The sequence below is a fragment of the Rhinichthys klamathensis genome, unplaced genomic scaffold, assembly GCF_029890125.1.
Source record: "Rhinichthys klamathensis goyatoka isolate OS25496 unplaced genomic scaffold, OSU_Roscu_1.1 h1tg000552l_1, whole genome shotgun sequence".
In the NCBI taxonomy this organism is placed as follows: domain Eukaryota; kingdom Metazoa; phylum Chordata; class Actinopteri; order Cypriniformes; family Leuciscidae; genus Rhinichthys; species Rhinichthys klamathensis.
This window is the reverse complement of record NW_026607022.1, coordinates 909,070-981,158: the sequence shown is the minus strand read 5'-3', so window position 1 is coordinate 981,158 and position 72,089 is coordinate 909,070. Positions and strand designations below refer to the sequence as shown.

The following is a 72,089-nucleotide window of genomic DNA, read 5'->3' as shown; positions in this document are numbered from 1 at the left end:
AATATATTTGTTTTCCTTCATTTTAATCAACACTAACTTTATTCTCATCTGAATTATAAAGAATTTATTTCTGTATAAAATAAAAAATCCCGAATAATCCAGACCAACCAGAGCACACTATTTCTACAACATCATCAGTGCTGAAGCGAAACTACCAGAGCCGTTCGGCAGATAGCAAGCAGATATTTTGTGTCACGTCGTGCACAATAACCCTAAAGGCACCAGGGTGGCGGTGCCACCGGCTTTATATATATATATATATATATATATATATATATATATATATATATATATATAAATATATATATATATATATATAAATATATATATATATATATATATAAATATATATATATATATATATATATATATAAATATATAAATATAGCTGCGAGCAGCGATGAAGGGCCCAAGCCGGCGGCACCGCCACCCTGGTGCCTTTAGGTAACTAAAGGCACCGGGGTTGCGGTGCCACCGGCTTGGGCCCGTAATCGCTGCTCGCAGCTATATTAATCATTGTTTTTGTAAATGCAGACACAAATCCATTGCAATCTATGCAACTGCGTCTTTTCTGGATAAAAACAAACTGTTTTTACATTTATCAACCGATTTCAGTGGTTTGTATGTGGTGTACAAAAAGTTCCATCTCTAGTTATTTAAAATCTCGATAGTTAGATGTGATAGAGTGAATTTTATGTTTATATGTTTCTTCAAATGCATTATAGAATTGTTCAATGTTATTTTCTTGATATTGATAATAGTGCATAAATGCTTATTTGTGCTATGTTAACAAAACAAGAAAATAGAGTTATGTGTATTTATTAATTTAATTATTTTTGTTTGGCATACCGGCGTGATGACGTCATCGCACACTTCGGTATGTGGCGCGCGCCCGTGATACGCTCCTCAGAATCAATACACTGTTAAAGAAGCAATCACTGCAGCGCTCTCTTCTCTTTTATTTGATTCTTAATCATCTTATACTTCTTCTTCAGGTAACTAAAACACTTCGGTTTTGAGTTAAACATTGTTAATGAAATACTGATGAGTTTTACGGACTGAGAGTAGTTCGTTTTAGTTTAGTGATAGTTCTTTTTAGTTTAGTGATAGTGTGTCATGAGTTAGCCTGTCCGAGCACATGGTTAGCATGGATCTCCGCGGTTAGCGCGTTAGCCCGCTATACACGAGGGACGGTCATGTACACTTATGTCAACATTATTTGAATATATAAGTTTTATGAGTTCTCTTAAATTTGCATAGTTGGGTAATTAACTCTGTCTGTGAATTGAGTTATGCATTTCGTTAGTTTTCATCAGTTTTGTATGTGACTTTATATTAGGAAATGCATATGTGACAGCTTAAGTATTTTTAATTACTTTTCTTGCCTTATCAGAAGTAGTTTTCCAGTTTTAATGGTTCTGTGTATTTTAATTGAGAAGACCCGCCCACTGGTGTTGAACCACGGCTTGATATTGAGCACACCTGTGGCTCAATCATGGAGGTGCGTCATGTTTTTAGTGGTGTGATAAAAAGCCTGTAAGTGTAGGATAGTCAGTCTTCTCCGTTCTGTGTTGTAACGGGTTACCCGTTCCTATTTCCAGTGGCTTTCCCTGGTGAGTCCGTCGATTTTATATCTTTTTTTATCCTAGCTGTAGTAGATCACGAGGTAAATATGTGTTTGTCATCAGGAACGTGTGCGTGAAATGGCGAGCGCCGGTAGCATAAAGCTCACTGTAGTCTAAATTGCACCTATGAGGTAAGAAACTTTATTGTGGGTTTTCTCATTCTTTGAGGGGGGAAATATTTTGTAATTGATGCACTTTGTGCTTTTATTGTATTCCTATTGCAGGTGCGGCCCAGAGCGCTAGCTGCTGTTTTGTTTTGTGTGTTTTTTATTATTATATTTATTTTGTCACTGTTTCATGGTCTTAGTGCATCTGACGGCTGCGGATATTGCGGTTTTGAACCGCTAACGATCGAGCTCTTCAACGAGCTGCTCGTAAGAAATGTGTTGAAAGACGGACGGAGCCTAATTTATGTTCGATGGGCTATTAAGTTATAGTACACTGATAGGCTGGTAGCCTGGTCCATGTAAAGCAGCGCAAACAATATTAACATTAGTCTTAATTGTGAAGTGAAATATGATGTTACTGTGACTGAGTGTTGTAATTATTTTGTCTTCATTAAATCTATTTGCCAGTTCTATTCGCTGGTGGCTAGAAGCTTAACATGGCTGTGATTGAGGCTTAACAGAAGGGGGAGTGTATTTGTTTTCTTTTGGTATTCTCTTTATTTGGTGTGACACGTGTTTTACGTTGTGTTTACTCACTGATTTGCTGTGTTTTTCCCTTCTGTTAAAGTGGTCAAATTGTGGTCTCTTGTTCCTGTCGGTATTAATTGGTAAGCTGTATTTGAGATCTATCTTGATGTTTTTAAGTGAATTATTTTATTTCCTGTGATAAATAAATTTGGTATATTTTTGGAAAGTCACGTCTCTGTCTTCAGTGCAAACCGAACCAGCAGGGTCCTTCCTTTTGTTGTAATTCTTTTTGGTTTAACTTTCTTTTTGGGTTATTTTTATTACTTTATACTTTCCTGGGTAGAGACGGAACCTAGGTGGCGTAGTCGGGTATTTTTATACTTAACCAAGGGTTACACATAGGACACGATGTCATTGTGAACATTGGGTAACGTTAGATATGAGTATGTGATTAGTATCTCAGCTCCAGTGTTGTCATCAATTTCATACTGTCATTTAGTGGGTCAAGGTAAATATTAATTCTGAAAATGTGTTTTCTTTTTGTAAAGGATTTGAGTGTCACTGTGTCAATTGTAAATGCCACACGTCTCTTGTGTGATGAGACATGTTTGAAGTCACTTGCGTTTACAGCCAGTCATTACTGTGAAAGATAAGTGATACATATAGGCTACTGATAATATAATGTACTGAGCATTTGTTATACATGTATGCTTTTATTATTTGCCATTCAGAATCAATACACTGTTAAAGAAGCAATCACTGCAGCGCTCTCTTCTCTTTTATTTGATTCTTAATCATCTTATACTTCTTCTTCAGAGGTACTACATAGACTTGTAAAATATTTTTATTTTTTAATAAAGAATGGTCAAAGCTCAGGCTTGTCATGTATTTGGCTTTTTATTGGATAAGAATGGTGAAGACCCCCATACTGAGATATAATTGAGGTTTTCTTATTGTGGAAAAAACATTTTCTGTGATTGACCAGATTTTAACAAAGATAACTGTCACGTTTTCTATCTGTTTAGTTATGTTCTGTGATCTTGTTTTCCCCCTGTCTTTGATTTTGGTTCAGTCCTGTTAGTTTTTCCCTCTCCTCGTTTGTGTTCAGTTTCTTCACCTGTGTTCAGTTAATTTATCCCATTATTCCCTGTTCATTTAAGCCCTGTGTTTTCCCTCAGTGTTTGTTGGTCGTCGTCAATGTATGGTTGTGTTTACCCTGAAGTCCTGGAGTTTATTTTGTTCTTGTATGTAGTGATGGCCAAATGAAGCGTTTCGAAGCATTATTGCTTTCTGATACAATCGTGTCGAAAATGGTTCATTACTCGAAGCTTCATTCAGATAGAAATTGCAGCACCATCTCCTGGTGAAGTAAATGTAATGCAACAAAGCTGACAACCATAAAATGCAAGTAGGCTTATATGTTAACGCCCTGTTTATTACGTGTTTACCGAGGCGATCAAAGCTGAAACAGTGTTAGTGCTGTGAAACTCATTTATTTAGGTGAATTTTACAGATACTGATGAATTTCATGTGTTCACCTTGATAATAAAACATTAAGCATGATGTGTGTGTGTAATTATTTCTTTAGACAAGGACAGAAGATCAGATCAGCTTAAAAAAAGTTGGAAACATCACAGAAATTCTAATGGTTTCTAATAAAATACCAATAGGAACCATTGGCTTTTACCATTTAAACCACTACAGAATTATTTTTTGGCACAAATTCCATTAGGATTTAATGCCCCCACCAATAGAACCCAACACATATCAGAGACCCACAGATACCACTATAATTCCCATTACAACCAATAAAATTCCCATGAAAACCATTAAATCCAATACAATTTCTGTGATGGTTTCTATAGTTTTTTTTTTTTTTTAGCAGGGCAGTATCATGTGTGAAAGCTTTATCTTGTTTAGCTGTGGGAAGCAGAGCTCTATAACTTGTTAACTGGTGGGACTGATGTTGAAAAGGATGTGCTTGTGTAACTGGTTGTAGCCTACTAATAGCCTAATGTAGCAGAGGGTTTTTGAAGTTTCTGTGTCTTTGATGCATGTTTTTATGTCACAATGTTCATATGTTCTCCAATTAATAAAAATACACGTGGCAGAGGATGTGCTTTGGGTACATCATGCAGAAGGCTTATGCTGCGTTCACACCGGACGCGAATAGCGCGTCAGGCGCGAGTGATTTCAATGTTAAGTCAATGCAAAGACGCGTTACGCGCGTAAAAAATTCCTGCGGCGCGAATGAGGCGTAGAGCGCGGCGCGGTAGACGCGAATACGCCTCATTCGCGCGTCAAGTTCGCGCGAATGGCGCGAATTGAGCGTCTGGCGCGTTAAGCGCGTTACGCGCGAATGATTTAGTTAGTGCTATTTGTGCATTCACGCGTTTGACGCGAATTCGCGTCTGCCGCCCGAGTTGAAAAATCTGAACTTCTGCGTCAATTCGCGCCGCGTTAACCAATCAGGAGCCTAGCTGCTTGCTGCTGTCACGTGGTGAAGTATCTGGATGCTTCAATAAATTATTTTGTAATATATGACTGTGGTTCTAATGCACAACAAAGCAAATATTTTATCACATAAAACTTGATTTCAATATATGAGACATATTCATTTTGTATTGAATGCTATTTATTCCATATCTAGATTATATGAAATATTATTATAATGTAAAGACAACCAACATATAAGTTCGTGTCTGGACAGTGATGTGTGAGAGAGAGAAAAAAATCACAGGACAGATTAATCACTTTTGGAGGCTGGCTTCGTTTATTATCAAAACAAAAATAAATGACAGATTAGGTGGATGCGGGCGAGGGTGAACCTCGCGCCGGGCTGTAGAGCGCGGGCTCGACAGGCATAGACCACTCGAGGCCGAGGGCTTATACGGCCTACGCTGTCCTCGTCAGCGTCCTCACCATTAGGTCCACCAAACCTAGCTCCTGGAGCAAATTGTGAAACTCCTGAAACCCTCCGGAGGTTCTGGTGGACCCGAGTACAGCGACGATGTTCCCTACGCAGCTGTTTCTGCTCTCCAGAGCATATACGAGCGGTGACTCTCTCGAATAATGCTAATGCTCGATAAACATCTAAAAAGATGGCCGCCAACGGGTTTCGAAACTTTCGCCTCCGGATTTCGCCTCTGACGTGCGTAAATTTCGCTTCAAACTATTGTTGTTACGCGCGTCAATCTCGCCATTGACACGCGAATTAACACAAAGTGGTCAAGCGTCAAACTAGACGCGGTAGACGCGAATTTGACGCGCTATTCGCGTCCGGTGTGAACGCACAGTAAGACAAAGTGTTCATTAAATGGTATGGTTTTTATTCAGAAATATTATTTTCTCCACAGTGTTTGGTGAAAGGCGATTTCATTTCTTTTTTTAAACAATTTCACCAGCTTTAGAGAATATCCTCTCGCATGGAACAGATGATGCAGAAGTACACAAAAACAGTTTAGAAAGCTGGTATAAATGAGGATATTGCTTTCTGGCTTCACAGCCGCCAGGTTTCAAACCTGTCAACACTGGATTGGGCTGTCAAAGCAGTCAGGTGGTTCACTACAGGAGTGAACCAGTGTGTTTGCTTCAGACGTCATTTTCACGTGACTAGTGACGTAATGATACAAGCTCCGAAGCAGTGGTTCATTGCAAGGACCGTTCGAGTTTAAAGCAAGCTTCGGAGCGTCGGTGTCAGATGTAACATCACTACTTGTATGTTCCTGAAGTTAATTTTGTAAATAAATCAACTACTTTGAAGTTCCTGCATCCTCGTCTTCAGCTACCTGCACTCAACCTGACAGAACGACCAACCATTAAAAGAAAAAAAAAGGAAGATGGAGATCTGGAAGCAAGCCTTTGTGGGAACCCGCCAAGCTGTGTTCCATGGGACCCGTGGAGGCCGCAGTAGAGGCGGTGGTCGAGAGGAGTCCCGACACCACTCTCCACTCTGGCCTCTCTTCGATTCTGGGTTGGTGGTGTCCAGTCCAGCCAAGCCTTTGCCGCTGGTTCCGTCCAGCACCAAGCCCTCTTCGCCGCTGGTTCCGTCCAGCCCAGCCAAGCCCTCTTCGCCGCTGGTTCCGTCCAGCCAAGCCGATCCAGAGCCCGCTGATCCTGCGCCAGAGCCCGCTGATCCTGCGCCAGAGCTCGCTGATCCTGCGCCAGAGCCCGCTGATCCTGCGCCAGAGCCCGCTGATCCTGCGCCAGAGCCCGCTGATCCTCCGCCAGAGCCTGCTGATCCTGCGCCAGAGCCCGTCCAGCCAGAGCTTCACGCCAGCCACGTCCAGCCAGAGCTTCACGTCAGCCACGTCCAGCCAGCTCTGGAAGATACAGTGCTGATTACGGCGATCTTGTGTGTGTGGGCTACACACACAGCGATCGTGGCCCTTTCGTCCAGTCCAGGGCCCTCTTTGCCGCTGGTCCCGTCCAGGCAGGAGCCTTCGCGGCTGGTCCCGTCCAGCATAGAGCCCAGCTCCAAGCCCTCATTGCCGCTGGTCCTGCCCAGCTCAAGGCCTTCGTCGCTGATCCCACCCAGCCTCCCTCTCCCACCTCCGCTGTTGGTGTCTTCATGGTCTACTGTTTTGCCTCTACTGAGCCCTGTTGACCCTGCTGACCATCCACAGCTACCCGCCAGTGTTGCTGTGGAGCCGCCTCCGGGACTCCAGGCCTCAGCATCGCCCTGGTCAGTTTATCCTCTGTCCTCGCCTCAATCCCCTGAACCTCTGACTCCACCTTGGTCCTCCGACCCTGCAGCTTCTCTTCGGCTCATTGTGCCCTCACCTCCGCCGGGTCTTGTCAGCCCTATAGCTCCACCAGGCTCACTCCTCCTTCCTTCCTCGCATTGGTCAGCTGTCACCCTGGTTCCACCTCGGGACTTCGTGCTGCCGGCTGCGCCTCTGCCCTGCATCCCTTCTGCTCCACCGGGCTCCATCTTCCCTCTTGCTCCTCAGTCGTCCTCCCTCGCACTGGTTACGCCAAGGGCTTCCATAGCCCCTTCTCCGCCTCGGTCCCATGAGCCTGCAGATCCGCCTTGGCCCTCCAGACCTGTGGTGTCGCCTCGGCTTGGGGTCTCTCCGGCTCAGTTGGGGATCCCTGGAACTCCTGCTAGGCATTCGCCACCGTGGCCACCTGAAGGGTCCTCACCACCGTGGCCGCCCGAAGGGTCCTCACCGCCATGGCCGCCCGAAGGGTCAGCTCCACCATGGACGCCCGAGGGTCCGACAGCTCCGCCCTGGCCACGCCCACAGCCTGCACCACGCCCACAGCCCGCTCCGCCCTGGCCACGCCCAGAGCCTGCTCCGCCATTGCCACGTCCTCCGCCCTGGAGGCTTCCCGTCCCTGCATCACCATGCCCTCGTCAGCCTCGAGGGCGCCCACCCTCCCACCCCTTTGGATGTTATACGGCGCGAGGACGCGCCTTCGGGGAGGGGGAGGTTCTGTCACGTTTTCTATCTGTTTAGTTATGTTCTGTGATCTTGTTTCCCCCCTGTCTTTGATTTTGGTTCAGTCCTGTTAGTTTTTCCCGCTCCTCGTTTGTGTTCAGTTTCTTCACCTGTGTTCAGTTAATTATCCCATTAGTCCCTGTTCATTTAAGCCCTGTGTTTTCCCTCAGTGTTTGTTGGTTGTCGTCAATTTATGGTTGTGTTTACCCTGAAGTCCTGGAGTTTATTTTGTTCTTGTATGTTCCTGAAGTTAATTTTGTAAATAAATCAACTACTTTGAAGTTCCTGCATCCTCGTCTTCAGCTACCTGCACTCAACCTGACAATAACTGATGGATCCTTTATGATAATACATATGTTATGGTACAACTACAGTGCAATGCAAATAGTAAATATAACATTAAGTGAGAAGTAATAGTAAATAGTTTAGTCAATAAAATAAACAAATAGTATACAGCAAATAAAATAGTAATGAATAGTATAATTATAAAATATCATAAGTACAATAATACAATCATACAAATATTGATAATAGCATATAGTTTATTAAAGGCACACCGCGGAACTTTTGGCCACTAGTGGCGCTCGACCTGTAACTTTCACGTCTAGCGTCCCTAGAGGCCACAAGCTCCGCAGCACTGTCGCAAAAGTCAACAAACAGTCAACCGGTCAGCCCATAGACAGTGGGTCAGCCTCCCGTGTCTTTAGATTGTGTGTGCTTGCAGTGTTTGAGGCGGGCAGCCTGGCCGCGCTCGATTCCCTTATAGCAGTCTGCTGAGAGAGAGCGAGCGGGGCGAGCCCCGTGGGGGTTAGTGCTAACATGTCTGTGAGTGAATGTAGGCGCGGGACGGCGGGCACATTTACTGCACTAAAAACACCGTCGGCCTGAGCTGACTGTAACTTATGTGTTTTGGTTTCGTTTTACAGAAACCGTGGGACATGTTGTGTGTAGTGTTTGTGGGCACTGAGTCGTGGGCACGTTCACTACATTTAATGTACATTTGACATGAGTCGATTTTATTTGTGCGAGCCCTGCACTGTGGCGGGCTGTGTTTGTGTGTAGAAATGAACAATGGGCTGTGGGCATTTTATTACACTCATCACACCATCGGCTGTGGCCGGAATACCAGAAAATACTACACTACTTATATGATTTATCTGGGTCACCTTGGAAACGGCATTTGTGTGCAGGCAAGCGTCAGCATCGGTCGGGCACCCCTCCTCCTCCTGTAGCTCACGCCAGCGAGCGAACGCTGGACCAATGGTGATCCTCGTCCTGGCTTTTCATTTGTCACTATGCCTTTTTCTTTTTTGTAGTGTCCTCTGACAAAACCTTTGCCTTCTTCCTTGTAGCTGTTGGGTCGGCCATGACGAAAACATACAGACGGCAATCAAACGCGAGTTGAGCACTCACGTCAGAATCTGAGGAAGTTGTGGGTGGTGGGGGAAGTGACGTATGCCGTAAAGCGGTTGCATTTTGTAGTTCTTTTTGTGCTCGGGTTCCTACCCGAAACCCGAAGTTACATAGTGCTAGGAAAAGCGATACAGACACCTTCAGGCTACGGCAGACGTGTCATTCAACCTATTGTAAGTCGATGTACCATCTCAATGGGTTTTGGTAATATATTATAAAGGTTGAAAAGTTCCACAGTGTGCCTTTAATAATACTATAATGATAGCAATAGAATAAGAAATATCAATTACAGAATATGCACAATAAAAAATAAGTTAAATAGTGACTTTAATATTTAACTCTTTTTGTTAAATTTCAGTTTTATTGATCAGTAATAGCCGTTATAATAGAAGTAGCTTCAGTCAAACATACAGCAGGATACAATGTTAAAATAGCCTAAATATAAAGTTATGAAACTTCACTTTGCCCTCAGCCAAAACGATTTACCAGGGAACCATTTATAGATTAATGAGACCAAAGATCGCCCGTTAGATATACACAAGACGAATTATATCTCATGTTTAACCACTAGACTAGAGACATCCGAGCCAGCGGCAAACGTCAGAAGCACTGGCCGAGGGACGGCTGTTCCAGGCGGGGTAGACGAGCGCTGAGCCCCGGTGATAGCATCTTACAACTCCGAAAACGTCAGATCAAATTTTTAAACAGGCGCTATCTTTATAAACAAACCACAGATTTGAGCTTTAAACAACTACATTGTCGACTGAAAAACTATTAAAACTACATTTCGTGACACAATAACAGTAGTATTTTTAAATTGATCCTCTGAACGTTACTATTACTAATTAAATCATGACCAAATACAACCAAAAACAACAAACGTTCAGTCTTGCTTGTGAAAGGTAATTCCTCGAAAGCTGTTTTCAATTGTGTGGCGATGTGTACAGCCCCAAACAGAGCACAAAACAGGCATTTTTCTCAATTCCCGGTATGAGAGGTATGGGAAAGTTGCCCTCCGCAATATGGCGGCGCCGTTGACGTACGCTCCAGCGGCCGATAGGGCGTCTATGTATTTATTATGTCTATGTTCAAATGCGGCCTTCGAAGATGCAGCCTTTGAATTGGGACAGCCTTCGTCGCGCCGCTGTGACGCAATCGGCCTTCAAATGCGGCCTTCGGAGGACGCAGCCTTCACATTGGGACACAGCTACTGGCTGCGTCCGAAACCGCATACTTCCCTACTATATAGTATGGGAAAAAGAGTAGGCGAGCAAAAAGTATGTACGAATCATAAAAGAGTAGGCGAGAATTACCTGGGTGACGTACTAATTATCGCGAGATTCGGACGTACGTATACCTAAAGTGCGTTCGAATATGCCTACTTTCCTACTATATAGTAGGCGAAAACAGTACGTGAAGGAAGCAGTACGTTCGAAACATCAGTATTCATAAAAGAGTAGGCGAGAAGTTCCCGGATGCCTTACTGCTTCAGCCCAGATTTTTGAGTGCTCAACCGATGGATACTCTTCTATCCCAGGAGGCCACGCGAGAGCATAGGTCATTATCAAACATCACGGAGATCAGCGACGCGGGGGTTTTCAAATGTGAGTAAACACGGTTCCTTATGTGTTAAACTACTATAGAGTAAACGTTTTAACTGTTGAAGGTGTAAAGTAGTTAGAGAGTATAGTATAGTTGTGATTTTGCTGTAAAAACATGTTTTGTATAGCCAGCTAACAGGGGAGCTCTAAGCACACGTAACGTCTCTAAAGTGGATTTACATAACCATACATCTTAAACACGCTTATTTAAAATGTCTATTTACATCTGAAAGGAAAATATTGTAAGTATTGACATATTGCAGATGAGCACATCACAACATGAAAAAGACATCTGAGTGATGTATGTGTGGCATTATTATTGGATAACGTTAATTCACTGTTGTCAACACTGTTGACATTAGACAAATGTGCTGTAAATAAGGTAAATAAACAAATCTATAAAGTAACTAAACATGTTTTTATTCAGACTGGTCTGGTGTGAGCACTGAGGATGAGGAGCCCAGAGCTGAATCCTGGAAACGGTGCCATGGATGAGACGCTCCATCTCTCCACCGGCCCTTATCGCCTCAGACTGTGAAGCGCAGCGCAGCAACAAGCTCCGGCACGAAGGCACGGTCACCTCTGGTGAATTCATCAGAATAAAGCCGCAGAATGGGAACCGCTTTGTTGAGATGGCAGTAGGATGGGGTTCAGCGCCTGTGAATACATGCTTGTAGTTTGAATAAAGCTTTGTTTCATGTGTTGTTGAATTGTATATGCATTTGTTTATTGTGTGATGGTTACTTTTATTTGTTCTTTTACTCATTTATTCATGTTTCTTATCGTTGTCAGTATATAAAATATATTTATTTAATTAATTCATTGCTTGACTTACAATTGAGATGTTCGCGTGTATTCAAATAACTCATATGACAAAACAAATTACATTTTGCTTGTTTTATTAAATTATATAATTTTTATTATATAAAAAAGTAATATAATTAAGTATTGGTCAGCATTTAATATTATTTTGTTTAAGTTTTGGGGTGGGCTAACAATGCAATTCATTCTGAGGTAGGCTAATATAAATTTTTAAGGAGCGATACTTAAATTTTTCGAGTAAGTCAACAGTTTTCTCCAAAGGAGATCTTCGAGCAGCGGCCCGTCTCCTTTGTGCAGACATTACTAACGCAGAGGAAAACTGTTCTAGGTTGTGCTGTCGAGTTACTGATGTTATGAAGTGTTAGTGCACCAGTCACTCATATAATTTAAACTTATTACATAAAGAAAAAGATCATGGAAAGATAACATTGTGTCTAACAATGAACAATCATAATGACAAAACAGAAAACATAAAGATCATTTGTGTACATCATAATATGATATTTATACACAGGAAAAAAGAACAATAACAAGGCTAAATATCTTTAAATAGTTCTTCATAATACATTAAAAATTGTTTTGTTGTTATAAGTCTGAGGGATGAAACGAGAGGTAAATTCATCAAGAAAAGAGGAAAACTTAAAGGAGAAACTTTTTGGGTATAAAATAAAGAAATTAACAACGAGAGATGACGATTTTGGGGTTTCTTAAGAAAAAATATATCGTTATAAGGATACAACTGTGGGTCACATTAGTCGGGTTTAAAATATAACAACTTAAATCAACCCTAAATGTATTCACAAAATAAATTGGCAGCTGTTTCTTCAACAATACCACACAATGAGCAAGTTTCATCAATATCAAGATATTTACAGATAGATGAATTAAACGTGTCGTTCATCTTTTAAGTTGTTGCGCTAGTGATAACGCGTCGTAGGTCACATGATAACGTCAACATGGCGGATGATGTCCGGATCGATTTATACTCAACGAGATTTGGCTTTAAAGTAGCCTACCTACTCTTTTAGCGCTCGTTAAGTAAGTAGGGGAGAACCGGGGCGAAAGTAACACGGGACGAAAGTAACAAAGCGATTTTCTCTGAGCCCTGACTACATTTGCATTTCAAGCTATGACAGCACTTTCGGCATGCAGCCAATGACCGAGCTGCAAAATATCACGTGATTTCATCATCGTTTCACGCGGTTAGGTCCGGAAAGCAGTTTTCCAGTATGATAAGTAAATTTCTGAAGCGGTACTTTTTTTAATTACAAGTTGTGTTTTTCGTTTCATGTGTCACACAGTAATGATCAATCTATAGGTTATTTAGTGCTGTAACACATCCTGAAGTTTGCCTGGTCAGAGTTTTTCAGTATAAAAGTAAATCGGGTTTAAATGTCAGGAGTTCCTGTCGGGACGAAAGTAACACTCGTTACTTTTGTCCCGCTATAGAGAAAACAAATGTTTATTTTGTTCCTCCTCTAATGTGGTGACTTTCTGTGTGTTGCAGCATTTATTAAAACATATTTATGTCATATTATACCAACAGAATATGGCAGATGTTTATGAGGGGGCTTTTAAAGCTTAAGTCACATTTAAATCAGCTGATTTCTGTGTTACCATTTTTTTCACTCAATCTGTTTCCATTTACCCTAGTCACAATTAGGTTTTAGCCATACCTTATAGCTTTAACACCTCCACCTATGCATTTGCAGGATTTCTATCCAGATGTTTTTTATGCACATTTTAAATGTAGGCTATGCATAAAAACAGCTGGATGGAAACATGACTATTGTTACATTATGTTGAGAATTTATATTATGCTAATTTCATTTCATTTTCATATTTTTCATGTTGAAAAAAACATTTTATAAAATGGATTGACAATAAAAAAAATTATTCTAAACAATTCAAGTATGTACTGTTGGGTTACTTTTGAAACATTTGATGAAACTGAAATTTAAAATGAAAAAATGTAAATTAACAATTTTTTGCAAAGATAAAGGCTAAAATATGTTTGCAGTTACATTTTAACAAGGTCGTACTCGGGTATATTTAGGCAAAAAAACAAAACAAAAAAAAAACAAGAGTAACACAAAAAATCTAGCTTGTATATTGTTGTGTTACTTTTGACCCACCTGTGTGTTACTTTCGTCCCAACTGACGGGGTCGAAAGTAACATAAGCAGTCTTAAGTTCAAAGTGAAATTATACTGAAGTTGTTCTACATTTTTACAAAATACCACCTGGTATTAATAGACCACACTTGTGAGTGACTGACCACAGCAAAAATATATCTCTGTCTAAACCATCATCTTTTAAAAATATGTTTTTCTGAAAAATGGTACTTTCGCCCCCGCTCTCCCCTACTCATTGAAATTAAGTACCTACTCATTGAGTATGCGGTTTCGGACGCAGCCTATGTATTTATTATGTCTATGGCAGCGAGGACCTCTTGCATTCTTGATAAATCAGCCGTTTGAACGACTCATTTGAATCAAAGACTCGCCTATAATATGCATTCCCGCGCTCACTATCTCACTATCAAACTCATTTTTATTTTTATTCAGGAGTTATGTATATTCAAAACAATAACTTTTGATAACAGTAGTCTATTAATAAAAACATATTGTGCAAACAAGCAAGAGACAGACTCGTTCAGGGAGAGCACTAGTGACTCACAGGGCGGGCCAGGCCCCCCAATGCCCGTCCATGGCGCCGGGTCTGCTTTATTGTATTATTTTCCTGTTGTCTCTGTAAAGCTGATTTGAAACTATCTGTATTGTAAAAAGCGTTATATAAATAAAGGTGACTTACAGAGTAATGGTCTGAAAAAGAGAAAATATCCAGTGAGCTGTTTTTAGTTTGAGTTCACTCCTGGTATCATGTTTTGTTCAGTGATTTGAATAAAATATTTCTCAGTGCAGTCTCAACATGTCTGGTTATTTTCTCTGAACACTTCAACATGTGGTTTTATTCTTCGTTACTCGTTGTATAGTATTCGTCACATAATACTGAACACAGCGCCATCTAGTGGCTTTCTTGAGTAACGACACAATCACTGGATCTCATTACAGAGACTGAGTAAATAACTCCTGATAACATGTGAGTTCTATGGAAGCCCATTCCCGCCACATAAGAAAAAAATTCGAGCATTCTTAAGTCATAATTATGACATAAAAAGTCGAATTTATGACTTACTAAATCGAAATTATGACTTTAAAAGTCATAAGTATGAGATACAAAGTCAAAATTTTGACATACTAAATTGAAATTATGACTTGCTAAATCGAAATTATGACTTTAAAAGTCATAAGTATGAGATAAAAAGTCAAAATTTTGACATGCCAAATCGAAATTATGAGATTAAAAAAATCGAAATTATGACTTTAAAAATCGAAATTATGACTTTCCGACATTGTTCTGACGCGACCCGACACATGATGAGTTATGAACAGATTAAGGAGTATTTCACCTCTGCACTGCAAAGATGGATTTTGATTGAATTAATTAATTTGACTGGTAACAGTGGTACTGTATAATTATTGTTTAATTAAGTATTATTCTATAAATAAGTATACTGTATAATTTGAATGTTAGTATTTGACATAAAAGGTGATGCATAACTCTAAATAAGTTTAGAAAGTATGCCCCTGGAAATCAATTTAAGGTGGCAAATATTGCCCCTTAATTAAAAAATGAATTTCTGTCACTGCTGTGAACTGACCACTGCATAGAATATGAAAAATATGAATATCTTTGTGAGTCAGCTTTCAACAACAGGCCTAAACCAGCCATGGCACCAGCACAAAAACACAATCAGTAAAATATCATCTAATTATTATCAACAAAACGTTGAAAATATTGAGATATATTTTTGTCAATATTGCACACCCCTAATGTGCGGTATTAATTTTGATTTCTTCAGGTCTTAAAAAGCCTTAAATTTGACTTTAAAAAGTGTGCAGGAACCCTGTAAACGGTTAGACGTAGTTAGCAAGTCAGTTGTTTTCAGAAAATGAATTAATAAGCTTCTTGGTCCCCATTGCTTTTGCTCTATTGTTCTCACCAAAATGAAGAGAAAGAAGGACATCATGTCTATTACAGTTACTGTGACGGACTGATGCTGAATATGTAATGCAAACGTAAAAATATAATGGAAATGCAAATACATTGTTGAATGATAATAAACATGGTATTTTGCCTGTTAATGCCTGCAGTGCAGTGCAGAAAATGATATGACAACAATAAGGTCTAAATCTGGCCCCTCTAACAGTACAACTGGCCCCAGCTTGGCCCCCCCAGTTGAAATGGTCTAGAACCGCCACTGGAAATACTCCTTAATCTGTTCATAATTCATCATGTGTCGGGTCGCATCAGAACAATGAGCGTGCCAGTCGGAAAGTCATAATTCATCATGTGTCGGGTCGCATCAGAACAATGAGAGTGCCAGTCGGAAAGTCATAATTCATCATGTGTCGGGTCGCATCAGAACAATGAGCGTGCCAGTCGGAAAGTCATAATTCATCATGTGTCGGGTCGCATCAGAACAATGAGAGTGCCAGTCGGAAAGTCATAATTTCGATTTTTAAAGTCATAATTTCGATTTTTTTAATCTCATAATTTCGATTTGGCATGTCAAAATTTTGACTTTTTATCTCATACTTATGACTTTTAAAGTCATAATTTCGATTTAGCAAGTCATAATTTCAACTTAGTATGTCAAAATTTTGACTTTGTATCTCATACTTATGACTTTTAAAGTCATAATTTCGATTTAGTAAGTCATAAATTCGACTTTTTATGTCATAATTATGACTTAAGAATGCTCGAATTTTTTTCTTATGTGGCGGGAATGGGCTTCCATAGAGTTCAGGGTGAGCCACTAGATGGAGGAGTTGCTCCTCAGACGAGACCACAGAGACAAATCACACTAGAGATTTAAACACTTTATCATCGCCTGTTGGAGGAAATGGAGGATCGATATGTTGTGTTTATGTATTTCACTGTGATCTCAAAGTATATTATAATGTGTCCCAAATCAGTATTTTTTCAGGATAAAAGAGAAGCCGGTGGAAGTTGTTTGTTTATTATTGTAGATAGAAAAACAGTAGGCCTATCAGTATTGTTCAATAATATTTTAATAATGTAAAGACGTATATGTTCCAAACTTCTGAAATCTTTAAAATATACATAAAGTTAGTATTCCTCCACGAGGCGCTCTACATAATAAATGTAATAAAACATGGAGAGACTCTTGATACTCAGAGTGAGAAACTTTATTAAAAAAGACACGAAAATACATACAGCAAATATACAGCAGTAGTAAATTGAGATCTGTGTCTTTATTAATTTTTTTGTATCTGAGAGAAATATAAACAATAAAGCCTTACAAATAATACTTTTTTTAATCTCAAAAATCATCAAGCTCAATTATTCAGTATTTATTATGAAAAAAAAAAACACTAGAAGAAGAAAAAAACAGTTAAAAAACCTTTAAAGTTCAGCGTTCTTCTTTACATTTCAATACTTCCTAAAAAAAGATAAAAAATATAAAGCCAAAAATTTATCAATCTCACAAATATATATGTAAAATCAGTTTGTGAGAAATGACATCATCAATCATGTACCTGCTGTGTGAATATGTGCTTGATCTCGTTCAGCTCTTCTGGATCTGATGTCATAAACCAGAATGATGACAGTAGCCACGCCCACCAGAGCAGAGAGGACCAATCGGATCACAGCTTCAGTAGGACCACATTTTTGAGTCTTCATTTTCTTTTCTGACATAGCCTACTCCAGTTCTTGTTAAAACACACTAGACATGCAAATTATTAACCTCCCTCCATATGCCGGAATGATGTATCCCGATCTTCAAGCAGGAGCTGGATGAAATATCATAATCACATCATGTTCAGAGAACTGGTCCTCCGACTGAGTCTGGTTTCTCCTAAGAGTTTTTTCTCCGTTTCTGTCACATGATGGAGTTTGGGTTCCTTGCCGCCGTCGCCTCTGAATATTTAGTTGGGGACACTTAATATTCTGCAATGTAACCAGGGGCGGACTGGCCATCTGGAGCACCGGGACTTTTCCCGGTGGGCCGCTGGCGAATGTGGGCCGGCCCGGTACACAAATATATATATAAAAAATGACGGAAATCATAATATTACTTTTCTTTTCTACGCAAATGGATGAGGGAATCGATCGCGCGGGCACGGCCGACAAGGAGTGTGTTTCGTGTGCATGCATGTGAGTGTATTGCCCTCCCTCCCTGTTAATTAGTTTGGTCTACTCCATTGCGTATCTTGAAACACGCCCTCGTTCACGTCCTGGAAACACACCAAGCCGCGCAGATGAAAGCGGACTCCCTAGCGTCGCCGCGTCGCGGGAAAAAAGCTGCACTTGAACCGACTTGAACACACCGGGAGAACTACAGCCGACTGACAGCGAGAATGCGCGCTCTGCACCTGCGTGTGAATGAGACAACTGTCTATTTCTGCAGATATATCCATCTATATTCGTCATTCAAAAAGAGAAACCGACGCTGCCCGCTGCAAATACACAAACCGTTAACAAAGCAGTGCGTGCTTAACGTTACACTTTCTTTAGTCCACTCCGCTCATGTTAATATTTAAATATTCGCCAAGGAACACTCAGGTAATATGACGTAACATTACAACAGCCTTGGATGAAAAGGGGAAGAAAAGAAAAGTTGGAGCTGAAAAGTTACGCGTTCAAAAAAGCATTAGAGGTAGATGCTGTGAAATGCTTCAAATTAACAGATTATACATTTGGCGCGAAGAGTTGCAGTCCAACAGGCTCTGATGGCTCTAGCTCCCCTGACTAGCTGATATGCTGTCTTTATAGTTTTATATTAATGATGTTGTGTGTCTTAATGTTCTTCTGTTTGTTTCCCTTTGGTTTTACAAATATGACCTAATATATGTTGTGTTATTTAAAATAAATGTTTAAATAGCATTTATTTTTGTATTGTGTTATATTTGTATGCTATATAGGTGTTAAAAAAAATATTCAGCACATTAATAGGCCAATGTGTTGTGATGTGGGATGTGGTGGGCTGCTGTGGGACAGAAAGTCCAGGGCCACTTTTTGGTCCCAGTCCGCCCCTGAATATAACTGACTTCAATTTGACAAACAGATAAGTGCCGTAGTCAAATCTAGTTTCTTCCAATTAAGACTATTATCTAAGGCTAAGAGTTTTTTAACATTTGCAGAGTTCGAGAGAGTGATTCATTTGTTCATTTCATCTAGACTCGACTATTGTAATTCTCTTTATATTGGAATGAGTCAATCCAATATTAGTCGTCTTCAGATGGTTCAGAATGCAGCAGCCAGACTTTTGACTGGCACGAGGAAGTTTGATCATGTTACCCCAATATAGCGTTCGTTGCACTGGCTGCCAGTTTGTTATAGAGTTGATTTTAAAATTCTGCTTTTTGTTTTGAAAGCCATAAACAAATTAGCTCAAAACTATCTCTCTGATCTTTTGAAATTAAATGACTGTGTTAGATCATTGAGGTCATCTCAACAAAGATTGTTGCTGGTTCCAAGATCAAGACTGAAGACGAGAGGTGACCGTGCATTTTCTGTTGTTGGTCCAAAACTGTGGAATAGTCTTCCTGTATCTTTAAGACTAATATCCCAGCCCGTTCTCATCCTTTGGCGTCATACATGTGACGCTTGTACATTTCGTTGAAATCTTACGCACATGGCATCCTTTAGCATCAATATGAGACGCAGAACCCAATGCGTCATACAGGTGACGCGCGTGTAAATCCAACGCACATGGCATCGTTTAGCGTGAATATGAGACGCAGATCCCAAGGCGTCATAACCGTAACCCGACCCCAGACCTAAACCTACCCATAACAGTGCGTGTTATATTGACGCTAAAGGATGCCATGTGCGTAAGATTTCGACGAAATGTCATATGGCGTCACCTATATGACGCCAAAGGACGAGAATGCGTTGAATATCCACAGAGTCTGTTTTTAAATCTAAGTTAAAAACTTACCTGTTTTCAATGGCTTACAATTGTCCTTGATTTTGATGTTGAATTGTTGAATTGTTGAATTGGTGTTTTCTGATGTAAACTCCCTTTATCATTTACTTTGCAGCCGGTCTTGTTTTTAAGATATTTATTCTGTTGTACAGCACAATGGCCAACTACTGTTGCTTTTATTGTGCTATATAAATAAAAGTTGATTGATTGATTGATTGATTGATTGGTTGATTGATTGATTGATTGATTGATTGATTGATTGATTGATTGATTGATTGATTGATTGAATGCAGTGACACTATTCGATGTGAATTGAATTGAGCTGGATGATGACATCACTGATTTGCTTGAACTCATTTCACAATTGATTAAAGCTGCAGTCCGGAACTTTTCCTCTTTGTCGCCATCTCTCTGTTCGAAATCTGTAACTGCAGTGATTCGCGGAATTATTATCTTTACGTGGGTTGTAAATCGGCATGAAACAGCGCGGATGAACACAGTGTTTTGAGGCGAGTGCTGCTGTCAGTCACCGCGCTGTGTGGATACTGTCGTACAGAATCACAGATTCACTTTTTGAAAGTTTGACCAACATAAGAATTTTCATAAGAAAATGTCTTCTGAACAAGTAAGTAACATCCATTTTTGTTCTGACCAACTAAGGGGGGAAAAAGCATTCAACATGATAAGCTTCGTTAGATTTAATCAACGCGATTTACAGCAACCGTGCAAATTATAGCCTACTTTGTTCTCAAATTGTTCATGTTAACAACATCAGCATTGCGTGACTAATGTTAAATTTAATGTGTTTTATGGTTACCTGCGTAGTTCAGAATTCATATTCTCCATAATAGCAAAACGAGAAAGGCACAACAAAGGAAACTCCATAACTGTGTGAATTAAGAAAACGTACTGTTACACGATTGAACTATTGAAATGTCTAACTTGTTCAGCAGAAAAAAGCCGTCTCTTCTTCCGTTTTGAACCCCTTCAAAACACGGAGTTCACGCACTTTTCAAAAGCCCCGCCGATGTTTAAATCCTTGTGTTCGCATGAGACGGTTTCTTTCTCTTTCTCTAGCCACCTTAAATCCGAAGTACGAAGTCTTTTGGGTTTTATAACTGCTGAATCTCCAGTTGACACTGATGATTGTTGTTTGGATCTTTCTGGATGCCATAAGTTTAATTATGTAAAGTGCTGCGAGAAAAGCCTATACATCTAAACATCTCGTCACGCGCAGTATAGCCGGCTAGCCGAAACTCCTTCTTTATGTGTACGGGTGTGACGTCATGACGCAAAGACATGCTCGAATTTCCCGCGGAAACCCACCAGTACCACTGGAATTAAAATCATTATTACAAGCTAACCGTTTTGAATCTAGCTATGGCAAGCGGATAGTTTTGACCACTGGCAGAATACGTTTTTTTTTATATATAATTATTTTGGATTTTTTTTTAACTTAAAAAAGTTACGGACTGGAGCTTTAAATTAACCGAACTAAATCAACATCGAACTGACTTCAGCTGAACAATAGCACTATTGTCTTTTTAGAGCTGCTGTACAACAGAATTCTGTTTGCATCATTGAATCATTATTTTCTCATTTAAAAATCTGCTTTGAAACAATCTTTTATAAAATGCTCTATAAATAAAGCTAAATTGACTTGTAGAAGTGTAGAAGCCTAGATCAATGCTTTCAGAATAATGGTAACTTCTGCCATTTGTATCTGGAATCAGCAGGTCATGGAATGAGGTTATAGGACTTACTTCGGCATTAGCTCCCTTTTTTGGGAGTAGGAGACTTTTGCCTAATTTCCCCTCCCTGAAGACTAAAGTATCTTGGGGGTTAAGTTTATAGACGCTTCCTTTTAAGTTTTCTTTCTGGTATGAAGTCGCCCTCAGTCTGACCCAGTTTAGGCCAGGACAAATTGCAGCCATTGCTGGTTACTCAGGAGCAGACTTCCCTCTGTGCAACTATCTGTGAGACATAAGGGTTACGCACAGATGCTTCGTAAAACTTGTGGATCGTCTCCTGGACTCCTCTCTCACAGGATGGGATGTGGTCTTGAACGGCCGCCAGCTCAGTCTCTGTTTAGGCTCATCTAATATGACATATAATCGCCTGGAGATGAGGGCTGTATTTCTAGCGTGGAAATACTTCTACATTTGAAGGGTTAACATGTGATGATCCAGACTGATATAAGTCTGTAGCAAAATGGAAACAACTGAAGGTATAAAGTATTTAAAATTCAACAACTAGACGGCACAAACAGAACTAAACTAATTTCAGAAACATTTTCTTCATTGGTTCACAGAAAAACCCATGATAGCAACCCATAAACTGTTTGAAAACATTTTCTATGAAGCACGACAGAATCTGCCATATTTAGATGGTTGAATCCTCACTAAACAGGAATAAACCTACATCACAGTTGTTGTTTTTATCAGGGGAAGTCATGAAAATTAACACAAGCTTCTGCTGCTCTTTAGTGAATTCTGGCCCTGCATGAGTGTTGGATTAGAGATCCATATCTAACGGTGTGTTTAGTGTTGTGAGCCGTCAGTCATTTTTGACCTCTGAAACACAACAACAAAATAGTTGACATTGTTATTCAGCTGTTTGTGATGGTCTTGATGAGAAATATTTGAGTTCATAATGAGATCTCTGGCTTTTGATTGCAGACATTGGTACCTTTGTGAATCTGTGAATACATGTGTACATATTTAAACTTACAGTACCATCCAGACGCCACAAACATAAACAGAACAAAACAGAGAAAAACATCTTCAACGGTTTCAGTCCAAAAATATGAAGACACACTTTTCAATACTGGTTCGGTAATAAAATGGCAGATGTGCTGATGTGAAGCTGCTCTGTAGTAAATTCATGAGAAACTCTACAATCAGTTAAATCATCTTTAACAGGTTTGATGTGTTTTACTGATTATTTCACATCATCTGAGCTTCACCACTTTGAGCTCCAGTCGGCCACAACGTCCACTAGATCTGATAGATAGTGCTATTTTCACAAGTGCCTCATAAAGTTCTCACGGACAAGAGAAGTTAAAAACATCTTAAAGCAACAGTTTGATCTTGTCATGAGATCCTGTGAGTGTTTGTCTCTGCTCTCTCCTGTAACTCTCTTCAGGACGTTTGTTCTTCATTTCTGATCAAATGTCTCGATTTTTTCTCCTCTCAGACTGATCTCAGAGTTTCTCTAATGGTTTTATGGAGCAGGAACAGATCGCCTGCTATAACTGTGTGTGTGAAAGTGTTCTCTGATATCTTCATATGATTAAAATTTCACCAGTTATGGATTATGATGCCGCTGTGACGCTCTAAATGCTCACTTTGTTCAGAGTGAACACTGCAATAGTGAGACACTCACACAAAAACACTGTACAACTGTTTAATAATTTCTCACATGACTCAGACAAGGTATTAAAGACTGATGAGCTGACAAAGATAATCAGTTACAAAATGCTGATGAAAGACTGGTGGCCCTCCTGAAGGACCTCACTGGACCCTTGCTGGACAGTTTGCTTGTCGAGCAAACAGGTCTGTGGATGATACCATCAACTTGGGACTGCATTATATCCTACAACATCTGGACAAACCAGGGACTTGATTTGTGAGGATCCTGTTTGTGGACTTCAGCTCGGCCTTCAACACCATCATACCAAACATCCTCCTGTCCAACTTAACCCAGCTCCCTATGCCCACCTCCATCTGTCAGTGGATCTCCAGCTCCCTATGCCCACCTCCATCTGTCAGTGGATCTCCAGCTCCCTATGCCCACCTCCATCTGTCAGTGGATCTCCAGCTCCCTGACAGACAGGCAACAGCTTGTGAGGTTGGGAAAACTCTCATCCAGCTCCTGCATAATCAGCACTGGCGCTCCCAGGGGTGCGTTCTCTCCACTGCTCTTCTCCCTGTACACCAGCGACTGCACCGCAAAAGACCTCTCTGTCAAACTTCTGAAGTTTGCAGACTACACCACACTTATCGGCCTCATCCAGGATCGAGACGTGTCTGCCTACAGACTGGAGGTTGAACTGCTGGCTGTCTGGTGCAGTTATAACAACCTTGAGCTGAACCCACTCAAAACAGTGGAGATGATGGTGGACTTCAGGAGAAACCCCCTGCACTCCCTCTTCTCACCAACATGAACAGCACTGTGGAAGCAGTGGAGTCATTCAGGTTCCTGGGCACTGCCATCTCTCAGGGCCTGAAGTGGGACACTCACATTGACTCCATTGTCAAAAAGGCCCAGCAGAGACTGTACTTTCCCTCGCCAGCTTAAGAAGTTCAACCTGCCACAGGATCTGCTGATACAGTTCTACTCTGCCATCACTGAATGATCTGCTGCACTCCTATAACTGTCTGGTTCAGCTCAGCTACCAAATCAGACCTCAGAAGACTAGGGCGGATAGTCCGGACTGCGGAGCGAATCACTGGCACACCCTTCCCCACTCTCCAAAAACTGTATCATCCAGAGTGAGTAAAAGAGCTGGCAGAATCCCCCTGGACCCCTCACACCCAGGACACTCCCTCTCTGGACTGTTGCCGTCGGGTCGGCGCTACTGAACACTGAGCAACAGAACAGCCATGCACAGGAACAGTTTCTTCCCTCAGGCGATCCTCCTCGTCAACAGTTAATGCCCCCACTTAGCAATAAACATGTGCAATACACAACACTATTCATATGTCACAAGGTGACAAGTCTAGCGGAACCAATTTCCGCTAGGAGTGTGTTTCCCCCCCGGGACGATTTCGCCGGCACACCGGGCTGGTTCACTTGTTGTCAGTTGCCATGACAGCGGCAGCTGATGAGGCAAGTGGTAACAGGTGCTGACGATTGAACTGAGGATCAGCGATAGGGCTTCGGGGCTGGAGGAAACATTTAAAAGGAAAGGGAAGAGGGAATTGGGTGTGGTACTCCCCCGGGAGAATTAGTTTCTTTGACTGTGGCTGAATTCGCTGGGATCTTTGGAGAGGGCTGTGAGGATTTGGCTGGCTGAAGGGTGCAACGGTGATTTGTGTGAATACACGCTGGAAACGTGAACTGGATGGAAAGTTGGAGAAGTGGGGAGATACAGTCAAGACTGGAGAACGCCATCATTCCTGAGAGGAAGTTAAGTCATAAAACATCGAATCTGTGTGAATGCATGTCCTGCACTGAGTTGAACAAAGAATTGTGAAGTGTATTGATCACGAGTGTAACTGTCACATAGGAGTGTGAACTGAGTCACCATTGAAATCCTGACATCTTTATCTTCTGAGTTGAACAAAGAATTGTGAAGTGTGTTGATCACGAGTGTAACTGCCACTTAAGAGTGTGGACTGAGTCATCATTGAAATCCTGGTATCTCCGTCTGAGAGTGAGAGAGTATTGAAGACGCTGTTCTCCATGCTGTGAGAAGTCATCTGCATCTCTTTATCGTCTGAGTGCTGATTCAACATAACAGTGGAAGGATTGACTATTGGGTGAGTGCTGGCCTTATTGCACTGAGAGTGAGAGTGGATATGCAGTGCCTGAATTGAAGTGTCACACCGTATTGGACTTGACGTGAGGTTGCAGTGTGTGGGTGGATATGTATATTTAACTGCCAGTATTCCCCAGTGCCTAATTCCGCCCAGTGGTTGCTGAACAAAGCCTCAGTGCTAGACGTGCATGTCCCGCTCGGGCTATAAGTTCTCGTTCTGACACCGAAGAGGAGTGTGTTTGCCTTGTATAAATTGCTCTGCCTGTTTTAACTAGACGAATTGTCGGCTGCTGTCTTCTTGGGCGCTGCCCGTCTGAAGGAAGGATCCACCCTTGTCCCAGCGCTGTCCGCTTGGAGCCACACAGTCCAGCCGTAAGCCCCATTCTGCAGAGTGTGCCTGCACCTGTATAAATTCCTCTGTCCGTTTAACTAGATGATTCGTCTGCTGCTGTCTTCTTGGGCGCTGCCCGTCTGAAGGAAGGATCCACCCTTGTCCCAGCGCTGTCCGCTTGGAGCCACACAGTCCAGCCGTAAGCCTGATTCTGCAGCGGAGTGTGCCTGCACCTGTATAATTTGCTCTGTCTGTTCAACTGGATGATTCTTCTGTGCTGAGCATATTCGGAACGACCAACGGTCTAGGAACATACCGACCTATCTACCCACCTGTCTTCCAGTGAGGCCCCTCCGCCTGCTCGCCTTCTTGAGAAGTATACGTACCTGCTACTCACCTGTCCGGTGGAAGAGTCTCCTAGTCCTCAGTCCCGGTCCTGCCCTGCCCGGGTATCTGTCCGTCTGCATCGTGGTTAAGAAGTTCTACTTACCCCGACACTTACCTGCTGCTGGAACGGCAGACGAATCCCTCGCCTCCTAGGGTCCAAAGCGGTTTCCCCCTTCCTGGACAGAGACACAGACTCACGTCAAGACTTTTAATTTCCTTTTTACTATTCAATAAAGATTGTTCATTTTTAATTCTACTTGTCTGTCTGGTCTTTGGTACGCTCCTCAGAGTGGTCCTGGGTTTGAGGGGTGGGTGCAGTCTGGTTTGGCCCCCCCGACCTGTGACACATACATTTATTTAACAAACACACTTCTTATTTACATTTCCTTGCATTTGTAGATACATAAATAAATAAAATTTGTATATTGTGTTTTTTTTTTTTTAATCTATTTTTTGAATATTGTGTATTTTACTAATTCTATTTTTATTCTTTTTATTATCTATGTCCTGTCACTGTTATTCTGTTTGTACTGTGGAAGCTTCTGTCACCAAAACAAATTCCTCGTATGCACAAACATACCTGGCAATAAAGCTCTTTCTGATTCTGGAAAACATTTTCTACTATACGGTTGTTCACGAGTTCACACTTACATCAATTAAACAGAGTAAAGATTATGCGTATTTGGCGTGCTGTCCGGGGGGAGGGCTCCGAGCTCGGAATTTTGCCCGAACCCAGAGTACTCCCCCCGTTGTTGTAAGAGTATTAGGACTATAAGTGAGGAGATGGGGTGGTGGAGGGATGCTGTTAAACTGTCAATGAACGGAGGTTAGTTTGCTGTATATATACACAGCGCTTAACTCGTTTATTAAGCACCACTCTTGTCTAATTAGGTTTGATTATCTGAATGTGCTCCACGTGTGTTTAATTAGGTTTAATTATCTGAACGTGCTCCTCCCGAACTTTGTTAATAAAACATCATTTCACGAGTTCACACTTACATCAATTAAACAGAGTAAAGATTATGCGTATTTGGCGTGCTGTCCGGGGGGTGGGCTCCGAGCTCGGAATTTTGCCCGAACCCAGAGTACTCCCCCAAAAGGCAAAAAGAGCAAAGGACAGCCTGCCAGACTAAAGACCCCCCAAAACGCAGAGAATTTGGCGGGCTGGCGTTTTGAGAATAAGCCTGGTTGCTTGACCAGGAGGGCCTGCTGGCTCACGAACGGGGAGCAGTCGTAATTTGGAACAACAGTTGGGAGGGCTCGCACCGTTTCTCGACGGGAGCAGCTCACAGCGTCAGACAGGTGAGCTCTACCGGCCGATGAACAGCGTGATTTATGCCGCCTGACCAGGAGGGCCCATGTTGCTTCTGGCGGAAGCAGCTCACTGCGCTAGGCGGACGGGCCCTATTGGCTGACGAATGAGGAGCAGCAAGATTTGGGAATGACGGGTGATCTCTGCCGACCGATGGGCGGGGAGCAGCGAGATCTAAGATGGCCGACCGATAGGGCCCATGTAGCTTCCGACGGGAGCAGCTCACAGCGTCGGACTGGTGGGCTCTACCGGCCGACGGCGGAGTGACAAATTTTGTAAGCCCGGCCGGGAGATTTCTTGCTGTGTCTGCTGGGAAATCAATACCTGCTGGATGGGAAAGAGGAAACATAGATGAATGCTACGTCCGCTGGGAGACCAAAGCTTGCTGGACGGAGAAGGAAAAACAGATGCAGGCTATGTCTGCTAGGAGACCAATGCTCGCTGGACAGAGGAAGAGGAAACATAGATGCATGCCACGTTCGCTGGGAGACCAATGCTCGCTGGACAGAGAAAGAGGAAACATAGATGCATGCGACGTCCGCTGGGAGACCAATGCTCGCTGGACAGAGAAAGAGGAAACATAGATGCATGCAACGTCCGCTGGGAGACCAATGCTCGCTGGACAGAGAAAGAGGAAACATAGAGGCATGCGACGTCCGCTGGGAGACCAATGCTCGCTGGACAGAGAAAGAGGAAACATAAATGTATGCAACGTCCGCTGGGAGACCAATGCTCGCTGGACAGAGAAAGAGGAAACATAGATGCATGCAACGTCCGCTGGGAGACCAATGCTCGCTGGACAGAGAAAGAGGAAACATAGATGCATGCAACGTCCGCTGGGAGACCAATGCTCGCTGGACAGAGAAAGAGGAAACATAGATGCATGCGACGTCCGCTGGGAGACCAATGCTTGCTGGACAGAGAAAGAGGAAACATAGATGCATGCAACGTCCGCTGGGAGACCAATGCTCGCTGGACAGAGAAAGAGGAAACACAGAAGCATGCAACGTCCGCTGGGAGACCAATGCTCGCTGGACGGAGAAAGAGGAAACATAGAAGCATGCAACGTCCGCTGGGAGACCAATGCTCGCTGGACAGAGAAAGAGGAAACATAGATGCATGCGACGTCCGCTGGGAGACCAATGCTCGCTGGACAGAGAAAGAGGAAACATAGATGCATGCAACGTCCGCTGGGAGACCAATGCTCGCTGGACAGAGAAAGAGGAAACATAGAGGCATGCGACGTCCGCTGGGAGACCAATGCTCGCTGGACAGAGAAAGAGGAAACATAAATGTATGCAACGTCCGCTGGGAGACCAATGCTCGCTGGACAGAGAAAGAGAAAACATAGATGCATGCAACGTCCGCTGGGAGACCAATGCTCGCTGGACAGAGAAAGAGGAAACATAGATGCATGCAACGTCCGCTGGGAGACCAATGCTCGCTGGACGGAGAAAGAGGAAACATAGAAGCATGCAACGTCCGCTGGGAGACCAATGCTCGCTGGACAGAGAAAGAGGAAACATAGATGCATGCGACGTCCGCTGGGAGACCAATGCTTGCTGGACAGAGAAAGAGGAAACACAGAAGCATGCAACGTCCGCTGGGAGACCAATGCTCGCTGGACGGAGAAAGAGGAAACATAGAAGCATGCAACGTCCGCTGGGAGACCAATGCTCGCTGGACAGAGAAAGAGGAAACATAGATGCATGCAACGTCCGCTGGGAGACCAATGCTCGCTGGACGGAGAAAGAGGAAACATAGATGCATGCAACGTCCGCTGGGAGACCAATGCTCGCTGGACAGAGAAAGAGGCATCACGTAGGGGTTTTAACAGGAATATTAATTCTGAATAGTGAGGTACACTGTAAACCCTAATGCTCAAAATAATTAATTGGTTTGAGTAGGACAAACTTAAATTAAACAAATTAGTTCAGTCAAATTAACTTTTATGAGTATTTAGCACTTTCTTTTTCTTTCAAGTTCACTGAACTGATATATTTTAAGTAAACTGAACTGTTTCATTGTTTTGAGTTTTATGAAATTATTTATTTAAATTTAGACGAACTTAAGTTTAACTGAAACAGCTGGGATGTCTATTTCCCAGCATGCTTTGCCGATGGCACTCGAAAGGGAGAGTAAATACTAAAATTAAGTGTAATATAATGTTTTTTTGTGTGTAAGATTAATGTTATGTGTGAGATTTAGTAGTGATTCATGTTTTGTTATGCTAATTTAGAAGAAATTCTGTTAATGTTGGCTTTAGGATAGTTACCATCATGGTGACAAGTGGTGCATGCAGCTTGATTTGAGAGCAAATAATCAATTTATATAGCTGTGCTCATACAGCAAGTGTTTCTGTATAACATACTATTGCTAATATGTTAGCATTTACTGTGTTAGCAGATTAGCTTTTTAAAGCTAACTAAGTTTATACTAATAAAAGTATTTTGAGTTCTGCCAACTTATTTGGGTTTACAGTGTACTTCATAGATTTAAGTTATATTAACTGAATGGAATCAGTACTATTAACTTTATTTATCCAAGTTATCTTAACAATAAGTTATTGAGTTACTTGAACACAAATCAAATATTTTTTTAAGCTTAAATTGTTTGAGTTAATAAACTTAAAAGATTTAAGGCAATCGGTTTCCTCAAACGGTTTGAGTTGAACTAACTCATCAGGTTTTACAGTGTACTGGAGAGGAGACATCACTGCTGAGGAGACATCACTGCAGCGGCAGTGGAGAAAATAGCCAGAGAAACAGATCAGATTATTTTATTTAATGCCATGTCGGCATTCAGAGCTATTTTCATGGCAAAAATTCAATCACAAAAATACAAATATCATATAAATACAATAAAAACAAAGCAAATATAAACAAGTCATATTATATAATATATATATTTAAATTAACATGATAAAAAATCCAAAACCTTTTCAGGCATAATCTCATTAAATATGTCCTTCAATGAAGAAACTTCATAAAAGAGCATTCTGCTTGCGTTAAGGCCAGAACAATCTAATAAAACATGTTTGACAGATAAGGGAATTTTACAAAACATACACAAAGTTGGTTCTTCAACTTTAAGCAAAAAAGCATGGGTCAAACTTGTGTCCAGAGAAACAAAGCTCCTGCGGGAGCAGAAAACTTACCTGGAGAAATGAGCTCCTGCGGGAGCGGAGAAGACATCACTGCTGCGGCAGTGGAGAAATTTACCTGGACAAATTGAGTTCCTCTGGTGTGAGGCTGAGCAAAGGGAGGAGTAGGTTGGGGCCTGGTGGGCCGATGCTCGTCTTCTTGCGCGTTAATCAAAAACGCAAAGAGGAGGTGAGAGATTAAATCCTTGCAGGATTATGTGCATCTGAAGTTTAAGTGGCCGAGCAAAGATAGCAGTTCGCGTTTTAGAACAGTGGGAAGGTGGACGAGATCAAAAATATCCAATCGTTTTTTTTTTCTTTCTTTTTTTTTTTTCTTGTGCAATGAGGCCTGGAAAACAACTGTATCCAAGTTAATGCCCAGAATTCAAATGGACGAGGCTGAACCCATGGTTTTAACCTGTGCAATTGGAATCCCGAGCTCAGCAGAAACTGTGCGGGGCTGAGAGATCGATTATTAAACGTACGAAAATGTTCTTATTTTCTCAGTTTATTTCGTTTATTTTGATCATTTCTATGCGTCATATTCCCTGCCGATTTGTTCGTTCTGAATCAGAAAAACCAATAGTGAAACTGTGGCTTTAAACTAGCCTACCTACTTCAAAAAAATAAAAATAAAATAAAAATACATTTATGCTATAACTTTAAGTTTCTAAGCGATTTTTGTAAATAAATTGCAGGACAGTGTTAACGAAAGGTTCTTAATGATTCTGTGTGCAATCTGCACGTAATGTGCGACCTATTGTTTACGTGTGAGTTTACCAAAAGGAAGCATCGCGTTAATGAACGGCAAATCATTTGTACGGAAGCTATTTAAAACGCGTGTTCCCCCGATCAAAATTAGTATCCAGATAGCATAACTTGCTTGTGATTCAACAACTGAAGTGATACGAAGTTCAATTAGGGACAGAAAACGAAAAGGTTTTGAGCTGAGCACTCACAGAGTTGACCCGGCAGATGTTGAGTGTGGACTGACCGGGACTGAATCTGCAGCGCGGCTTACTTAGGGCCTGCTGCGGCGGCCTGACGCTGGAGGAAGACCCGTTCCTTCGAATTAAGAGGGCGGCATTGACTTATGACCATTTCTCTATGGCAGGAATTATTGAATGGTCCAGTTTAAAGAAATACGCGGAAGTAGATTGCTGATGTTTCGCCCGCGGTGGCGAGGACCCGTTTGTTTGGCCTGACGCCCACGAGATAATACCAGAGGATTGTGGCAAAGATTCCTAATCCTGAAGGACGAAAGATTCTTCATCAAACGGGAAGAGCTCGATTCGGACATGTTAGGAAGGTACTGCGGGGCCAAATGCTGTTAAACTGTCAATGAACGGAGGTTAGTTTGCTGTATATATACACAGCGCTTAACTCGTTTATTAAGCACCACTCTTGTCTAATTAGGTTTGATTATCTGAATGTGCTCCACGTGTGTTTAATTAGGTTTAATTATCTGAACGTGCTCCTCCCGAACTTTGTTAATAAAACATCATTTAATGTTGTTTTTAGTACAACTTTTTTTTCGAGACCGAGGGTAATCTGTACCAGATATATTTTATTCTTACAGTTGACTACAGTTAACTAAATGTTACACTGGTTAAGTTCTATACAAGAGAACATGACAGTTTTCACATTGGTCTGCAGAAAAACAGTGACAGGCCGAATGTTACTGTAATGGACTCTCTGACAGTAGATGGCGCTTATGGAACAGCAGAAATAAAGCTGTTTCACTGGTAACCTCTGAACACAATGCTGCGCTGTGCTTATAAAAACACAGTCTAGCTCAAAAGATTTCTGTAACTTCACTTTAGTTGTTTGCCAACATACTTGTAAGCTAGCTATAGTTGCAATGTGTTATTTCGCTAACTTCTAAACTTCTACGCTTCCATCTGAGGACATTTCGCCCAATTCCTTTTTGTCATATGACTGAGATCTGAGGATGTCCTAAAATGTACACCATACTGTTCCCTCAAATAGTGCCATATTTAAGGGTATAGGGGGCGATTTCGGACATAGCCATATTGGTACCAGACGGACTGGTCTGAGTTTTTCTGAAACTGCTAATTTACTGGGATTTTCACACACAACCATACACATTATATACGCATATACGCATTATAGTCCTTCACATCTATTGCAATCTTAAAATTCTGGCCAGTTGATATCAAAATCGACTGCTGGCGGTAGAGCCTTTTCCTATTTAGCACCTAAACTCTGGAACAGTCTTCATAGCGTGGTCTGGGAAGCAGACACACTCTGTCAGTTTAAATCTAGAGTAAAAACGCATCTCTTTGGCCTAGCATTCACATAACACATTATAGACTTCTATAACTCAATGTTAGGCTGCATGGTTTAGATCAGCCGGAAGGTTTACTGTAATCTACCGGACCCGGGCCGTATCCAGATCAGATGGTGGACCTGAGCCTATACACGACCACAACACATCCCTGAAGTGCCGGCAGAGATTGTGTGAACTAGACTCTCCCCTGTGAAGGCCTCATCGACACGACAGCCGACACTGATCCTCAACAAACTCGACTCCATACCAGCGTGACTCCGATCTTCAACAAGATGAACTGGATAATATTCTGGATGTTCTGATCCAAGCTCACTTCTGACCTATAATGCTGCCTGAATCATAATCATACACTGTTTGTTCATTGCCTGAGGAGAACTGGCCCCCGACTGAGTCTGGTTTCTCCCAAGGTTTTTTTCTCCATTCTATCACTGATGGATTTTGTTCTTTTTCACCACTGGCCATTTAATTTAATATTTAACAATATTATTGATCTGCCTGCATTGACACCATTATATGAGATCTGAACTTATCTGGACAATGACATCACGGTTTTCTCCAGAATGGGTATATGTATATATATACTTTTTTACAACAAAAATGAAATATCACTGAACTTAAGTTGGACTGTGAGCTATTTTCTTCTGTAAACAACTTTGTTGTATTATTTTCCTGTTATCTCTGTAAAGCTGAGTAGTGCGGAGCCCCTAAAGAGACGTGGTGGTGGAAAAAAATTTAGGATGGGAGAACTTCTTTTTTTTCAAATCTTTTGCGTTCCCTCGCAAAACTTTTGCGTTCCCCAGAGAAACTTTGCGTTCCCTTGCAAAACGTTTGCGTTCCCTCACAAAACGTTTGCGTTCCCTCGCAAAGATATTTGCGTTCCCACGCAGTGCGTTCCCACATAAAAGTTTTGCGTTCCCTTGCAAAGATATTTGCGTTCCCACGCAAAACCTGTTGTGAGCTCGGACAGACACTTCCTGTTTAATGTCCCGCTGGCAGTGCTTCAGAGCTACGCACGTTAATGGAGCGTTTCATAGTGTTTGAACTTGGACTCAAATATAAAGAAATGCGGTCAGTGCTTAACTCAAGCAGTTCAGTGAAGTTGGCAATATATTCACATAGGCTATTCGAACTTTCCGGTTCAATATTCTTGAGCTAAACGTTGTTTCAACACAAACGACACCTATTTACAATCACAGTAACATAGACAACGAGCTACAACTCAATTCTCCTCAAAACGAGCTTTATAAATAGACTATAGGCTAAATGGATCTCTATGAGCAGGCGGCTGAGAGACAAGTCCCAAGGGACCATCTGCAAAGTGCAATATAACCCAAAAAATTACTACAGCATCAACTCATATATAAAAATGGTCATTAACTTCAATGTTACAAACCACCCAATTCAGTTTACACATCAATGGTGACCCACTGGTCATAATACACTGCTTTTGCACATTTTATATTATACAAATATATTCAATAACTTCACTGTAACACACCAAATTTAGTTTATACATCACTGCTCTAATGTTGGTTGTACAACACTTAGTTTGGGAAGTAATTGCACATAAAAAATAAGTAGGACTATTCTTTACACAAATTACATTAGTAATGTATGCAGCTAACATAATAGTTATAGCTTTTGCATTATATTTGCTCACTGAATTTGATGCCATTACACTGTATAACAGTGTGAAGTTATTGAATATTTTTTCTAAAAAGGGTAAAGTTATTGATTTTATTTCATAATAAATAATCATACAAATTATGCATTTTTATATTGTAGTGTAACCAGCAGGAGAGCAGTGATGTGTGAACTGAATTTGGTGACAGTACAGTGTATCACAGTGAAGCAGGGCTGGACTGGCCATCGGGCATACCGGGCATTTGCCCGGTGGGCCGACGTGCTTTGTGGGCCGATACATCTCATACTTAATTTTTTTTTTTTTTTTTTTGTCTAAACGGCCCATAAAACTCGTACATCGGCGGCCCATTGCGTTTAGTTTTGTTTAATTGGCGGCTCTGGGATCTTTGTGCCGGTGTAATGCATTGGACAAAAAAGTCAGCGTAGGTTTTTCTTTTTCTCACAGACCGGCGCATGATGAAACGCGTAAATCAGCAGCCCAATGGTTATTTTCTTGATTAACACTGGGCTGGTCCAATCACATCTTTAAACTCCTCCCCCTTTGAGCTCTGAGTGAGCGAGCAGTGTCAGTGTGTATCTGTCAAAATATTCAGAGCGATGGAGAAGAAACTCAAGGAATGTGCAGAGAAATAGCGTAAAAAAGAAACTTCAAAGGCCCTTCAAGTGTCTGATGAGGATAGCGACGAGGATAAGGAGAGAGATGAGTGAGTGCAGAGAACTGTGGTAAGCAGGACTAGGCTACTGTCACAACACTTATGGTGTGCTCACACCGAACACGAATAGAGCGTCAAATACGCGTCTATCGCGTTTAGTTAGAGACGCTTGAACATTCGCTCGAGTTCAAATTCTTCAACTTGCGCGGAAGACATTCGCGGCAAACGCGTCGCCCAATTCGCGTCATTCGCAACGCCCGGCGCGAATGATGCGTCTATTCGCGTCTTTGCATTGACTTTGTATGTAAGCTACTCGCCCAAATAATTAAATTCGTGTTCGGTGTGAACACACAATTAGGCTATGTAGGAACCCACTACCCAGTTACGCATTATTTACACATCTGCATATTTGACGATTACGCATTTGATTAGAATTGTAATGAGACAATAATGAGTAATGAGTTTGTAAACCATATTTTTCTTCAAAATAAAAGCTCGATGCCGTTTCCGTCAAAATAAAAGATCATGTGCTTATCTCTGTATAGAAATTAGTACGAAACTAATTATGAAAGTTGCTTTTATTTTTCAGTGCATTTGTTTTACAACATATGGCTATTACTGCCATGGGATTAATATTATAACTATTATTATGTAGTAGTGTAATGTACACTACAGACACTATATCACAACTAAAACAGTTTTGAGTTTTTCTTTGTTCAATTTGTACACTGAATATGGGTTGGAGCTCTTTATTTTTAACTCTCAAAGTGCACCAGATTGATGAATTTAACATTAAAAAGCACAAAATGTTCTTACGGGGGAGCATGCCCCCGGACCCCCCTAGCGGGACAGAGGTGCACTCACCACAGATTTCACAAAAACTTGTGGGAAAAACCCGTATTGCTATCCCAGCTTATAGCTTTCTTTCAGGATTCATCAATGTGGAGTATAGTTCAATTTAGTAGTTATTTCATCGGTTAACTCTTACTCACTCCTATTCACTTATGGCATTAGTGGTTTTAATAGGAGTTGGTATACATATTCAAGGGCGTGCAAAGTTCGGTTGTGTTATATAGCGGGCCAGTCTGGGCCAAAATGCCCGGGCCGATTTTTTGTCCCAGTCCAGCCCTGCAGTGAAGCTACTGATATGTTTAATAATATAAAATGTGCAGAAGGGTTTTGGGATTTGCACTTTGCAGACGGCCCCTTATTTGGACTTGTCTCTCAATCGGCTGGTTAATGACAAATTTATATTATAAAGCTCGTTTTGAGGAGAATTGGGTTGTAGCTCGTTGTCTATGTTACTGTGATTGTAAATAGGTGTCGTTTGTGTTTTAACAACGTTTAGCTTAAAAATATTGATCCGGGAAGTTCGAATAGCCTATATTGCCAACTTCACTGAACTCCTTGAGTTAAGTACTGACCGGATTTCTTTATATTTGAGTCCAAGTTCAAACACTATGAAACGCACCATAACGTGCGGAGCTCTGAAACACTGCCAGGGACATTAAACAGGAAGTGTCTGTCCGAGCTCCCAACGCAAATATCTTTGCGAGGGAACGCAAAGTTTCTCGGGGGAACGCAAAAGTTTTGCGAGGGAACGCAAAAGATTTACAAAAAAAAAAAAAAAAAATCTCCCATTCTAATTTTTTTACACTACCACGTCCCTTTAGGGGCTCCGTAGATTTGAAACAATCTGTACTGTAAAAAGCGCTATATAAATAAAGGTGTCGACAGAGAATGGTCTGAAAAAGAGAAAATATCCAGTGAGCTGTTTTTAGTTTGAGTTCACTCTTAATATCATGTTTTGTTCAGTGATTTGAATAAAATATTTCTCAGTGCAGTCTCAACATGTCAGTTTATTTTCTCTGAACACTTCAACATGTGGTTTTATTCTTCATTACTCTTCGTTGCATAGTGTATTCGTCACATTACACTGAACACAGCGTGTTGGCTTTGGCTAGTGGCTTTCTTGAGTAACGACATAATCACTGGATCTCATCACAGAGACTGCGTAAATAACTCCTGATAACATGTGAGTTCAGGGTGAGTCACTAGACGGAGGAGTTGCTCCTCAGACGAGACCACAGAGACAAATCAGTAATGGACAGTAAAAGAAATGGACACAGAGACCCCATAGACTTCAACAGAGAAAAGTGAAGTCAATTAAAAGCATATCTTCCTGATTGCCAAGCGCACTGCGCAGGCTCAAACTGAGCTCGACGACGGAGATGTGACGTGAGCAACCGGTCTCACAGTTGTACGTCTTCTAGCAGCTGTGCCTAGAGGAATCTGAATCATTCCCTTCCGAATCTTGCAGAGCCAGAGATCGTGACTATAGCTATCCATGAACGAGCAGCAGGAGCAACTTTACAACTCTCTATGGGCTTCTCCTTTGACTTTATGCCTCCACGTCCCCCCGATTGCGCGCAAGCTTCTCCTCCTGTCTATAGGGATCTCCCAGTCACGTGACCCCTAGCCGCGTGTCAGCCATTTTGACGGAATACATCCGTCGGCTACATCCATGTGTAGAAAAACTTCCTGACATTGAGTTCGGTGACATTACAGCTACCTTATTCACATCCCATCACGCTACACCGGAGTTTTATTAAAAGAAAATTATTTTTCAATCATCACCGCAAAGGTTGGTCAATGTATTTTTATCACCAAATTATAGTAGGCTACCTGTAATCATTTTTAAACTGAGTTTACAGGGAAAAACACAAAACAAAATCACCAACAAGATTAAATGTATCTTTAATGAATTTGTTTAATCTAGTTTGATCCAAGAAAAACGAAATAATAGCCTATATACTTTTTTATACTTATCACTGACTGTCACTGTAATGATAAACTCTCATTGAGACTGTTGTCTCAACCTGTGTTTCTAACGATTTATAAGAAGTGTCTAAAAAAAAAATACAGTATCAGCTTTTGGTATTTGAAAACTAAAGAATGTAATGTGCTAATACGCCTAACAAATTAACTGGTCTAGGAATGCATGTATGCGTTTTGCCTGTTTATTGCCGCCAACCACTTTTCTCCGTTTTGTTTCTTTTGGGATACAGTATAAAGATATTCCTTTTGTATGATCACGTATCTGATCGCATCAAAATGCACAGCATCGCTCGGGCATGATAGGAATATTTCGCGACGAGCTGTATTATCACTGGCGGTTTAGCATTTTCTATTCCGTCAAGATGGCTGCTCCAAATGGCGTGACGTCACGCGGGACGTCCCTATACGGTAGTTTCTCTACTGTGCGACAGAGAGTCGCGTTGTGACGTAATCGTTAGCCTATTTTTACAAAAACTGCTTCATAGCGTAAGATACAAGGTAATGGAGCCTTTTATACATTGTCGTGTTTCTTTAGAAATAAATAATGGACAAATGGAGTCTTTAAACGCCTCAGATGTAAAGTTATTCACTGTCAAAGTGACGCCAAAATGAATGGGAGTCAGTGGAATGCTAACAGCAGGTGAAGGCTTGCTAGCCAATGGCGGCTCCTGGGGAGACTTCAGTTTCCGGCTGGTGGATTACCCCCTTGATCACACAAGAGATTTAAAGACTTTATCGTTCCCTGTTGGAGGAAATGGACCATCGATATGTTATGTTTATGTATTTCACTGTGATCTCAAAGTATTTTATAATGTGTCACAAATCAGTAGGGATGTCCCGATCCGATCACGCGATCGGAAATCGGGCCCGATCACGTGGTTTCAGACTCGATCGCAATCGGACGTTACCTCCCGATCAGGACTCGGATATATGTAAATTAGGGGTGTAACGGTACATGTATTCGTAATTATTGAACCGTTTCGGTACGAGGCTTCCGGTTCGGTACGCATACAAACCGAACGATTCCTAGGACCATTTTTCCTGCAGACAAAATCCGCGCTGGCGCGATCACCACAACGTTGCGCAACATCAAATGGCAAACGTAATGAAAGCGGAACGAAACTGGGCTTCTCATTATATTGTGCTTAACGGACCATTTAACAGTTCGGACCAGCAACATCTGTGCAGCGCGAGATCAAGCGACACTGTGCTAAGAGATCCAGTGAAGAAAACATTTGAATTCGCCACTGAAGTAATAACATCGCTGCGAGATCTAGTGAGAAGCATTCACATTTCTCCGTTATTAACCGTAGATCTCTATTAGATCAAACAGCGCTGACGTGGGAACCAGGAGAAACATTGTGCCGTGAATGAACATGGATTTAATGTTGCACTTCAAAACTCAAATATGAGGCTATATAAATGTATATTTAAATGTTATTTTTAATGTGATTACCAAAACATTATTTGTTCATACTTCAAAGATTACCCCCATTTATAAACCTGAAAGTTTCAAGATGTAGGAAAACTCAAACTTATTTAAAAATAGTTTTTCTTTAAATAAATAGGAAATTTCTCTGGCATTTCTTTCTTTTTGCTGTATGGTATCGAACCGAACCGCAAATTTTGTGAACTGTTACACCCCTAATGTATATATATATTCTCATAATTTTTTTATACACTTTTAAAACATTTTAATTTTTTGCTTACATGCCTGCCAGGTATTTTAAGTTGAGGTGCTATTTGTTTTTATATTAGACTTTTTCTATATTTACTGTTGCACTAAAGTCCAAAAGTGAAGATTTTATGTTATTTATTACTTGATTGTTCAAGCTACCTCACAGAAGTTTTTTTCTCTCTTCTTTATTCTTTTTTTATGTATTATATAAGTATCGGATCGGGACTCGGTATCGGTAGATACTCAAAATCAAATGACTCGGACTCGGACTCCAGGGCAAAAAAACCTGATCGGGACATCCCTACAAATCAGCATGTTTCTCAGGTGGAAGTTGTTTGTTTATTATTGTAGATAGAAAAACAGTATGCCTATCAGTATTGTTAAATAATATTTAAAAAAATGTAAAGCTTTATATGTTCCAAACTTCTGAAATCTTTAAAATATACATAAAGTTAGTATTCCTCCAGGAGGCGCTCAACATAATAAATGCAATAAATCATGGAGAGACTCTTGATACTCAGAGTGAGAAACTTTATTGATAAAGGCAAGAAAATACATACAGCAAATATACAGCAATAGTAAAGTGAGATCTATGTCTCTTTATTATTATTTTTTTGTATCTGAGAGAAATATAAACAATAAAGGCTTACAAATAAGATTTTCTTTAAACCTCAAAAATCGTCAAGCTCAATTATTCAGTATTTATTATGGAAAAAAAAACACTAGAAGAACAAAAAAACACACTTGAAGAACCTTTAAAGTTCAGCGTTCTGCTTTAGATTTCAATACTTCCTAAAAAAGATAAAAATATAAAGCCAAAAATTAATGGATCTGATGTCATAAACCAGGGGTGCTTCTCAATATCCCTCCTCGTCTCCTCGCTCCTCCGTCCTCCATCCTATGACCCGGAAACCGATCGAGCTCAGCCATCTTGAAGGACATCTCAATTCTCTAATTGCACCGCGAGGAGGCGAGGATCGAGGAGTGAGGAGCGTCCAGAGGAGCTATGAGCCAGGATGCACAGTTGCATGCTTTGCGGAAGTGTTTTATCGACTAAACTTGACGCACATATAAATTCTCCTCCCCCTTCACGTTGGTCACAATCGTTTTAATTTATACTTTACCATTGCAGTTTATATAAACCACACATCTCACATATTTCAACAGGGTATCTTGCTTTATTATTATTTATTACAAATTTCTTAAATAGCCAAACTTCAACAACATAAGGGCAGATACTTTGAGCGCTGCTGATGACGCAGTGAAGTGACGCTCGAGTGATCAAGTATTCCAATGTATAAAAAAAAACTTTCCTTCGATTCCTCCGTCCTCCTTTTCTTTCCTTGCAGCCTTCCCTCGCGTCCTACAGGGGGTGGAGCTGAGACGCGAGGAAAGGAAACGAGGATGCACAAATAAGAAATGAGAAGCACCCCAGAATGATGACAGTAGCCACGCCCACCAGAGCAGAGAGGACCAATCAGATCACAGCTTCAGTAGGACCACAACAGTGGACAGAGTCTGAGGAATAAACACATCAAACTGACATCAGATCAGTCAATAAACACTAATATCAGCGCTGACATCAACTAATATTTCTGAATATGATCAAATCTAATCAACAATCTTATATTCTTTTCCAAGGGAGTTTTTATAATGTCTGTCATCTCAAACTATAAACGATTCAACAATTCAATATGTAAATAGTAAATAAGAATATTTGAAGGAGAAGAAAAATGATCTCCTTTGGGCACAGGCCAAGAACACTACACCCTCTAGTGGCAAGCCTCATGTGGCATAGTTTCGGCTGAGTGGAAGTGGATTTGTTTGCTTTGAGCATGACTACGCATTGCCCACTCTGGTTCTCCCTGTCTCCTTCATTGCCTCTGGGAGAGGATGCTCAAATTCTGTCTAATCTGTCTGACCTGGGTTACAATGGTGACAATTTAGTGTCTCAGTGTTATGATGGTGCTTCTGTCATGTCAGGAGTGAGGGGCGGTGTGCAGGCTTTGCTGCAAAACAAATTGGGTAAAGATATCCAATCTGGGCACTGCTACAACCACCAACTCCATTTGGCAGTGGTACATGCAATTGTAGCGATTGTACGCACGTATAAGTATAATTAATTATTATTCATAACGGATTATGATCAATAATTAATAATTGAATTATTTTCAGAATTTACTGTAGCAAAATCAATAATATGATCAGTTTATCAGTTCATCCAATGAATGGAAAGCATAAACAATTATTAATTCTAGGAAATATAATATCTTCTTGGCCAAGAAAGACTAATTCCCAGCTAACAGCTTAATTAAGAAATAAATCAAGGGTCAAAGCATAGGTAACTTAGATCGAAGTTCAAGACAATAAATCGGTAAGCACATATCACAAGTAATGCTTCTCTTTTCAAATACAAACAATACTTTATTGATTATAAGCCTATGACTAACACACAAAACAAATATCTAACACAATCACACGCACACGCATTCATACAAGTTGAAGAAAGACAGAGAGTGAGGAAGAACGAGTTTTAGGAGTTAGATGGTGAGATCCCAAGTTTCTATATGCACTTAAAAGACATGACCTGAACGAACCATCAACAATTAATTTCACCCTTGTATCGTTTCTTAGGCGGGTAATTCAATTTGATATAAATTGCACCAGGTCAGTTACGTCTGGAGGCGTTACTTGCTTGTCCTTTGCGTAGCTTTGGGGATTCTCCTTTTTGTCGTAAAGGGGGTTTCCCGGTCCGTTGGTTGGCTGATCTTCTCGTGTGCCTGGATAGATCTTTGGACAGCCAGTCACGTGGTGTGTTGGCGCGGATGAATGAAAGTCTTTGAAGTTGAAAGCTGGTTTTGCAGTTGAAACGTTAAAACGAAACTTTGCAGCAACACTTAACTTAGAACCGAGACTTTTAACGGAAAAGAAACAAACTAAGAAAAGAAAGGAAAGTGTGACGAGATGGCTTCAATTAAATCTGTTTTAACCCATATCTTGATTTGGGTCATTTGTCTCTGCGTCTACATGGTTACTATAACCATCGTCGGCTCCACCCGGCGTCGGGCATCACAAGAGCTTAGAGAGCGAGTCCAGAGAGCTTTTCCCGAGAGCGTTCAGAGAGCATCACAAGAGCGAGGATCACAAGAGCCTCGATCACAAGAGAGTTCAGAGAGCAGAGATTCTGTGTCCGGGTCTAAGATTTTAAACTCAAAATGTTTGTCCCGCCTCCTGGAGGAATTTGGAATTCGGACAATAAGATACTATGTGGTTATTTGAGAGGGGGGTCTTTTCTATCCCCCCCCTTCTCTCATCGCGAATCATGTGTCCTCTGTGGTCTGCTTACTCATCAGCTCGAAACAGAGGATTCAGTTTAGACATAATTTCCATTTTAAGAACATAAACATTTTTACACAGATTTCAATCAAGCCATCTTTTGAATTAAACACATACGAGCATAATGATAGGAAACACGACACTTTCATTCCAGTATCTCTAATATTTATAACAATTATGAATTGTATGGCATTTAAGCATATGAGAGACACACACATATATTGTAGAAACAACATATAATCAAAGTCCATCGAGAATCGTCCTGGGAAGAGTTTTATGGATTTTAATATGTAAGAAAGTCCTTATGTGTGTGTGTGTGTGGGTATCCTTATGGTCCGCATCTGTCACATCCGTACGGTGGCCGAGAGAGCTCAACGCGCTGCAACTGAAGAAAACGCATGCAAATAGAAAACAACGCGTGCAAATAAAACAAAACACATGCAAATAAAATAAAACGCATGCAAATAGAAAAAAACGCATGCAAATAGAAAAAAACGCGTGCAAATAAAAAAAAACACCTGCAAATTAAGAAAACATCTTCATCCGTTTCACAACACACGTGTGCTCCAAATACTCACAACACCACCAAATACATAAACGCGCTGCAAATAACACAGAGCACAACGGAAATGTTTCCAGGGGAACCAAATAAGTGACGAACCCGGCTGGGACGTGCTGGCATAGATATCCATAAATCTATGCGTGATGGTGCTTACAGCTTAACATTATACTTTATTTATTTGTTTGTTTATTTATTTGTTTGTGCAAAACATACAGAAATTACATTTTTTATGACATACAACTTGTATACAATGTACAAAATGTATTAACAATTTGTTCAATGTCATCAGAATACAAATGAGAAAAGAACAATGAGCTGGAAACTAAAATAAATAAATAAAAAAGATAAAGAAGAAAATCATGAAGGAAAGATATTTATCTATACACCAGTTACACTGTACAAATTGTTTCATGTTATTACATTTTCATAAAGAAAAGTTTCGTAAGAAATGTTAGGTAATGTAGGGTCCAACATTTTAAAGTTGAGACACAGATATATAACGCATATTTTAAAAGCTTTTTTTGTAAACTAAAAATAAAAATGTATTTGCATCCGTTATGTTAACAGCATCATATTTCTGTCGTAAGACCAGCTGATGGACACCGTGCTGCGTTGTCATGGGAACATCCCACGTTGTCTTTAGTTGCTCCCTTCATCAAGTGCGCTCCACACGGCTGCCTAACAGCACACTAGAGCCTTGCTCACTCCAAAAGGGCTCTGCAATCTGCCCTTCGAAGGGAGTATGGCATAGGGAAGCTCACGAGCAATAAGCACGTCTCGGCCGGGTCCGTCACTTATTTGGTTCCCCTGGAAACATTTCCGTTGTGGTCTGTGTTATTTGCAGCGTGTTTTCTGTATTTGGTTGTGTTGTGAACTTTTGCAGCGCGTTTCCTTATTTGGAGCACACGTGTGTTGTGAAACTGATGAAGATGTTTTTTTTAATTTGCAGGTGTTTTTTTCTATTTGCACGCGTGTTTTTCTATTTGCATGCGTTTTTTTCTATTTGCACGCGTTTTTCTCTATTTGTATGTGTTTGCTTCAGTTGCAGCGCGTTGAGCTGTCTCGGCCACCGTACATCCGTGGTGTGTACCACGTGAGAGTTTAGTTCGCATATCATGAGACCTTGGTCCTTAAAGAAAGGCTTCTTGTTTCACCATTTCTGAACAGATCTATTCTTGCCAAATTATAAAACATTGACAACATTCTTCCTTTAGTTAAGCAACAAAAGGGTCTCTTAGCTCCAGTGCCTGGGGATAATCTGGAATATGCAGCCCCTTGTGTTTGATTATGTACGAACGCTTCCCTCGTGTTTGGTCCATTCTCAATGTTGCTACACAATGCATGCAGAACCTGTGGCAAAGCAGTTCTTTGACCGGTCCAGTTCACTGAACACATTTTGTTACAGACATTATGTTGCGAATAGATACAGTACACCCACACTGAAACGACTATCAGTCATCATGATGTCATCAAGTGTATTGATCACAATGAGGATGTCATCAGGAGGCTTCTGTCTGAGATAGCAGAGGATGACAGTGCTCCATTTGTCATTAACACAGAGGCATGTGCTCTTTTGACCCAGCTTAACAGACAGAACTTCTTTGACACTGGCAAATTTCTTCTGCATATACTTGGTGCGCTAAAGCCACGCAATTCAATTCTGCAGTCACAAACAGTGGATTTGTGCACTGCAGGGGAAGTGGTGACAGCTTCCCTGAGCACACTGAAGGAGATGCGACGCGACTCATTCCGGCAGGAGCATTTCTCTCAGTGTGGACGTAGGCCTACCAACCCACCTAAAAAGAGACGGATAGTCAAGGGCGTAGGTTTAGGGGGGGACGCTAGGTACTAGTCCCAATCAATATTTTGAGATGACAAATTTGTCCCCACCAATATTTAGCAAGCTCCTTTGAACTGCTATTTTGATATTTGCGCTGCTATTTGGATCGATTCCAACGGCCAGGACGACGACAGTACAAGATACGCCGTAATTTGATTGACGGCGGGGTATCTGACAGGCAGGCTACACGCGCGGGCCGGGACTACTTTTTGTGCTTGCACTCACTGGCAGCGAGCGGGTGGTGTGTGTGTGTGTGTGTGTGTGTGTGTGTGTGTGTGTGTGTGTGTGTGTGTGTGTGTGTGCGCGCGTGATGACGCCGACGGTAAGTTACCAGGGCTGCTCTCTGCATGCCATATACAAAGAAGGCCAGGGTAAAACATTTTAATATTCCGTTTTTTGCCCCTTTTTGTACTTTGTAGATCAGCTATGTCACCCAAGAAGAAGAAAGGGGACATATGAAGCTTTTTCATAAAGCAGAGTGTAAGAAGGCAAAAATAACTAGCCACACAAATAACTAGCAGTAGTAGTGAGTGACTGACCATGCTTTCAAATGCAGATTCTACTGTGGAAAATAGTATTAACTGGTGATCCTGGTTACCCAGGATATTGTTACAGTTAAACCTAGCTTCTGCAATCTTTCAAGGTTAGGAGCATTAACTTAATTAGGGGTGTGCAGCACGGATACTCATAGAAGTCGCGCTATCATGATAGAATGCTACGTTAGCAAGTCACTGAATGTTAATTAGCCTACTTTAACTTAGAATCTTGCAGTCATAAACAGTGGATCATCTGAGATATTTTTCGTTTCTACATTCTGTTTATGTAATGTATTTGTGAGTGTAGCCTAAGTTACTTGCTAGACACATGTCTGGAAAAACATATTGGCAATGTTAAAAAGGCAAAAGTAAACACTGTTGGTTATTCAAATATAATGAATCATTATTTGTTTGATAATATCCAAATAACAATATCTGATAGGAGGGTTAAACTTGCTTTTTTTTTAAGGATAGAATATATCAATATAATTTGATATAGAATAGAAGATACATAATAATTTATGTTAAATAAAATGTTTGGTTGTTCAGCATTACAGTCTCAGGTTTTTATTTTTTGAGAGTGCATTTTTGAGATTATACAGTTATACTAGCTCTTTATTGACAGTATACAGGATGGTGTATCGGGGTAAGGATACAATATAATGAAATGAGATGAGATGGGGGGGGGGGGGGGGGGGTCAGATGGGATGTCTCACCAAAGCTGAGACCAAACCTACGCCCATGCGGATAGTTAATTCACAACTTGTCAGTAGTGTTATCTTGTCTACAATAGGGCATGGTGGTGACTCTGGGCCCTTTCACACCTACCTTGTTTGGTCCGTATTTTCAGTTTGATCCGAATCAAAATTACAGATGTGTAACTTCCCACGGACACGAAAAGAGGTAGTCTCGGTCCGGATCAAACTGAACTGTTCGTTTCTAGTGCGAAAGCATTTTGTGTCTGGTTCGGACTTTCGGGAACTTCCGGTGGTTCCCGCGTAGCCTAAACAACTGAAGAAGAATATTAATGTGCAGATCTGTCAGTCCTGCCCACAGCATTTCTTCCAGCTGGCGCACACACACACACGCACACATTTGTCCTGCGTCCTGCCGGCGACGATAAAATGTTCGCACAACGAGGAATTTGAACTAGCCTCGAGTAAAGTTGGTGCTGCAGGTAGTAATGCCATAATAATAACAACAGTAAAGTGGCAACGATATACGTCTGTTCATTCATTGTTGTCAAAATTACCGGCCGAATTGACGACACGCTGACATCAGACGCACGTCCGTTTACAAACCAATCAATGTCAAGATGCAGCTCACATAGATGATGACGACAGGACGCAAGTACGTCATGTAAAGTTCTTTAGTGCGCTTCCATAATTGCAATGTGAAACCAAACCAAAACTAACCGAATGTATCAAAACATGACCTTTGGTTCGGACCTTGGTGCGGACTTTCAGGTGTGAAAACGCCGTCTGATGACCAAACTGCTCCTAATCAGACTTTTAAAAGGGCTATGTTCAACATCCTTGATAGGGCTATTGTTGAGATCGAGACAAGATTCTCTACAAAGAAATGTTGATTTAATGAGGGATGCTAATCATACAATTTATAAGTCAGAGTTAATGGAACATACCGTAACCTGTAAATGTAATTATTCATTTAGAGAAATTTGTATTTGGTTACCTGAGAGATTTAGTCTTGGGGAAAATGTTTGAGAGTCTTTTGGTCTTTTTTTCTGGAGAAACTGAGAAGTGTAGAGGCCTGGATCAGTGTTTTCTGAAATCATGATGAGCTTTTATAACAACTTTCATATTTTAACTGTGATGGTAACAAGGATTGGAAAAAATATATAATCAAAACATTCAACATTTAGTAAGCCTGTGAAGAGTCGAGCGCCTCCTGCTGGATGAACCGTCGAGAGGAGAAACATCACAGACTGATGACGCGCTTCCACAGATATTAAAGGTCCCCTGACATTAAATTTTCACTTTCTGTTTTTTTTTTAACATTAATATTAGTTCCCCTAGCCAGTATTTGGTCCCCTTGTGTCTAGAAATTTCAGTCGGTGTAAACCGAGTTTTTCTCTGCCTGTGAGAAAATGAGATCTCAGACGGGCTGATCTTGAATCTTTTTCAAGAGGTAAAGGTTACCTCCCCCTTCTCTGCTTTGCCCGCCCAGAGAATTTGGCTCGCCCATGAGAAAACGAGCTAGGAACAGGAAGTACGAACGCGCCGGCGCGATTTTAGTTTTTCCCAGAGAAATAGCTTTGAGATTTGAGTTTTTCCTCGAGAGATATCATGGCTTGCAAACGAGCGAAGCATGGCAGTTGATCAGTGTTCGGATGTACAAATGAACACAGAAGTATTTTTTAGTTCCTTCATCCGAGCCTCTGAAGAAACAATGAGTTAATTTTATTTTCTCTGGAAATGCGCCGACAAGTTGTGTATGGTCCAAACATTTCACCGACGACTGTTTCCTCAACTCGATGAACGTCTGAAAATAAATCGATCGAGCTACCAAGCAACAATTTCTGATGTGTAGCCTAATTGTTCAAGTTCAGACAGGTAAGTTAATCTTTCTCTCAAAATCGTTCAATACTGTTTATGCATCAGTAAGTCAAGCCAGTGACTAAAATATCAACTTCACATAATTTCTTTTAGTAGGATGAAAATAATCTTTTTTAAATTCTGAACAAATTACACAGAAAGCGATCAAAAAACAATCTTTCCACACAGCGCGAGTTTATCTGGACAACTCGTTATGAAATCAAGGACGCACGTTACACTGCACAACGAAGCTCTTACTGTATTAGGTATTTACATCATCGTGTTTGAATTAGTGAAAGCATTAGAGAGAGAGCAGAAACTGAGTTGCAATTAAAAGATCTTCATTCTCGCCATCAACAGACTGTAATCTCTGTAGTATTCCAGAAAGTTTCGCATGTAATACATAGCTATTTCATATGCAAGCATGTCAGCCAATCACAGCAGTGGGCGGTTACACTGAATCCCACAGCAGACACGCCCCTTCAAACAGAGCGTTCCAATCAGAGGCTAAAATCAGGCTAGGAAAATTGCCTTTTATTTCTAAATTAAGACTATTTTTGATCTAAAAAACATACTAACATTATAAGGGCAACCAAGGAAACATTGTAAAATGATAAAATAACCCCATGTCATGGGGACTTTTAACATCACACACAGGGCCGCATTAAGACTATAAGGGGCCCCTGGGCTTTACCTCTTGAGGGGCCCTTCATCCACCACAGCCATTACCTACATTCACTCAATCTTCTTAAGTTATCAGCCTTTTATTTTGCAGGAAATAAATAACATTAACAAAACATCCAAACCTATAGGTGTCACACTACTGCAAGGATGAAGACACAGAGAATGACGTTAACAGGTTTTATTTTAGACACTGTATGCAACTCCTGAATACAGGACGAGCTTCGAGATCCACACAGGGGAACACAGGAGAAGACTTGAACTTGATGCCGTCTAGTCGATACTGGGAATAGCTGACCACTGGAGTCCTGGTTAGAGATCCGAGAATTACACTGGAGAACACAGAGAGGCGGTTTGGAGAATCCCGGCGAATCACCGCACACAGAGGCTGCTTGGAATATACACACACACTGAGAGGTTAGTGTAGAAGGACAATACTTGCTTAGTTATACAGAGATTTCTGGAACCAGACTAAGAAGACTAAGACCCTCAGTAAGAACCCGGAGAGTCACTGGTTTCAAAAGACGAGACCTGACAGTGAGCTGTAAACTGACTGGGGTTAATATGCAGAGTTGGAGTGGTAAGTGAAGTGATGAAGGTGCAGGTGTGGTAAATCAGAACTCTGGTGATTGCGATCGGGACCAGGTGTGTTGGGTTGAAGCTGGCTGGGGTGTGTCGTTGGGTGAATCCGTGACAATAGGTCTGTCATATAAATAAATATAGGCCTATACAAATATCACTGCATGAACTAGGCCTTCATATTGGCACATAGTCCGAACAGTGGCGAAAGCCAGGATTGTTTCATAGTGGTGGTCAGGCAGGAGCTAAAAATAATTCTCTTTTGAATCCCCACGTGCAAGAATGTGAAAAAGGGCGTAAGTCAACAGCACATAAATGGCAAAATGTAAAATTTGTTATTTTATGCATTTAAATATATTTTTGTTTGTACTTTACAAATTTACGGGAAAATTAGCACCTATCTTCTAGTACTAATGCTCAATGCTCAAATTTATTTGTGCATTAAAAAATTATGTATTTGCTCGTGCCTTATATTGTTATTTCACATAGCAGAATATTTTAGTCCATGCGACAGATGTTCTTACATGTGACGCATAGGCCTATAACAAATAGCAGCAGTTTTGGCACAGCTTTAATCGCCTTTTTGGTTATTTCATGACTTAATTGACGACAGAACTATGACGTTGCATGCTCGTAGATTCTGCGCCTTATTTATAGTAAGTGATATTCAGCGAGCCACATTTGCTATATTTGTGATATTGAAGAGTGCGCGCCGCTGACACAGGAAAGTTCATTTTTTGTGGTCTTAAAGAAACGGTTCTGCTGTAAAATAAACGCTATTATGCTCAAGAAAAATAGAGACAGAAACAGCAGAACTGTAATAACTTTATAAGCGACTTGAATGAAGTTTGGATATTCTTCATAGAGAGCTATTGCACTTTCTCTTTCCGTTTAATCTTTCATACACCGAACTGCAAACTCATCGACGTCACTTTGTTCATTCTTGAAGTGAACTTTTGCCTGTTTGGTTTAGATTTAACGGTTTTGGACCGTCTTGAACTGAAAGTGACGCACGTCTGGTGTGCGATATTGTGAACTGATAGACTCGGTGCATTTTACTCACGCAGGATTTGAAACGCCCGCACATGCATTCAAAGCAAAGCGATAAAGCGTAATTTTAAAGGAACAGTCAACTCTTTATAAAATGCCGTTATCATTTTGTCCGTCATCACCGCGGGGCCCTGATCATAAATCCATCAAAACAATTATGCGCACTTGTAACACTATTTGTGTGATATTACCTTCACATTAAATTACAAAAACTAGTAAACACTGCTGTGTGAGTGTTTCTAATACAGCTGCTGAAGAGTGAAGGTGAGTTTGACTTCTCTTTCAGTCGGTCTCTCGACGTTTCTCACTCGTCTCCTGGGTCACCGTGATCTTGCCAAGTAAGACATGTTCCTGGATCAACATAATTTGTTATGTTGCATAACATTCCTTTCCCAAAATGTAGTCCTATCCCTACCCCTAAACCTAACCCTAACCCTACCCATACTCCTCCCTAAAATCAGAGGGAAATGGCAGGTGAATAACACTGATGTTGAAACTGGTTCTAAGCCTAAACTTGACATCAACTGTAAACTTGTCCTTCAAATCTGATTGGTTGATTAGAAAGTTGTTCCAGGATCAACAAAGATGCTGACCCAGGAACATGTGGTACCTGGTGAAATCACGTTCACTTGTCTCCATCTGATGGATTTTTGAAGGCAGCATAGATGTATCCTTCTCTGCCTTTAATATCCCACAATCCTGTGCTTTCCATTCTGTGACAGTTGAGCTAGAAAAATAAACATGGCGTCTGAAAGCTGCGGCTGGTGGTTGTGTGTAAATGAACATTTTTGATCAACGGTTTCCACTTATGATGTCATTTCTTGCGAGGAATTACTGTTGTAGTCATTAAACATTCTCTTAGTTTTCACTAAAGCTCGCTCTATTTTGTTGTATATCATTAAACTGTTACGCTGCCTCAGAAGTCTGTCTGAAATCAGTTTTGAGACGTACCTTCGTGCGCAAACGCTGCCTGCAAAGTCATCGCCTGCAGCTGGCCCCTATCCTCACTCAGATCTTCAACAGATCACAAGATCTGTGTGAAGTTTATTCCTGCTTCAAATGCTCCACCATCATCCCCGTCCCAAAGAAACCCCAAATCACTCGACTGAATGACTACTGACCTGTTGCCTAAACATCTGTAGGCATGAAGCCATTTGAAAGACTGGTGCTGGCCCACCTGAAGGACCTCACTGGACCCTTGCTGGACAGTTTGCTTATCGAGCAAGCAAGCCGGTGGATGATAGGCAAGGCAAGGCAAGGCAAGGCAAGTTTATTTATATAGCACATTTCATACACAATGGCAATTCAAAGTGCTTTACATAGAAGAAATTAAAATAATCAAAACAAATAAGAATAATTAAAACAGTTTAGAATAAAAAAATCAAATAAAGTAATACTGGTCCACCCCTATCTGAGATGGAAGAGATTGAGCCGGTTTACTGTGCCACTGGGGCTCTAGCCCAGGGACGTACTCTGCTGGGGTGGTGCTACACCAGTAATGCCCAGCGGGGCCCCCACAGAGCACGCTTCGTGTGCACTGTCTGCTGCCGTTACCCTTAACGACGCTCTCAGCGACTTCTTATACAGCAGTATAACTTACTTCTTCACTCGCCTCATCGGAGTGAAGACTCTCCCGCTCTCCTTCAAAATCTGTTCCAGACATTATAAAAATAAATAAATTAGAAATTAGAAAACAAACAAAGACAAAACCAGTACAGTAAAAACAGTCGGACGGACAGTGGCACAGTGCTCATTCAGTAAATGCATAGCTAAACAGATGTGTTTTGAGTCTGGATTTGAAAGTGACTACTGTAGGAGCACATCTGATCTCCTCTGGAAGCTGGTTCCAGCTGCGGCTGGCATAATAGCTAAAAGCAGACTCTCCATGCTTAGAGCGAACCCTTGGTATTTCTAGCTGATGTGATCCTAATGATCTGAGTGATCTGTTAGGTTTATATTCAGTGAGCATATCTGCAATATATTGAGGTCCTAGCCCATTGAATGATTTATATACCAGTAATAATACTTTAAAATCAATCCTAAATGTAACTGGGAGCCAGTGTAAAGACCTGAGGACTGGTGTGATATGTTCATATTTTCTGGTTCTGCTCAGAATCCTGGCAGCAGCGTTCTGTATGAGCTGCAACTGTCTTATGGTCTTTTTAGGAAGGCCAGTGAGGAGTCCATTACAGTAATCCACCCTGCTGGTGATAAAAGCATGCACAAGTTTCTCTAAGTCTTGATTGGAGACAAGGCATCTAATTCTTGCAATATTTTTCAGATGATAGTATGCTGATTTAGTTATTGCTTTGACATGACTACTGAAACTAAGGTCTGACTCTAGAGACACACCAAGATTCCTGACTTGATTTTTAGTTGTTAGACCCCTAGCGTCAAGGTATGCATCCACCTTGAGAACTTCATCTTTGTTTCCAAACGCAATGACTTCAGTTTTGTCTTTGTTTAACTGAAGAAAGTTTTGGCACATCCAACCATTGACTTCATCAATGCATTGGCACAGGGAGTCAATGGGGCTGTAGCCGTTAGGCGATAGGGTTAAGTAGAGCTGTGTGTCGTCTGCATAGCTGTGGTAAGCAATTTTGTTCTTTCTCATTATTTGGCTCATTGGGAGCATATACAGGTTGAACAGGAGTGGTGCAATAATTGAGCCTTGAGGGACTCCGCATGTCATGGATGTCCACTCAGACTTATGGTCTCCTATACTCACATAATAACCTCTCCCTTCTAAGTATGACCTGAACCATTTTAGGACTATCCCAGAAAGCCCCACCCAGTTTTCCAGCCTGTCAAGAAGTATGTCGTGATCAACAGTGTCAAATGCAGCACTGAGGTCGAGTAGTACCAGCACTGATAATTTGCCTGTATCAGTATTTAAGCGAATATCGTTTATTATCTTTATGAGCGCTGTCTCTGTGCTGTGATGCGATCGGAAACCAGATTGAAAATTGTCAAAGTATCCATTTGAGCTTAAGAATTTGTTCAGCTGATTGAAGACAACTTTTTCAATGATCTTGCCTATGAAAGGAATATTTGAGATCGGTCTATAGTTGCTCAAGATGGTCTTATCCAGATTGCTCTTTTTCAGGAGGGGCTTGACAACTGCAGTTTTCAGGGAGTTTGGAAAACTACCAGAGAGAAGTGAGGCATTTACCACTTCTAGGAGATCTGCTTCTAAGCTGTTTAACACACTTTTGAAAAAATATGTGGGAAGTGCGTCAAGGGCGCAGGTTGATGTTTTAAGGTGCTGGACGGTTTCTTCCAAAATTGTGCCTTCAATTTCTTCGAAAACAGACAAAGTAACTACTTTCTCAGGTTGTGGTCTGATCTGTCTGACCCCAGCGCAACTCAAGGATGAGCTGATCACCTTTCTGATATTATTGATTTTCTCAGAGAAGAAAGAAGCAAACTCACTGCACTTGCTGTCTGAGAGCATTTCACTGGGAATCTGGCTTGGGGGGGGGGGGGTTGTCAGTCTCTCTATAGTAGCAAAAAGTGTGCGTGTGTTGTTTAAGTTTCTGTTTATAATATTCGAGAAGAAGGTCTGTCTAGCTTTGCCTAGTTAAATATTAAAAGCATGGATGCTGTCTTTGTAGATGTTATAATGGACTACAAGTTTTGTCTTCCACCGCATGCGCTCTGCTCTTCTGCATTATCTTTTCATATTTTGCACAGCTGTTGAGTTTCTCCAAGGTGCTTTTTGTCTACCACTCTTCCTGACTTTCACAGGAGCAATATCATCAATTACACTTTTAACTTTTGAGTTAAAAGAATCAAGGAGAAAATCAACAGAGTCAGCAGATATGCTTGGTTTTAAAGATATGGCCTTCATAAGTGTTCTCATTTAAGCATCTCTTCTTGACAGACACAGATCTAGCTTCAGTGGCAGGAGAGATCAATATATCATAGAAAATACAGAAATGATCAGACAGTGCTACATCCTTAATAACAATCGATGAGATGTTTAAACCCTTACTGATAAGTAAATCTAGAGTGTGTCCATGATTGTGTGTGGGACCATGTACATGCTAAATCAGATCAAACGTTTTTAAAACAGTTTTGATTTCTTTTGCCATATTGTTTTCTGCAGTATCTAAGTGAATGTTAAAATCTCCAGCAATGGCAAAACAGTCAATCTCTGAGGAAATTGTTGATAGCAGTTCTGTAAAGTCCTCAGCAAAGGCTGGAGAGTATTTTGGAGGCCTGTAAATAATGATAAGTAAAATACGTGGAGCACCTTTTAACACAATACCCAGATATTCGAAAGACGGGTAATTCCCAAATGATATTTGCTTACATTGATAGACATCTTTAAAAAGAGCAGCTAAGCCCCCGCCTCTCTTGCCCGCTCTGCAGACACTCATAAAAGTAAAGTTAGGAGGGGATGTTTAATTGAGGACTGTTCCACTGCAGCTGTCTTCTAACCAAGTTTCATTTAGAAACATGAAGTCCAGTTTGTATGTGGTTATTAAATCGTTGACTAGAAGTGATTTATTTTTAAGTGAGCGGATGTTTAAAAGTGCTAACTTAACAGTCTTACTTTTTGTCCCCACAGCAATCTTAGTTTGGTGCGTAATAGGCACCAGATTAGATGGGTTTGCTGTACGGCTTTTGAAGGCCTTAGATTTTCTATCATGTAATTGAACGGCAATAGAGAAAGATTCAGGCACACTGGGTTCCCGCTTGTTTTGTAAACATTTAAGAAAGTTACTGTTTTCATAGCGGGGACCCGACACATATCACTGAGAGCTGGTATCAGTTGTTTTTGGTTCACCTAGAGCCGCTGGAGGAGGGTGTGAGCCCTGGTGCTGTGGCAGAGGCCGAAGAGCTCTCACAGGAGGAGGAGGAGGAGGAGGAGGAGGGGGAGGGCGAGCTGGGCCCGCAGGCTTTGGTGGTTGTGGGGCCTGCCGTTTTTTGGTTGACATCTGGGGATTTGCAGCAAAAGAGTGCGATAGTTTGGTTCCAGCATACACCAGTTTTTCCATTTTCTCTGAGAAGCACAGAAGTGGAGATGCTGGAGAGAGGGATAACGTGTCTGGGGAGAGGGGCTGTTGCTGTAATATGCTGTCCTGGTTTCCCTCGCTGTTTTACAGAAAAGTGTCCTTGGGAGCTGAATCTTGGAGCAGTTCTGATATGTCCCGGTCTGTCTGTGGAGAGCTCTGTGGGCGGGGCTCTGCTGAGATTGTGTCCGTGAGCAGAAGTTGTTGTGGCTGCATGGTGTTATCGTTGTCCTTGTGTGATATGTCAACCGCATGTCCATTCAGGTGCTGAAGTCAAGTCCTGTGGTCATTCATACTGTGTCCAGGTGTGTGTGTGCCATTCTGGTTGAGTGGATTGGCACACACTGCAGAAGGATGATTGAGAGAGAAGTAGATGTTGTCCTTTAGCACTCTTGAACCAAGTTTGTTTGGGTGGAGCCTATCCTGTTGAAACAGTTGCCTCTGACTCCAGAAAAGATTGAAGTTGTCAATGAAGTTCACTCCTTTTATATTGCAGGTTTTTTGCAGCCATGTGTTGAGCCCAAGCAACCGTGAAAACCTGTTTGTTCCTCTTGCTGGTAGTGGTCCACTGATGAATGGCTGAACTTTCAGTCTTTTAAGTGTTTCAAAAAGTTCATTGAAATCCTTCTTAAGGAGTTCTGACTGCTCTTTATGAATATCATTTTTCCCCACATGAATGATGAGTCGATTTGCAGTCTTATGTTTCATCAGAATGTTCTGAAGTTCCCTATTTACATCAGAAGTCGTTGCTTGTGGAAGGCAGCACGTAGTTGTATCCCTGCTAATAATGTTTCTGATTATGGAGTCACCCACTATCAGAGTCCTGTGCTCGGCTGCGCTCTGAGCTGAGTGCCGCTGTCTGCTCGACCTTGAGCGCCAGTTAGCAGTGTTGGTAACTGGCTGATTCAGTCTGTGTTCGAACACATTCATCACATTCAGGGATTCCTCATTCATTAATACTTCAATACTATTGGGGCGGCAGTGGCTTAGTGGTTCATGTTGGTTGTCTACAAACCGGAAGGTTGGTGGTTCCATCCTCGGTTCCACCTGACCAAGTGTCGAGGTGTCCATGAGCAAGACACCTAACCCCAGCTGCTCCCGACGAACTGGATGGCGCCTTGCATGGCTGCCGTCGCCCGTCGGTGTATGAATGAGTGTATGAATGAGTGTGTGAATGGGTGAATGTGAGGCAAATTGTAAAGCGCTTTGGTGGCCATTGGGTCTGTGAAAGCGCTATATAAATGCAGTCCATTTACCATTTAACATTTAAATCTGTTCTCAAGATTTATAGGCGGTGGTAGTAGACCAGTGTTTGCAATCCTTGTCAGAGCCGTATCTGGGGTAGAGGATGCTACTGCAGCAATATGTGATGCTCGTGACAATCTGATGTCTCGAGTGCCTTTGGGTCTCGCTCCCTGTTTGTGCCATCGATTTGTAAGTCGATCGGCTTGTTTCTCGACACTCAGTATGCCCTGTATTGGAGCACTAGATTCATGGGACTTACCGGCTGTATGCTGAGGGCGTCCATGACGAAGCTCTGTTGTGTGTTCCATCTGGTTTGGTGGTCCCACAAATAACTTTGTTTCAAGAACTGCAATCCTTTGTGAAAGTCTCTGGCAGTTAGTGCAGCAAGTAGATTCCAGAAGAGGCATTTTCTCTTATCCTTTTGCAGTTGTGTTTTCCCTTCCCCGGAATTTAAGCTTTCAGTGGGAGGCTGGTCGGAGAAAAGAATTCTGCTTTTTTGTAGTAATCAAGCGTTTGAGCACTGTGCTGATTTGTTGAAGTTAAAATTAGGTGATAAAAGGAGATAAAATTTAAAAATATAGAAGCAATGGAGCGATTAAAAAATAAAAAAGCGATAGAGCAAAGAATAAAAAAAGCGATAGAGCAAAGCACGGAGCAGTAAGCAGGAGCGTCCGAACAGTCAATGAACAGCTGGATGATACAGTCAACTTGGGACTGGATTATATCCTACAACATCTGGACAAACCAGGGACTTATGTGAGGATCCTGTTTGTGGACTTCAGCTCGGCCTTCAACATCATCAAACCAAACATCCTCCTGTCCAAATGTGATGCCCTGTGCCCGCCTCCAACTGTCAGTGGATCTCCAGCTTCCTGTGCCCGCCTCCAACTGTCAGTGGATCTCCAGCTTACTGTGCCCGCCTCCAACTGTCAGTGGATCTCCAGCTTCCTGTGCCCGCCTCCATCTGTCAGTGGATCACCAGCTCCCTGTGCCCGCCTCCAACTGTCAGTGGATCACCAGCTCCCTGTGCCCGCCTCCATCTGTCAGTGGATCACCAGCTCCCTGTGCCTGCCTCCATCTGTCAGTGGATCACCAGCTCCCTGTGCCCGCCTCCATCTGTCAGTGGATCACCAGCTCCCTGTGCCTGCCTCCATCTGTCAGTGGATTACCAGCTCCCTGTGCCCGCCTCCATCTGTCAGTGGATCACCAGCTCCCTGTGCCTGCCCCCATCTGTCAGTGGATCACCAGCCCCCTGTGCCCGCCTCCATCTGTCAGTGGATCACCAGCTCCCTGTGCCCGCCTCCATCTGTCAGTGGATCTCCAGCTCCCTGTGCCCGCCTCCAACTGCCAGTGGATCTCCAGCTTCCTGTGCCCACCTCCACCTGTCAGTGGATCACCAGCTCCCTGTGCCCCCCTCCATCTGTCAGTGGATCACCAGCTTCCTGTGCCCTCCTCCATCTGGATCACCAGCTCCCTGTGCCCGCCTCCATCTGTCAGTGGATCACCAGCTCCCTGTGCCCACCTCCATCTGTCTGTGGATCACCAGCTCCCTCTGCCCTCCTCCATCTGTCAGTGGATCACCAGCTCCCTGTGCCTGCCTCCATCTGTCAGTGGATCACCAGCTCCCTGTGCCCTCCTCCATCTGGATCACCAGCTCCCTGTGCCCGCCTCCATCTGTCAGTGGATCACCAGCTCCCTGTGCCCGCCTCCATCTGTCAGTGGATCACCAGCTCCCTGTGCCCGCCTCCATCTGTCAGTGGATCACCAGCTCCCTGTGCCCGCCTCCATCTGTCAGTGGATCACCAGCTCCCTGTGCCCGCCTCCATCTGTCAGTGGATCACCAGCTCCCTGTGCCCGCCTCCATCTGTCTGTGGATCACCAGCTCCCTGTGGACGAGGAGCCCGGACTGGCTCGAGCTGGGCGGACTGCTGGTGCCTGTGCTCTCGCTGTGCGCTACGGACACAGATAGAGTTCGTCTGCTGCAGAGAATTTCAACAATGGCAATTTCTCCTGGACGAAATCTCTGAATCAGACGAGCACACGGACGTTTGTGTTGTGATGTGAACCATCCTAGTGTCGCACCGCATATGTTCTGACTGAACATCCAGGTATCATGCAATAATTCACCATATAGAAAGAAATACAAACGAGGAGTAATTCGCTAATGAGTTTGCCAATGTAACGGGTCCGTTGTTGTGGGAAGAAGGAGGCGGAAACCGGCGAACATTTAAACATTTTTATAGTAAAATAAACAAATACAAAACAAAAGTATAAGCCAGCTGGCCACACACAACAGAAACAAAACATAACATAAAATCAGGCCTTTTCCTTTTGTGCCTCCGCTCCTCCGTGAGAGATATGAGGCCGCTGCGTCTCACAGGTGTCATTCATTATCACTCACGCCACCGGCCTCGCGCCGTCCTCTTACATCCCTCGCCCTCGTCCTGCTCGCCACAGCCAACTAACTAGACATTTTGTGTGAAATTAATTTCAAACTCTTTTGGCAGCTAGCCTTGTAAACGGAAGAGTGATTTCTTTTCTCTGATGTTTGCGCTGTTCTGGATTAGTGGGAGTGGCTTGCGGAGCTGTGAAATGTGGTGCATTGTGGGAGTTGTTGTCTTACATACAAATGCGGCCAAAAGTTATTTTCTGTCTTTTCTCGGTCAAGAGGGCACCAAATTCAAAATTTATTTTACATTTCGACTACATATATGACCCACTTTCAATAAAGATTAATATTGAAATGGGTGAAGTGACCCTTTAAGCTAGTGGTGTGTAAAGTTTTTTTATTTTATTTTTATTTTTATTTTTTGAACAAATATAACGTAACCTTGGTTCTCTCTAGAAGAGGGAACGAGTACTGCGTAATATCTTATGCTAGGGGAAAACCTCTTTTCCACGAGATATTGAAGCCAAAAAATTATCCTTAATTTTGAATTCATGTAAAACGCGTTGCGGCAGCATACAGACATAGGCAAAGGCGGCTTGCGTGCCTATTGGCTGTCCTGCGGCAACTGCTGCAGCCTATCGAGAGAGGCCCTTTGGTGACGGTCCAATGGGGGCGCTTCGCGCCCACTGCGTCACCTTCCCGCTGAAGTAGGCGTGGCCTAGCCCTATAAATATAGCTCGATGGGCTGATATCACTGGTTTTTCATCGCCAAAGCGAACCAGAGCGTGTTGCAGGCAAGGCAAGATACGCAGTACTCGTTCCCTCTTCTAGAGCAGTAGCGGTTTTAGGCACGGGCGAACCGGGCAGTCGCCCGGGGCGGCATTTTTTCATGTCACATGGGGGGCGGCACGAGCAGTTAAAAAAAATCCTCTGCGCCGCGAAGGTTTTCTATTTTCTATCATTTAAATTCAATTATTGGCAATGGCGCCCCTGCTTGCTGAGAAGGTGCCGTGCACAGAAGCTATGTCAAGGGGGTCTCCAGATTGGAGGTAGCTAACCAAGGGGCCGTTTACATATCGCGTCTTTTGCGCGCTCGAGGTCGTTATTTCAAATGTAGGCGCACGGGAAGCGCGCTCATAATTGAAGCGACGCGCTCATTTTTTCCAGGAGCAGCGAGATGAACATTTTTAATCTTTTCAGTATGGGGGTGCACCCAAACACGTGGGTGTTTTTCTCTTCTCCGTAAATAAATCTTTTAGCAGAGCTACAGCAAGCGTTTTTCTGTGGTGGAAATCCATTAGCTACTAAAACTTCTTTGTCGTTGTGGAGAGCGCAGTGCATGGTTGTATAGCAACGACAGCCATGGGAAAATCGGACCGAATTTTACTATTAATAATAAAAAATAAGCTACTGTGCATTATAAATGTCAGGAATTTATCTTTATTGACCCATTCTTTTTATAAAGATGATTTAAAGGCTGAATTATGTGAGGTTTATCTTTTTATAAAACCTTTTTTGTCAAAAGTTTATTTGCGCTCGAAGGGGGTCTCGCCCAGGGTGTAATTCAATGTAGAACCGCCACTGTTCTAGAGAGAACCGAGGTTACGTTAGTAACCGAGTACGTTCTCTTACAAGAGGTTCTCTCATACTGCGTAATATCTTACGCTAGGGGAACACAGTGTAAAACGCTGTGCGTGCTGGGATCCAACACCAAAGTCCCAAGGGCAGGTGCCCGGGGCTCATATAGTGCACAATCACCAGGGACTCACAGAAAGTCTGAGAAGAGAGACTAACAGCGTCATTCCCAATAAGCTAGCATCCAAAGGGAGCTAATCACTGTTGCAGTGTTTCACACAGTCAGGGTGAAAACAATCGGCCTGAACTGTGTAACAGTATGGGTCTTACTTTTGCCCATGGGGTAATTTTATCGGTCAGCGAGCAGTACTCAAGCGATTTTAGTATTCTGCGCCGAAGCAGCGGGGCAGACAGTACTTGATTTTATACCGATAGTAGTTTAGCCTGTAAGGCGGGAACCTCTAGGTTATAAAACCTTATAAATGTAGACGAGGAGGTCCAGCCTGCCGCCATACAGATATCTTGTAAGGTAGTCCCGCTAGACCAAGCCCACGACGAGGCCGTGCCTCTTGTGGAGTGCGCTCTAACACCTAAAGGGCATTTAAGGCCTTTTGACGTGTATGCCAGCGCTATGGCGTCAACTATCCATCTGGATAGGCTCTGTTTCGACACGGCTAGTCCCTTAGCACGCCCGCTGAACGAAACGAAAAGCTGCTCAGTCTGTCTGAAAACGGACGAGCAAGATACATAAGCTCTTAATGCTCTGACTTGGCAAAGGAAGCTAGCGTCGTTATAAACCAGCAGGGCGGACAGGGAAATAACCCGGGCCCTGAATGGTGTGTTGAGGGATTTAGGCACATATCCGTGTCTTGGTTTGAGTATGACTTTCGAGTCATTTGGCCCAAATTCCAAACATGTCGCGCTCACTGAGAGCTTTTGCAAATCCCCTATGCGCTTCACTGAGGCGAGAGCCACAAGAAACGCTGTCTAGAACGACGGGCACCTTTCATGGCTTCCAGAACCGTGGAAAGGTCCCACATGGGGATTGAGGGGGGTCTGGGAGGATTTAGTCTCTTAGCTCCTTTTAGGAAGCGGATGACCAGATCATGTTTCCCAAGTGACTGGCCAGTCGCGGGTTTTGTAAACGCAGCTATGGCCGCCACATAAACTTTGAGCGTGGATGGGGTTCTACCCTTATCCAGCAGCTCCTGAAGGAAGGAAAGCACTTCCGTAATCCCGCAATGGCCTGAGAGAGGAGGTCTTTCCTCGTCGGTATTGGCCATGGGGCAGTGCTCGTCAGCTGCATCAGGACTGGGAACCAAGCTTGGTTCGTCCAGAGCGGAGCCACAAGGAGCATTGAGCATCCGTTTTCCCTGATTCGTTCCAGCACCTGAGGCAGGAGCGAAACTGGGGGAAAAGCATAGAGCGGGCAGCGGGGCCAGACGTGGGCCAACGCATCCCTGCTCTTGGAGAAAAACTTCGGACAGTGAGCATTCTCTCGGGACTCAAATAGGTCTACCTGCGCTCTGCCGAATGTTTCCCACAGCAGAAGGACCGTCTGCGGGTGCAGAGACCGTTCTCCTGCTGGAACCTTGTTTCTGGACAGTCTGTCTGGCCCCAAATTCAGGCGACCAGGCACATGTGCTGCTCTCAGTGAGCGCAGATTGTGCCGAGCCCAGACCAGGAGGCGTTCCGTCAGCCTGGAAAAGTTTCGGGTTCTGACGCCGCCCTGGTGATTTATGTAGGCTTCCACCGACATGTTGTCCGAGCGGACTAAGACGTGGTATCCTTTTATTCGGGGACAAAAGCGCCTCAGCGCATTGTCGACTGCCATCATTTCCAGTCAGTTTATGTGTAGGAGCTTCTCTCGTTCTGACCACAGGCCAAAGAACGGTCTGCCCTCGTGCAGCGCTCCCCATCCCGAGGTGGAGGCGTCCGTGGATACCACCTGCACACTCGAGGAAGTCCCCAGGCTTACACCTGACTGGTACCAGTTGGTCGCTCTCCAAGGTATCAGAGCTGTGACGCATTTCTGATCGACCTTGAGGTGAAACAGACCGGAGGCCCAAGCTCGAAGCGGTACTCGTGCTATTAGCCATAACTGCAGTGGGCGCATGCGAAGCAGACCCAGCTGGAGTACTGATGATGCTGAGACCATGAGACCCAGCATTTTCTGAAACCTCTTAAGCGGGACTATAGTGTCGCAGCGGAAGGATTTCGTGATGCGCTGAATGTTCAGTCTGCGCTCTGGCGACAGTCGCGCTGTCATAGACAGCGAGTTCAGTTCTGTGCCCAGGAAGGATATATTTCCTGACTGGGAGACAGCGAATTTTTCGCCCAATTGACTGTGAGACCCAGATTCTCGAGGTGCTCGAGTAATATTGTCCTGTGTTCTATGAGCTCTGAATGAGATCGAGCTAGACTCAGCCAATCGTGTATTGACATGCCTGGCCCTCGAAGGCGAATCTCAAGAATCGCCTGTGACGTGACGCTACTTGTATCTGGAAGTAGGCGTCCTTCAGATCTATTGACATAAACCAGTCCCCTTGGTGAATTTTTTTGTGCGAGGATTTTCCTGGTTGTGAGCATTCTGAACTGGCGTTTCATAAGCACTTTGTTCAGCTGTCTTAGATCTAGAATGGGCCTGAGACCCCGGTCTTTTTTCGGTACCAGAAAATATCTGCTGTACACTGGGCACTGAGGCACTGAGCCGTGGGCACGTTCACTACATTTAATGCACAATTGACATGAGTCGATTTTATTTGTGCGAGCCCTGCACTGTGGCGGGCTGTGTTTGTGTGTAGAAATTAACACTGGGCTGTGGGCATTTTTATTACACTCATAACACCATCGGCTGTGGCCGGAATACCAGAAAATACACTGCTTATGTGATTTATCTGGGTCACCGTGGAAACGGCATTTGTGTGCAGGCAAGCGGGCCGTGGTCCCGGCTTTCTTACTGCAAAATACACGGGAACAGTCGCATTTTCTGGAACTGAACGAGCGAAAAGTTTCGGTGGAAGTCTGGCCGCGCCGAGACTTAAACACCGTTGTTTTCCTGAGGCTAGGAAGACTTGTGTTGGTTTCGTTTCACAGAAACCGTGGTACATGCAGTGTGTAGTGTTTGTGGGCACTGGGTTGTGGGCACATTCACTACATTTGATGCGCAATTGACATGCGTCGATTTCATTTGTGCGAGCCTTGTACCGTGGAGTTCTGTGTTTGTGTGTAGAAATGAACACTGGGCTGTGGGCATTTTATTACACTCATAACACCATCGGCTGTGGCCGGGATACCAGAAATACAATACAATGCTTATATGATTTTTCTGGGTCGCCGTGGAAACGGCATTTGTGTGCAGGCAAGCGGGCCGTGGTACCGGCTTGTTTACTGCAAAATACACTGGAACAGTCGCACTTTCTGGAACTGAACGAGCGAAAAATTTCGGTGGAAGTCTGGCCGCGGCGAGACAAAATTGTATCTGCTGCGAGAGCCGGAATCGAACACGGGTCTCTCACGCAAAGGATCTGTGTTCCGCCACTGAGCCACAGGGGGAAATGACATTACCTTGAGCAGATAAGAGAGTGTCATCCCAGTTTTGTGTGTGTCGGCGTTTGTTTGCAGGCGTGCGTGTTATACAACAGGCTCATTGCTGCAATATTGACATTTTCAGCCGCTCAAATTAAGAGGAGCTGAGAAATGTTTAAGAAATGGAGATTGGTCTGGCCTCGGCGGGACTGAAACACACTCTTTCCTCATTTCGCCGGTGACGCATGCCCACGGGGGGCGGGGGCGGGGTAGCTTTCTTATAACGTAAAGAAAGCTAGCCGCGGTATAGAGAGCGTCATCACAGTTTTGTGTGTGTCGGCGTTTGTTGCAGGCGTGAGTGTTATACAACAGGCTCATTGCTGCAATATTGACATTTTCAGCCGCTCAAACTAAGAGGAGCTGAGAAATGTTTGAGAAATGGAGATTGGTCCGGCCTCGGCGGGACTAAAACACACTCTTTCCTCATTTCGCCGGTGACGCATGCCCACGGGGGGCGGGGGCGGGGTAGCTTTCTTATAACGTAAAGAATGCTAGCCGCGGTCTTGATGCTGGCCCGTTTCCCTGACGACTCGCGGACAGAAGGGGGGGAAGGTCCACAGAGCTAGCCCAATCCTCACTGTCCGATGCCAGGATAGAGCAGCTGGCCTTCTCTACAGATGCAGCTATCTCGTCGTCATGTCCATGCAAATGGTATAAACCATTTGCCATTGCCACACAGTCACCTGACGCCCCAGTGCTCCCACTACAATCATCCCTCCTTTAACTAGTTCTAATGAAAATGTAATTCCTGATATCAGAAATATACATTTTTACTATAAAAAGTACATTCTTAATATCAAGAATTCACATTTTAAACAGTACAAATTTAATTATTGATATTTAAAATGCATCCTGTGAATGAATAAAAGCTAAAATGGCTTGCCATAGCATGTCACTGTATTTTAAATTATAAAAGCAATACTTGTTACTTGATGGTTATTATTTACTGAGGGATGTGCATCCATATTGACCAGTGTGTACAGCCAATCAACATTTTAAAAGCAATATAGCCTATAAATCAATAGTCAATGTCAATGCATTGCTTTCCATCTTGCTTTATTGCAGAGTTGTAACTAAACTGGCATTGTCTTGTTTTAAAAGTATGTGCATCTACAATGAGAAGTGCCATCACGCCCAAGTCGCCCATATATTGTACTAGTCCCCACAGATGTTTTGCTAGAAAGTCCGTGTTTCATTTCAGACAGAGAGAGACATGCATCAACTTCACTTTACTGTTCTTTACTGACACCAAACTTGGAGAGGAGAGAACACAAGTCTACCTGATCGCTGTTCCCGAAATTCACTCTTATGGTGTTTTTTTCTCTCTTTTCGTGACTAGAAGTATAGTTCCGGTTAATTTTCTCATCGATGTTGTAAACTTTGATTGACGCGCTTTGACACGAGGGGGAGGCGGGGCCTTGAGTAATTTGCGGGGGCCTACACAACTTGCGTAGTGTGCGTATAGGGAGGATCGGCTCTGACCATTCCCATCATGTTTTGTTCTTCTTGACTGTCTGTGGGACTTTTCATTTCTAGAATGGCAATGATCTTCTCACTGTCAGTGAGAAGACATGATCTTCTCACTGATCTTTTGACAGTTTATCCCTTAAGCTGGGTGCACACTGCGATTTTGGCCATGATTTGGCCATCTGAGACACATTTTGCAAGTCCTAAAAGATTGCTCTGATTCTTGGTGAAAATCAGTTTTCTTAGTTTGACATGTTCACCGACATGTTAATGACCGTTGCGATCAAATTTCACCTCCAACGTAATTCTGGCAGTGTCAGAAGATGTGACTCTCCTACGACGACCGTCCATTTGTCTCCGTTTTTTTAAGACAACCCATAACCAAATTTAACGTTAGAGATTTCTTTGTAGCCATCATTTCAATCCACCATTTCAAAGGGAAGATCCCCAAATGATGATGTCATCAATGTAAGCTCTGACTTCAAGTCCTTCTATGATATTCCCCATCGCTCTGTGAAAGATTTCTGATGCAGAGACGATTGGAAACTGTAGTCTGGGGAAAGTATATCCACCAAACGGAGAGTTGAAGGTTCAGTATTTTAACCTGTTCTCATACAGAAGTATTTGCAAAACTCCTTGTGAGGCATCAAGCTTTGTTAAAAATTCATTTCATTATTTCTTCAGGTTTTGATGCTTGATAGTGCTCACGCTTTATGTTCTCATTTAGACACTATGGAGTTCACCCAGTCCGTTGGCTCTTTTGATAACTCCTAATGTGGTCATCCTGTCTCATTCTTTCTTTAGACGATCATTAAGCGGTGCTGGAACTCGAGGATCCATTACAGGTTGTGCATTTTCTTTCAGCTGAATCTTGTGAACATAAGGAAAGACACCAAAGCCTTTAAACACATCTGCGAAGCTCTGCACTGTGTCGCAGTTGCTTGTACTCACAGCTGAACTGTGATGGTTGATGTGGTTCACCCTTTTGACAAGATTCAAGTTCTCACAGGCTTTGTCACCCGGCAGGGACTCTAGTTCCTCGCCAGAGAAAAGTTCACGAGTTCACACTTACAAATAAGTCAGATAGAATAAATGGTATGTGTATTTGGCGTAATTTCCGAGGACTTCATATGTGGCTCGAACCCGGTAGGAACAAACCAAGAGTGAGGAGTCGGGCTGGTGGAGGGATGCTGAAAACTGTCGAGGAATGTAGATGGATAGATTATTATAGATTACTTCTCCCTAACTTTGTTAATAAAACACCATTAGGTGATGCATTTTCTCTTTCACTATTACTTTTAGCTGCATATGCTTAGAGTGTCATTGCTTTGTCCGGTGTGGTGTATCATCCTCAGATGTATCATCTTGACAGATCACTCTTTTTGTCTTTCTGTTCATTTAGAAACACATTGTTCTGGCGAAATGATTTTTACCTTTACATTTCGCACATGTTTTCCAAAAGCTGGACACTGCTTAGGCTGATGCTCGGTACCACAACGTTTGCAACTATAAACACCATTCTTCTGTTTTACAGCTCTGGATGTGTGTCGCTTCCCCTTTGAAGGAAACTGCAGCGATTGTGGCATCTGTGCTTGCAGACACGCTCTTGCTTCATCTCACCAAACGTTAATTTGGGCAAGTTTACTGGCTTGACAGATCTTAATTGCCTTTTGAAAAGTAAGCTCCGTTTCTCTCAATAAACATTGTCTGACTTTTTCTTCAGAAATGCCAAAAACAGTGTGATCCCTTAACATTGATTCACTCAGCTGGTCAAAATGTCTTGAATTTGTGTCTCAGGTCAGTCAGGAAGCTGTCAAACACTTCATGCGTGAACTAAACGCATGAAAGTTTTCATAAGTTCATAAGTCTTTCATAAGTTTCATTCTTTTTAGGTGAACAGTGAGCATTGAATTTGGCCAGCACATCATCGAGCTTGTTTTTATCTGCATTTGGGTTCAGCTTTTTGACTGTTTAAGTTTTCACAATAGTTCTATCTCTGTGTTTCAACAAAAAAAAAAAAAAAAATATCCAGTGAACCAACAATCATCAGTAAATAAACCTAACGTGCTTCTGGCTTCGTGTCTGTCCCGATGGCTGCCATGTGTAACTCAAATTGCTGCCTGAAACTGTGGCAGTCGCTGTCAACATTCCTGTGAGCTTCAAATTCTCTGCCGGTTTCAAGGTCTCCATTATGTTGCTTTTACAACAAGCTGTTTTTAGTTTGAGTTCACTCCTGGACCATGTTTTGTTCAGTGATTTGAATAAAATATTTTTCAGTGCAGTTTCAACATTTTCTCTGAACACTAAAGCATGTTTGTATTCTTCATTATTCATAGCATTATTTACATAATACTAAACACAGCGCCATCTAGTGGCTTTCTTGAGTAACAGACACAATCACTGGATCTCATTACAGAGACTGAGTAAATAACTCCTGATAACATGTGAGTTCAGGGTGAGCCACTAGATGGAGGAGTTGCTCCTCAGACGAGACCACAGAGACAAATCACACTAGAGATTTAAAGACTTTATCATCGCCTGTTGGAGGAAATGGAGGATCGATATGTTGTGTTTATGTATTTCACTGTGATCTCAAAGTATACTATAATGTGTCCCAAATCAACAAAAGTAGAAAATTAATGAGCTAATAATAATAATGTAAACATTTACAAATAATGTTTAAATAATATATTAAAAAATGTAAAGCTTTATATGTGGCTTAAATATTAATATGTTTGGACTATAATTTATAAAATTTCAAATCTAGGTTCCAATGGTATAGAAACGTTGTGTACACTTGTGTTTTACATTTTGAGATTCTAAGAAGATTAAAGCAGCAATTCCGTTTTTTTCAAACTGCGACCCCTAGAGTCGCTGTGGAGTACTTATACTGTCGTGAATAGCACTCACGCAGAGATGGCTCGCACTCACGGCCGGATCCCCTCCCCTGTACACCGGTACCTGTTCAGTAGGATGGACGCTGTAACGAGTGGAAATAAGGTATGGCCCCTTTAAGAGCTGCGCGCGCCCAACACCACATGTATACGGCGCCGGGTTATTTCTGTTTGATGCTCATTTTATCAGAATTTTATCAGATCTGTTTTTTTGCCGTAAAGCATTTCGTTACGTCGCGAGACCTGATATCACACGATACTTCCTAACACTGAGGCCGGCGGCTCGCCGGCCCAAAGTTGCAAGGGTGGTTTTGCGGCTCACAGGCACCAGGGGGGTGTGAGACGACCAGAGCCGGACAGTAACGGAGTACATTTACTTGAGTACAGTACTTAAGTACAATTTTGAAGGATCTGTACTTTACTTGAGTATCATTTTTGGGGAGTACTCATGACTTTACTCAAGTACATTTGAGAGGCAAATATTGTACTCTTTACTCCAATACATTTCTATCCATAAACGTGAGTACCCGAGTAAAAAAAAAAAAAAAATCTCGGAAACCCTCAATTTGTTGTTTCCCTCTCAAACGTGATTGGATTGTGCAGGCGCCACTGATTGGGACAGCCTATCAGCAATCACCTTCAGCTTTCCACCAAAGTCAACTCCATGGTCAGATTTTATATTACACATTAATGTAAGCCAAGCATTTGGTTTGATGTTCTTGAGTATGTGGTGTGTTTAACACAGTCAGGTTCAAATGTGGCAGTGGCGTACCCACGAGGGATTTCTGATTTCTTAAAAAAAAAACTTCAGGAGGCAAAATATTTTACTGATTGTGTGAATTACACTGCACAAACCAAAAATAGGCTACTACCCAGCGAATGAAGAAGGGTTGGCGCTCAGTCTCCACAGTACATAAAATATTAATTTTGTTTTATTTTATTTTTCGGGTTTGCATTTATGAGGAAAAAACTATGTTATGGACGTGTTCTCCGTTACGGACGTGAGCGTTCTGAAAGCGGCATAAAAAATGCTTTAAAACTTTCACAGAGACATCAAACAGAAAACACAAAACCTTTCTTTAACCTGAATTTCGTTTTGCATTAATTGTATCTTAATTTTAATCAATGTTTCATCAACCAATTGCCTGGGTTTAATAAATAAGAAGTAAATAGCAGACGATAGATAAGAAATGGAGGCGCCGGCACGTGAACTGGATCTCGTCTCATAAATGAACCGAAACTCCGTGTATAAGGTAGCCTACTTGCCTCTCACAGACATGTCTACTTTTAAACAGAAAAATTCAAAACGAAAGAAAACAGACTACAGACTGTTCTCTGCTTATGTAATCCGTATGAAATGTGCATTTCTCTCTGGCGCGTCCACTACTGAAGATCGCGAGTCAGCATCGTCAACTTCATCTAGCCGACACTGACAAAGAAAACACTTGTTTATTAACAAGTGTTTATTAATAAACAATTAAAATATCTCCTTGCTATATTTTACATATTCATAATCATTCCTTTTGCCGGTTCTTTGTGACAGCTTTTAGGTGCTTTATTGGCAGCGCCACCCTTACATGTGGTGTGTGTGTGTGTGTGTGTTGTCCCCGCATTTAAAGATGGGACCCCCCAAAATTTTAATTAAATTAAATAAAGCAACATGGTAGATGAAAATGACTTGATTTTACTTTCAATTCCTTTTACATTCTCCAAGGTATTAACATTAACATTTTTCATAACTCCATGTAGGACGTTTCTGTGCATAAATGTAAGCACTGTGGCAGTAGATTAGTAATGCAATATTTAGAAAATTTACTCTTGTACTCTTGATACTCAAGTACTTTTAAAAACAAGTACTTTAGTACTTTTACTTAAGTAGACATCTGAATGTAGTACTTTTACTTGTACTTGAGTAAAATTTAGCAAGGGGTATCTGTACTTTTACTCAAGTAACAAAGCTCTGTACTCTGTCCGCCTCTGGAGACGACCACCATTCAACACGAAATCAGTAATATAAACATTACAATGACTCCACAGCTGTTCGGTTAAGGTAAAAAAGTTACTTAGTTCACCTTTAAGACAGGCAACCCAGGTGTCTGTCAGGCTGATTGGATTAGCATCTATGCATTTGAATGACACTGTTTTGCTGATGAGATGAGGGCTTGGGAAACTCCAGTAACGGGCTGACTCCTGTACTGCATTTGCATACTTTGTTTAGATTGTCTCAACCTCGATGTATTGAAAGCTATAAACTCTACTGTGCTGACTAATAGTCAGACTTGGATGACTACAGTGACGAACAGTGAGTCCTCAATAAAGAGTAACTTCTGCTTGAAAGATATCCTTTGTCACCATTATGTTATGTTCATAGACTTTCAGTTTGTTTTCATTCCTCACTTGTGTTTCCCTGTCTGTGTCTGTAATAGAAAGTGTTTGAACTACTTTCATCTCCGTCTTCCTTGCTGCGAGCCGTGACAATCCCAACGTCTCCTGGTCTCTGCTTCGACAAAGAAAAAGTTTAAAACACTATATATAAAGTTGATATCCAGGAGGAGTTCGACATAATAAATGTAATGAAACATGGCGAGACTCTTGAACCTCAGAGTGAGAAACTTTATTGATAAAGACAAGCAAATACATGTGACAAATATACAGCTGTAGTAAAGTGAGATCTGTGTGACTCTTTATTTACTTTTTTATATATCAGAGATAAATATGAACAAAGCTTTACAAATTAGTTTATAAAAATCTGACACTGAAAGAGAGAACAGAAGCTCAATCAATAGTATATACTATGACAAAAATTCTAGAAAACAAAAACACACTTGAAGAATCTTTAAAGTTCAGCGTTCTGCTTTACATTTCAACACTTCCTGAAAAATATGAACATATAAAACTGTACATTAATAAATCTCACAAATATTAATATATGCTAATTGAGTTAGTGAGAAATGACATCATCAATCATGCACCTGATGTGTGAATATGTGCTTGATCTTGTTCAGCTCTTCTGGATCTGATGTCATAAACCAGAATGATGACAGTAGCCACGCCCACCAGAGCAGAGAGGACCAATCGGATCACAGCTTCAGTAGGACCACAACAGTGGACAGAGTCTGAGGAATAAACACATCAAACTGAGATCAGATCAGTCAATAAACACTAATATCAGCGCTGACATCAACTAATATTTCTGAATACACAGAAATATGATCAACAATCTTATGAGTTCATTTCAAACTAAAGTGATTCAACAATTCAATATGTAACTAGTTAATAAAATAAGAATATTTGAAGCACAGGACAAATTATCTCTACTCACCATTGACAGAAACTCTGAATGCTTTTGATGAAATGAATATTCCTGAAATTATCACTAATTCATAACGTTCTTCATGTTCAGTTGTGGTGTGTGTGATGGTCAGAGATCCAGTTTG

The 72,089-nt window shown here is 42.0% G+C and overlaps 1 long non-coding RNA gene across 1 annotated transcript; it reads right to left on the bottom strand.

Annotated features, from left to right (window-relative positions):
* Positions 1-39,847: 39,847 nt before the first annotated feature.
* On the bottom strand, positions 39,848-71,872 carry LOC130073581 (uncharacterized). Its single transcript, XR_008804376.1, has 2 exons — positions 71,625-71,872; positions 39,848-40,129 (listed from the first exon to the last, which is right to left on the bottom strand). It is a non-coding gene; the product is annotated as an uncharacterized LOC130073581 (long non-coding RNA).
* Positions 71,873-72,089: the final 217 nt, after the last annotated feature.